Raw genomic sequence first — 72,089 nt, forward strand, 5'->3', positions numbered from 1 at the left:
GTATATTCCAACAATCTATCTTGCTCCTGCCCAATATCTTCTCCAAGTCTTTTTTGTCTACTACTCTCATTCCTCTGTCAAAACAGTTTATTCTTCTTTTGGGACCCTATTTGTACAACCCTGAAAACAAATCTTCATGTCCTCTTACCATTTCTGTTCAGGACCTACAGAGAAATTTGACAATACAAATCATCCCAACTCCTTTCACATCCTGATGTCACACTTAAGGTATTATCAGGCAAGAGGCCCAGAACAGAACGGTTCGCAATCACTTCACTTCCTATACATTGTTAGAAAGAGTAAGGCTTGAGGTATTCTACATGAATACTCATGAATTGTTGTCACTTTTCCCATTATTAATATCTTCAAAATTATATATCTAGGCCCTGGGAATTGTGACATTTAAAGAAGCTGTAACAACTCTCAGGTATCTAGAATGAATCCATGTGGTTTTTTTCTGTTGGTTTCCTTTATTCTATGCAAGCTGAGAAAAACTTGCAAAGCTGCAGAAGCCCTTATATGCAAAATTTCAAGGTTGTTCTTGGCTTGTAAATCATGGGATTTACTGTGTCAAGTAAGAGCAGGAGAATCTTTGCATAGAAATCAGGTGGATAAAAGTATCACTTCTCCACCTAGTAACATCTGTTCACCACAGGGATGACTTGACTTAGAATGGAGGACAAGAATGTAAGATGATTTTTCATTTCCCCTCCTGGTTTGTAGCAGCCCAGATAGGCAGTCCCACAGGGCACAGTGCTCTCTCCTTGGCTTTGAGAGGAAGAAACAGTTCAAGCAGTGACCATGTAACATAAGCTGTCTCTTAACACTGAATTAATTGCTGTTAACAAAAACAGTATTTCACAAAACCATTTGCAGAACCTGTTGTGTGAAAGGTGTTGACTAATTAAAGTCCTTACAGGGTGTCAGAGCTCTCTGGGAACTTTATGACACAACATGGGTGATTTTTTTTTTCCTGTAAAAATCAAAGCAATTTTGGAGAAAGGTAAGATTGTCAAGTTTGTTTATCTGCGACCATCTCAGATAGATTAAAGCCCTATTATGCATGCAATACAGAATTTCTTTATTCCCACATAAATTATCTGTATATATGCAATTACTCCTTTCCAGGATGTCTCCCAGACTGGACTGCTGGATTATGGAAATAGCTAACAAGATAGAGGAAAGGGCTTTGAAAAATGGTGTAACGTGACTGGGCGGTTAACTGCGCCACCTGTTAATCAGGGTAGACAGCAGCTTTATATAAGGCATACATAATGGAATTTTTCCTGAATGCATTTAGCAAACAGTTGATTTTTCAGTTGCATCTAAGTGACCAAGAAACTGGGTCAGCAGCAAACACATGCATTTACAACTTGCACACAGAGCACTGCACCATCAGGCCGAATTCACTATTCATTTCTTGTAAATGTTTTGAAAACCCTTCTCATTGTTAAAACATGTTGTTCTTGTAGCTTTAAAAAAAAAAAAAAAAGTTAGTTTACCACGTTTGGGACCACATATTTATTAAAAACACATTAATTATAGTGAGATTATAACTGAAAGATAAATAGCAAAACAAAGCATTTCATTATGATCAAAATGAACTGATTTTATTGCACTAATACTAAACAACCAAACATAAAATTTGCTCTTTAATGGATTTTTGGAGTCCTTGACAGTTTAATTTTTCATCCTAATTTGGTTTAGGAGCACCACTTGAAATCTCAAAATACTCACAGGACAGGAAAGCTACTCTGCATATACCTGCATGCAGGATATGAATGGCTCTGGACTAGTCTTCTCAGGGATGATGACAACAGATGGCATCTCCACCCCAACAACACAGCATAAACATTTCCTACATAGCAATGACACTGAGGGGCATCTTAACCTCACTGACATCTGCCTACTGCTAGGTTAACTTTGTGAGTAATTTTTCATATTAGCACACTGAGAAAAGCATCTGCCAAAACAAAATAATACAGTGCATATGTGGTTAAGTATATGGGACAAAAAATGTCTCACACTTTGAGGCAGATGTAATCAATACATTGTACGGTGAATTTGAAAGTGATGGGAATGATGGTTCTATACTCTAGGCACTTAACTTTCTCATGATTTATGTAAAGTAATTGTCAAGGTTTTCCCTCTTGAAAACAGTGAGAGGTATTGGTCTTCATTTGCTCCAGGGGAGGTTCATGTTGAATGAATTTATTCTTAGAAGGAGAAGTGCTGCAGTGTCACAGGCTGCCCAGGGAGGTGGTGCAGTCACCATCCCTGGAGGTCTTCCAGAGCCGTGTGGATGTGGCACTGAGGGACGTGGTCAGTGGGCATGGTGGGGATGGGCTGCTGGTTGAACCAGGTGATCTTAGAGGTCTTTTTTAACCTTAATGATTCTATGGTTCTTTGATTCTACAACAGTGGAGATAAGTGTCTCCAGAGGGAAGGTGGGAACATCTTTTTCAGGCATTTTGCTCATTTGGAAGTGCCATTCTTCTTCCTCTTGGAAAACAAGACAACTCAGCATGGCACTGTTCAGAAGATTAACTTCTGAGCATCTACATGCTAGAAAATGTGTGAAGGCCTCCTTCTTTAATTGTAGATACAACTTCGAAACAACAACAGTCCAGTACAGTGCTAGTGATTCATGGAAAGACTCAGTGCCTTCTCCACATGTGGATGATGAAGAACTGTTCTAGGACAGGAAGTTCATTTTCATGCATCACTAATGACATTTATTCACTGTGCAACAACAGCTGATTTGAAATAACGAGTTAGAGGTCATGAACTTTCTGTTTTACTCTGTTATTGATTCCTGCAGCATTTTCATCTTTTTTTTTTTTTCCCCTTTCTGAAGAATTGCTTTTATTTCTCAACAAGCAATCTCTGTAGCCTCCTTAAGTAGGTAGGGAGAGAGCTGTTCTTCCAGTGTTTGCAAGGATGGGCTAAATTAAGCAAATTCTCTCCTTATTTTTAACTTCCCACTATCCAAACAACAGATCAAAGCCATTTTTATGGCCACGTCGGACAGTTCTCCATGGCAATTGCTGCTCAGAGGCCTGAATTGCTACAAAAAGGCCAACCTTTGATCTCTTCAGCCCTTCCCACATATAACAGCTCCTGCTTGTTCAAAGCAAAGAGCCAGGCTCGCAGTCATGGATTAGGTAAATATTTTTGGCAGGAAAAAAAAAAAAAAAAACCCTCTGTAAACGGTCTGAGGGAACTGACAGGGGAGGAGCAGCCTTATGAGGTATGAGAATGGGTTAAGCAAAGGATGAAACTGCGTAACAAACACCTTCAAAATATGTAATCAGTGACCTGCACTCAAACTGTTTGTGTGCTCTCTGTGTTGCATTCCTTCTGTTGCTGCTGTTATTATTTTTGGCCTGAGAGAAATGGCTTTCTGAGTCCATTTCACCTTGATGGATTATGATGCCATTTTAAATGTCAATTGGTAATAATTGTGCCATAAAAATAAATAATAATTTAAAAAGAAAAAAAAATAGAACCATTATAAATGTTATCAGTTTAAACCCACAGTGTCCCTTTTATTAATATTTATAATTTATGGGTTTGTTGAGAAATCTGCAGAGACAACAAAGCTAATAAATCTGAGGTTAAAAGGACTGCAGAAGGCAGTCTGTGTGGGCTTGCTGCTAGATCACTGCCAGCTGTTGAACTTTGAGAAGATCGGAGCAGCTGTCACTGAGGAGGCTGGTAGAGTCCAGCAAGGCATAAAGCATGGAAGACAGCCTACAAGGACATGATGCTCCAGAGGTGACCTGGAAATCTGCAGCTGTGCCATAGATAGAAATTGCTGGTGAACCTTAGCACCGGGGTCTCTTACTACAAGCCTATACTTGCTCTGTATTTACTGGCTGAGCATTAGCCCTGGGAGAGGAGGTCTTGTGAGCTGTGGCCTCTGCTCTGAACGTAAGCACCAGACTGCACTGGTTCTGTATCGCATGTGGAAGTGGGAGCTGAAGGAGCAACTTTCATGAACCAGGTGGAACATCGCCTCATTACTGTCTTTATGCAAAGAAGAGACCACAGGGGCAGGAACTTGAAGGGAGCTTATAACCAGGAAGGAGAGTGACTTTTTACATGACTAGATAGTGATAGGACAGGGAAGAATGGCTTTAAACTAAAAGATTAGGGGTAGATGTTTGACAGAAATACTTTACTCAGAGGGTAGTAAGGTGCTGGCACAGCTGCCCAGAGGGCTGTGGTGCCCCATCCCTGGAGGGCCAAGGCCAGGTTGGATGGGACCCTAAGCAGCCTGAGCTGGGAGGAGGTGTAGCCCTAATCATGGCAGCAGCTCAGGACTCAACTGTCTTTAAGATTCTCTCTAACCTAATCCATTCTATGAATATATGGTTGTATAAAAGGGCACACTTTCTAAGCAACAGCATAAATGCAATTTGTTTTCCTCTTTGAGATAGGCAATATAGCACAAAGAGCTCCCAAGGTTTCATCTCAAAATGATTTTGAGTCACCACATTAAGGAGTCTTTGCTTTCAGAAAGCTCACTGTACTTTAAAAATTTCACTCACTTTCTGGATTTCTAGATTTGCTTGACATAGCCAAGAAGAGTTGAGAAAATCAGCATGGCATGGTTTTCTTGTAGACATCTGCCTGTTGGTGTGAAGAGGTGACTTCAGAGCTCAGCAGCTCCAAGAAAAGATGTGTTTCCTACCTGCAGGTGTTTATAGGCTGAATTGGACAGGTAGCACACTAATTGTAACAAATGAGAATCATCTACATTTCCAGGTCAATCAGAAACATAAGAATATCCCCAAACTTCCCTACAAAAGCTATCATATTAGAATTTGGCAGAAAAAAATCAGTTCTTCACTCTTCAGTAATTTAAAAGTAAATCATTCCTTGTTTTGTACATAAATAATTTGTTACATTTCAGCAACTCCATCATTTGAAAATGGGGTCGACAGAAATATTTAAATTTGTAAAATGTTCATTTGCATTTCAAGCTTCTATTTTTCCCCTTTTCTTCATTCTAGTACAATACAAAGAAAAGAAAATCCAACATAGCAATCATTACAATAAAAAAGAGTTCAAATTTTTTGTTAATGAAGCAGTACATATCACTTTTTTTCCATTTTGCTATTTAAAGAAATATGAAAATGCTAAAGTCTTCCAGTATTACTTAAACATTTTGACACCAAATCTACTTATTTTTTTTCTGAAGAAACTTTTGTATGCAAAACATGGGATTTATGCATCATTACACTGATGCTTTGTAATCCCCTTTCAAGAGCTGTCATTTATTCACTCTCTTTCCTACTTTAGAGCTTGTTGTGATTTTCTATATAGAAGAACAAAAATATATTTCTCGGTTGGCACTGCCTTCAGGTTTAATAAAAAGAACAATACAATAAGACAGAACAAAAATAAAGCCTTCACGAGGAAGCTTTCAAGTTATAAATTTGTGTGTGTGCATCCCATTTAAACCCAAACATAGGCAGAAAATCATCCTGCCCCTGCGAGCAGCAGGGAGGTTCAGAGTCACAAGCTAAGACAGAATAGTTACACAACCATACAGAGATTGATTTTGAAACATGAGACTATAGCGTTGTCTCAGCGGGTGCCTATCTGGAGAGAGTCAGCAGTGGAAGCAGGCAGTGTATATTTTGTGAATACTGAGAGATTCCAGTTTCACTTGTTACGTGTTGTCAGTGTGATCACTGCATAAAGGTATGAAAAGTCAGAGTATGCCTGTCTCCCCTCTTTTTTCTTTGGAATATGTTTTAACACAGACACTTGTATTTCTTTAGAAGCTGGTGTGAGCACTCATAGAGACATCACTGCCAGAAGGCTGTGTCTCTTCTTTTCAAAATGGTTTGTGTTTAGCTGAGCAGAAACAGAGCTGAGGTGCAGAGGAGGCATAGAAAGTAGATTTTTTGCCCTGAGAGTCTCTAGCCAGGGTCCTCCAAAGATCTGAGTCTTCTCACAAGGAGTGTTGGAACCCATTAGACTTCCTCCTGGAATTGCCCTCCTACAGCAAGAAATGAGCCCTTTGAACACCAATGGGCTCTAATAACAAACCAAAGAGAGCTTTCCACAGTAAGGGAAAGCATGTCCTTTCTTTCAGATGAAGCAGACAAATCTACAGATTGTGCTTCACTCCTGCACCTACGTACAACCTTTGGAAAGCTGGGCAGAAGAGGGAGCTTTAAAAAACAGAGGCTCCCAGTCCCTGGAGATGGTTGCTGTGTGCCTGAAATCTTCCAGGCAATAGATAGCACAGTAAATAGCTGAGAGTCCAGACGCTGTCATATATGCTAAACTAATACACCATAGGCTGGGTCAAGGACATTTCATTTGACTCATGATATCTGAGAAACGAGTAAGATTTTAAGCCACTACAGGAAGACTGGTCACTGTTTTAGTATCCTAGGCAAGCAAGTAGGGAAAATAAGGCATTTGTAGGAGGATGAGCTGAGTTCCTCTTTCTGTTCTTTCATGGTAATCCATCTCCAACTGATTTTCAGTGCAGTGCAAAAAGGCAAGCCCTTTTCTTAAATAGGATCATCCCAGGTGTACATTCATGGCATCTTTTTTTTTCTCTTTCCCTCAATAGCATGCTCATCTCCTCTCAGCACACAAATTACCCTCCCTCTCATTCTGACTAAGCAGAAAATGAGAAGAAATTATTCATCGTGTTACCATCCAGAAATACAGGCATTGACAGAACACAAAAGAAGATAAGATGGTGATGCTGCCTTTGTCCAGAGCAGCACCTCTCAATGCATGCTGAATTTATGGGCAAGGTGTCTTTCCTGCAATGCCACAAGACCTCTTGCATCCTCATTCATCGGGCAGTGAGAAGGGTGAGATCTTCTTTCACACACATGTCCCCAGTGAGGCACTGGGGATGCAGAAGGATGCACTGGGAACAAAGAACAACACTTCTCTACCTCTTCCATTTCATCAGAACAAAAGACACTCTTTTGTCTAACCTGTTGCCTGGGGAGAAGCTTGATTAATAAAATCAGTTAATTAAACAGACTTTGTTATAACTGTCTGCATCACTTTTTTTTTTAACCTTTCATTGTTCTTCTTCCACTTAACCACCCACCCCCACCCCTTTTCCAGTATTTGGAATCTGGAAAAAGCCGAAAGCCTTTCATCTTATCAGATGTGTTTTATTGCCCCCTGGTTACACAGTAATTTTGGTCTCCGCTCAATTAAGAGGTCATATGATGGGATATCAGCTCGAGAATTGTCAGATCATTGGACAAATAAGGCAGGGCCTGCCGATACAGTAATAAGACCTGATAACGAAAGCACAGAGGAGAACCAGCAGGAGAGGGAGACACAACCATAACAATCTAAAAGGTGAGGGGCAATCTCAGAAGGACACACAAAATACCACTGTGGGACAGAGAGAGGGAAGGAATGTGAGTGTGTCTAATCACACATTCTTCCCAACATAAAAATTAACAAGACAGAGGAGCCTCAGGAGTGGAATCATTGGCATTTATCAGCAATCTCTGGGGAATCTTCTACCCCCACAATGGACTCCTGACTGGGAGGCATAGACAGCCGGTGGGATGATTATACTGCTAGATTGTTTGAGAAAGAAAATCATGTTTTATCTCTAGGAGTAGAGGTGGGGGGTAGAGGGCACTAATTCCTGTTCCTAAGCTTGTTGCAAAGGGCCTCTTTTTCTCTTGTGACTGATAAGGTGGGACGATGTTGAAAAGCACCTGTCTGGAAAGTTCAAAGGGTTTCCAGAGTGAAAGAAAAGAATTTGAACCAGAGCTGGTGGCTATGGGGGAGAGCTGAAGGATAACATGGGAAGTGCTGGTAAGGGAGGTTTCAATGTGTGATACCTCCTTGTATGTGAGAGAAGTTTACCGAGTGTCTGGTTTGCTAGTAAGCAGTATGAAGGACAAGTATTTGTCATGCCTATTTTCTATTAAACTATTTTCTTAAGTTAGTAATAGCACAAAATCAAACAAGTCGTCAAGGTTTGTAGCCTGAAACTAGAAAAGGAAGATAACTGCCCCAGAAACAGGATTTACCAACATGAAACAATTCTTCAAGGGCTTTTTTCACCTGGGTCTGTGAGAAGTACACCTCCTCCAGGGATGGCAATGCAGTTGCTCAGAGCTTTGTAAATCTGCTCCGACCTGGGGCTGTTTGGAAGTGGGTGTGGTTGGTGAGACTTTTCACCTCCAGCTTCTGATGCTGGCTTCCCCAGGCACGGAAGCACAGCTCTAGATCCCAAGCTGGCCAGCAGAGAGGAGCAGCCACGTGTGCTCATTTCAGGGTTGCCTCAGTTTCTTCTTCGTATGCTCCTGCAGGCTGGCTAGGCACGAGAAGGGAAAGGTGCACACCTTCCCAGCTGCATGTTTCTCGGGGTGCATCAAGAGCAGGGTGAGCAGGAGAAGACTGTCCCCCCTGGGGCTCCTTTGGCAGAAAGATGATGGACCCCTGTGAATGTGCCAGCCAGAGGAAGCCCAGCCTGTCCTTTTCCATTGAGGAGATCTTAAAGAAACCTTCTGCCAGTACCACCAGCAATGAAACCAGGAACAGGAATAACTATGCTGAGAGATCTCCAACTCTAAAAGCAGAATCACCGTGGGCCTTTGGTAAGTACAGGTTCACATAATGAAAAATTACCTTTGTTTTTTTGGGGTTTTTTTTTTTTTGTTGTTGTTTGTTTATTTGGTTTGGTTCATTTTTGGTGGTTTTTTTTTGTTTGTTTGTTTGTTTTGTTTGTTAGTTTAACCACTAAAACCACCTGGTTTGATTAGATAGAATTTTTATTTTTAAATTCTTCAGGAATTTGGGATTTCCCCAGTCAGACACAAATAATTCATTACATTGCAGAAATTATCTCTAAGAATTAATTTCCTTTTAACCTCACAGCAGATAGGGCTCTTCTTTGAAGGGATTTTGAACCATCCAGTGTCAGTGGAGAAATGGGTATGCAACTTGAACAGTCATTGCAGGTAGCTCTTTTCAGTAACAGTGAGGTGTCCTTATTGAAAACAAATAGAACATCCTGTACATTTCCCTTTAAAAAGAATAGGTTCTAATATTAATTAAAAAAAAAAAAAAAAAAAAAAGTGGGGTAGCGGGGAGGAGGAAAGCATTGCTTGTCACAAGGAAAGAGAGACTGAAATTCAGGAAGCTGCCCTAAAACCGCTGCAACTTAATGAAGATGATTTACAGTTATATGAAGAGCTGACTGTGGTCTGGAGTGGCAGTCAGATTTCATTTTGTATCATTTTCTGATAAATCTGACCACTCATCCTCAGACAGGTGAAATGGTCTGTAAGGGTATTGGTAGATAAGGTGTTTTAGAACTCAATCACTAGAACAAGAAAAGAAAAATCATCCGTGTTTAATCATTTTTGCTTATTGTCAAGGACACTAGGCCTTTTCATGTTCTAAATAAAACCAACCAGTATATAACTATATATCATGACTTCGACCATAGCAAAGCAGCAGTACATTAGCCTTTTTGACTTGAGTTTCCTTAGTTAAGTTAATTCGGCTATCAGTGAACTTCTACCCCTTCTGAAACTGTCTCCTTTCTTTCCTTAATAAAGATCAATGACCATCACTTTCTGGATCTAGTATTTATTATTCTTTTTTAATCTACACTTTCCACGAGACAGAGGTGTTTTATGTATGCAGGCATCTTCACTTAAATGAAAAAAATGATCATAAGTTTTGATGGAAGATTTTCATACACTTCTTGCTTAACTGCTTTCAACAAAGCTAAATGATACACTTTATTTTTTGTAACACAGAGAAATTCTTTGTGGATTACTTCCCCATTTACCTGAACACTGGATGAACTATCAGTAAGAGAGTCTTTTTCTAAAGACCTGATGGTTCAAGTAATTGTTGCTTATTCAGATAGTTTCAGCTCTTTTTATGTCATAGTGGAATTCTGATCTGGACGGGAAAGAAAACAAGATCTAAATCAGGAAGGGAGGTACAGAAAAGTGAGCACCAGATCCAGGCTACATATTAATTATGGTCCTGAAACACAGAACTTGCTAGATTGCAGGAGTGGACAAGGACATAGCTGATGGTGCAAACATAAGAGGACCCACATGACAAAGGAGAATGGGTGCCAGGTTGCCTAGTGGGAGGAAGTGCTTCTATGAACATTGCAAGAGTGGGATTCTGTGAGTTGAAAGTCCTTTCCAAAAGGCCCATGGCCATCACCTTGTGCTATTGGATCCAAAGTGAAACATGCAATATCACAGAAAACAGACAGTGCTGTTCATAGCATGGATTACAAAACTGCATTTAAACAACGTGAGACATCTCTCCGGAAACAAACAAAAAGAATATTGTAGTCAGGATCAATTATACTAAGTCTGTTTCATGATCAGTAAGTTGAAGATGACCAGCCCTGTTTTACAGTGCATCTCAGCTAAGCATTCCACTCCATGCTCAAGAACTGACAAAACAGTATGTGGAACATGGCAGGTTCTGGGCAGGTTCTGGGAATTGCTTTACTGTATTGACAGTGCAGTCTGATCCCAAACTGCTACACTTGAAAGTACAGTCAGTTTTTCCCTTTAAAGTGATGCAGGCAGAACAGCCTGAATTTGCCTTTAACTTCACATCATCATCCAGCCATGGGCTAGCTTACCAAGAGAATACAGTGTCCCTTCTATTCTCTGCTGGAAATAAGGCTGGATTAATATACTTGAGGCAGTGTAAAACGTTGACTAATTAAAGAGGCATGCATATATGCATGAATATTCACCTACCTCTCTCTAAAACTGAGAAAACATAGGAAAGATGTACAGAAATTCCAAAATTTTGTTCTATATTGTTGTTGCAGTTGATCAAAGAATTTAAAAAATAGAATGAAAAAGCAGATCTTCACTTTTAGTTTCTTACTAACACCAAAGAGATACCTAAGCTTATTACTCTTTACCTTCCCAGCAGAACTGCCAGCTTTTGCAGATAGAGTTTGTTTCAACATCGTAACACTGTGCACTGTACATCTTGGGATACTTGCTGTGTTTCATCAAAGTCATCCAACTTCATGTCATTTAACACTGGCATTAAACAAATTATGTAAGTATTTAGCCATGTATAATTTGGCCAAAGTCAGGGAAATTAAATGAGCTAGGGAACTTGGTGGAAATTCCAGGATAGGATACAAATCCAGCTGCTCTCTCAGAACAGCTCAGCAGCAGCAAAGAAGGAAGTACTAAGGTCAGGGCTGAGTCACATCTTACTGTAGATTTCCCACCTCCCATATGTTATGCGTCTGAGCCAGGCTATGATTTACAAGAGTCAGAGATGTCTCATACACATACCCATATCTCCCATGAAGTAGATACCCAGGCTAGAAACAATTGTCCAGCCAGTCTGTTGATCTAGGCAGTCTGGAGACCAAGGTCACACTGGTCCTAAATCCTAACTCTGGGTTCAAGTGTTGAGAAGAATTGTGTGTAGAGAAGAATTGAGAATATTCTGGTGGGACCGGAAGATTCAGAATGTCAGAAATGAGGGACATGATCATAGTTTACCCTGGAGTCCTTTTCCAAGGCAACTCAGGGCACAGGACCAGATGCCAACAAGAAGTTAGAACTAACTTAAGTTATATGACAAAAAGAATGTGGTGTACAGTGACAGCAACTCATGGAAAGCTGGGGCAGTAGCTGATCACATCTAGAAGATTTCTGGGTCTGATTCCTAAGTTCACATATTTTTGTAATGGTATCTTCACTGTGATTTGGAATAAAGAGTGTAGTCTTCCAACAAGCCTGTTTGAAGTATTAGGCATTTGTGTGATTACTACACAAACATGACTACCAGGTGTCCTGGAACTGCAGTTGTTGGCCTGAAGTCTACTGAAAGTTTTGAGTTTTTGAGAGACTCCTACAAAGTTAAAAAAAGGAATGGTGAACAAGATGTTTTAGTATTCAGCCTGTTTCTCCCCTCTAATTTTTTCACAGTGCCTGGAAAGAGTAACCATGATCTTTGCAAGGGGCACAAATAAACACTCAGAAAGTACTGGTCTCCTCCCTAGAGTCAAATCTTCCATTTTAATGAGCATGGACTAGCAGGTGTGTTTTAGAAAAAGGGACGGTCTGCTAAACAAGTCACTCATCTGTTAAGTGAATTGGCCCCTCTTCTGAAATCCCTGGGAACTTGATTTTAATGTGCTTGAAAGTACATCTGAAATAATTGTTCATTACTCCCCCAGTTTCTGTCAGTGAGGTTCCACCAACAGGAGGTCTTTTGTCAAGGCAAGGAGAGCTTGGGTTAAGTACACTACACCTGGGAAATTAATAGTAAAAGCAGTAATAGATGCAGTAATTGTGTTATTTTGTCAGCATTATGCCCTGTTGTGTTAAGGATATGCAAATTAATATGAATTCAACTGCTGCTTCACACACAAGTGTCAATATGGTGAATATTTACTTCACCCATGGCAACACTCCACCCAGATTTGTTGCGAAAGAGTAAACAGAAGATGGAGGCATATAACTGAATAGATACCATCTGGCCAATATCAGCAATTCACCCCACCTTTCACAAGAAAAACGTATCTACCTAAAAAAAGAAGCAAGAGAAAAACAGCACACAAAAAAAAAAGCTGCTTGCAGTTCTCAGTAACAGATTGGTCCCTATTCACCATCTTAGTAGGACCCTAAAATGCCTGAGGCCTTCAACAGGTCAGTTTCTCTCCAGTGATTCCACAAAGAGGCTTAAATAGAACTTAGAGCATTGGAAATAACCTCCTATTTCCAAAAACAAATCTTACACGCTCGCCTGAAATTTTCCATCCGTTCCTACACAGTTGAAAGTCAAACCAAAAAGGCCATTTTGGGAGGAAATTTTACTCCCCATGCCAATTCACAGATCACTTTTCTGAGCTCTTTGCTATAGTCATATGAATATGCATTGAAAAATACTGTCTGGCCTTAAGAGCTACCACTTGCTAGTGCCCTTGCTTGTTGAGATGAGCAAGTACCGTAGAAAGTTGCAGTAGGAGGAGTAGGACTAGATTCTGGAACTCTTAACTCTTAGATCTGTGCCTTAAACTCAGTTTCATCCACTTTCAGTCTTCTCCAGAAAGTTCCTTTGATTTTTCCAACCTCTCCATGAGGTTTATACCACTATAATTTGCTTCTCTGATCTTAAAGAAAAGTTTCTCCCATTCCTTTATACCAGTTCATGTAGACATTGGTATTTTCCCATCTGCCTAGGACAGTCTCCCTTTCCCTCCTTGGTTTGTCTTTGTCAGTCTATGATTGTTCTATATGTATTAATATGTCCATTGTTATGTCCATCATTACGGTATGTGAGTATCTCAGGGAAATATTCCAAGCAGAAAAAGTTGTGTATGGAAGATAAAGACTTGTGGAAAAATGTATTTATTTATTTATTTATTTATTTATTTATTTGTATCGTAATTTGGAAAACTCCAGTGTCATCCTTAGGAAGGCTTAATGACTTCTTCAAAAAGCACCTTGCTCAGGCACCCTTGTATTCTTCATTAGTGTAGTATTAAAGTGCTGTCAGTTTTGTAACATTTTTGTCTTCACAGCATCCCATCTGGCAACAAAGTGCAGCTAGTCCTTAATTTTGTGATGAAGGACTGAGATAGAAATCCTAAGAATATACACTAACACTGACATCATCTTAGTTTTTGAGCAAATTATCTAATCCCAGCTCCATACCAGTGTCCATTTCCAGATCTATTCTTCTCCCTCATCCCATGAATGTCGCTCTGTACTCCATCTGTCTCCCAACCAGAAAACTCTAAATGAATTGATCCTAAATGAATTAAAGGAGTCCCATTTTGCATGATATGCATGAAAAACAGAGGTGGAACTTATACCACATTTTTAAGGTCAGCATGGCTGGACGTATGCAGTTGTACTTCCCCAGTTTCCCCGGAGATCTGAGGTAGTTTGAAAAGATAACATTTGAATAACCATTCATCACTGAAAAGAAATTTTGGCTAATTTCCAGAGCTCCTGTGACTGTATTTTCTTCATGTCAGTGTCATCCCTCTGTACAATTCCTATTGTCTAGGTTTTTACTGAGGGCAGAATTGGTCACTTCATCTCCAGATGTTATAATTATCATTGCTTCAAGGCTGGTTAGAAATAGAACTTGCTACTTGTTCAGAAAATAAAACTTTGACAACTCTAAAAAGTTAGATGATTTGCCAGAACTATATCCTGAACCAGAAATGAAATAGGTATTAGAAGCTGAGTTTCTGCCAGCACAGCCTATTTGGGGCCATGCCCACTGCTGTTTGAATACGAGAGAGGTGAGCAGAATAACTTAATGTGCTGTGACTCCCAGAGCCTAAATGTGAGTGACTGCTCAGTCCACGATTATGCTAATATTTTAATGTTCTTTGGTATTAATAACTGATCTGTGCTGTAACATTAGCTTTAGTGCAGTGTTAACCATGGAACCTAAATTTCACAAAGTTTGCTGAGTTTATGCGTTGCCTCTTACTCTGCCCTTCCAAGCAAAGAAGTCCAGGCAAGGAGGAAAATTAGATCAAAATCTGGGTTTGCCCATTAAAGCAGCAGAGACCCAATTATCTTGTCTCCAGACAGTCAAGACTGAGACTTGAGATTAGCCTCAACTTCCACTGAATGTTTATAATGCACTATGCACCAGTGTCATCTGTCACAAAGGTAGATGGGAAATGTTGAGTCAGCCTGGGCAAAGGCTACCATTAGAATGAGGTGATACCTAAATCTGAGCAGCAAGCTGGTCACAGGTAGGACAAAAGGTCCTGGGCCAGGAAAGACAATGACCTTTAGCCTGCTCTATGGCCCGTCTTCCTATACAATAGATATACCTACAGGTGTTAAAGAAAGGATCAGAATCGAAAAGCATTTGGCATCCAGAAAATTCTATGGCAATCTTGCTGATAGATTTCTAGAGCAGCCCCACATTTACTGCATTTCTGGGTTCTTCAGAAAAGGTAGCCGGTGACTTGGTTCCTGGCATGGAGACTGATCTTTCTTGATCTTTTGGCTTTGTCTCCTTATTTCTACACTCATATTTTGAACATGAAGAAAGCAAGGAAAAGATTAGAATCTGGGGGATGAATTCACCACAGTCATGCCCCTGGCAACCGGGGGGTCATCCTAAAAATGATGTAAAACACAGAGTAAGTTCATTTTAGCTATGATCTAGCTGTATTGGTAAAGTATGTAGACCAGACATGTTTCTTTCTTTCACCCTTACAGGGAAGTGCACCTAATTACATTTGTTTTCTCAAAGCTTTGCTGTATTGTGTCCTTCACAGATTTCAGCAGCAGGAGTCAATTACAGAATGACTTCCCTTCGGATAAAATGCTTCTCCCTGCCATGTGTGCTACCCCCATGGCCAGAGCAAAGAAAGTGCAGTCAGCTCACTGCAGGAGAGCTACTGACAGCTCAGCTTCCTTCCTGGGTGAGGACATAGGACGTGAACAACTGGAAGGCAAAAGAAAACATGAGGAAGAGGAAGACCAACTGTGTGATTTCCCAGTGGACCATCCACTTCATGGTGAGTGCCTCCAGACCAAAACTTCTTCCTAGAGTACTCAAAATGATAGCTGTTATCTTACATGTTGATACGCAACAACAGACATCACGTATATTTCTACTCAAAACTCCTGCCTGAGTCACAGGTGTGATTCAGCTGTACAATTCAGGGGATGACCTGATGGAAAAGAGATCTGAGGAGAAGGACCTGGGTATGCTGATGGGTAACAGTCTGGCTATGAGCCAGCATTGTACCTTTGTGGCTTAGAAGGCCAATGGTACATTAAGGTGCATTACAAAGAACTTGGCCAGTGGATCAAGGGAGGTGATCCTCCCCCTCTGCTCTGCCCTGCTAAGGACTCATCTGGAATGCTGTGTCCAGTTCTGGGCTCCCCAGTTCAAGAAAGACAGGGAACTTCTTGAGAGTGCCCAGCAGATGGCCATCAAGATGATGGAGGTCTGGAGCGCCTCCCTTATGAGGAAAGCTCTGGGACTGTTTAGTCTGGGAAGACTGAGAAGGGATATAATTACTGTTTATAAATATCTAATGTGTGGGATTCAAGTTGATGGGGCCAGTCTCTTATCAGTGGTATGCAACGACAGAACAAGTGCCAATGGAACTGGAATGCAAGAAGTTCCATACAGGCAAGAACTTACTTACTTTGAGGGTGACAGAGCACAGGAACAGGCTGTCTAGCCAGTTTATGGAGTATCCTTCTCTAGAGATGTTCAAGACTTGTCTGGATGCTTTCCTGTGTGACCTACTGTAGGAAACCTGCTTGAGCAGGGAGTTGGACTTGATGATCTCTGGAGGTCCCTTCCAACCCCTATCATTCTCTGTGATTCTATGTGTAATTCTTCAGACTAACCATCAGAGGGCCCGCCCTCTGAGCTAAGCTGTAGCTCAGGCTTGTCAACCCTATCAGTTTTTATGACAGGGACTCCTTTGGGGGTTTATTGCCCTCCTACTTTGAGAAGCAATCTACAGAGCTAGCAGGAACCAGGTATTGCACAACTTGAGGAGCAAGGCTGCCGAACATGCCGAATCAGCTTGATGCCTTGCACACACCCTGGACCCATAGCACAGGCGGTGAACAGGTCAGCAGCACACAAACAAGCAAACAGGCAATGGGCAATAGTTCTGGCATGTAGGATGTGACAAGTGCTGCTTTAAGTCTGTTGAGTTTCCAGAAAGGTTAATGTGGACAATAATGCTACACTTCAGAAAACTGCCTCTTAGTAGCAGTAGCGAGATCTTTCTTTCCCACATGGTTTGTCTTGTGAGAACCTGCTGTCACCTCCTCCTTCTCCACAAGACCACCTGTCTTGTTGCAGAGAGGAGCACTGCAAGATAAGTGAATATTTTAGCCAACTTTCTTCTTATAAGTTGCAGGCAGTAAATGACAGGAAGGCAAAATCCCATGTTGCATCCTCAAGGAGGGGTCAGGGAAGCTCATCTCTGGCATACAAAGCTGCCTGTGAATGTTGAAAAGGAGAGTATTTTGTGCAGGAGGGAGTCCCCAGCCACGGTGAAGACACTTTCCCAGTGTGGCAGAGGAGGTAGGCAAGTGTCCCAGCTCAGCATTTAGCCTCATTGACTGACACGGTGGTTGGTACCCACCTGATAAGCAAAGCGGGAGAAAGCATGTAATTACCTGTATAAAACTGAGCTGGGCTGAGCTGACCCTTTCAATGACAACTTGTATTTTAAAGACATTTTAAACAAAATCCCTCTGTTCCCTGGAGGCAGTGGGGTTTTGAAACCAAGCAGAGCTTTAATGATGTGCCATTTTCTAGGCTACTGGTTCCTGCAGTTGCTGAGTCTTTGATAGAAACTGGCTGAAGGAGAGGGAGGAACCAAAAGCACTGGATTGGCATTTTCCCCACAGTGCACAAACAATGATGTTTCGGATCCTGTTCACACACTGTGTCATTCTTAACAGAGAGCTGGAAGCCTGGGTTTAAAATCCTTTTCAGCATCATAAGCTCCAGTCTCCATCCTCCACTCTGCTAATGGAAAAGAGCAGGCAGCTCTTTTTCTCCTGCCTCAGCTGCATCTGGAGTTGCCTTTTCTAGTTGCAGTCAGCAGCAGAGCCTCCAGGAGAGGTAGGCTGGCATCATCCCCAGCAGATAATAGCAAACAAACTTCTCTTACCATGTCTAGTGACTTTGTGCTCCGGGTGTTCTTTTGGCACAGTCACTACAGGCTGGTTACATAGAATCCGAAAGCACTCATAGAATCATAGAATCATTAAGGTTATAAAAGATATCTAATATCACCCAGTCCAACCATCAACTCATCCCCACCATGTTCACCATTCACGTCCCTCAGTGCCACATCCACACAGTTCTGGAACACCTCCAGGGTTGGTGACTGCATCCCTGGGCAGCCTGTGCCACTGCAGCACACTCTTTTGGAGATTTTTCCTAATACACAGCCTGCTCGCCTGGATCAACCTGAGGCCATTACCTCTTGTTCTGTCATTGTTACCAGGGAGCAGGGGGTGACTCCCACCTCTCCCCACCTCCTTTCAGGTCATTGTAGAGAGCAGTGAGGTCTTCCCTGAGCCTTCTTCAGACTGAACAACCTCAGTTCCTTCAGCCGTTCCCCATCAGACTTGTGCTCCAGACCGCTCGCAGTTTTGTTGCCCTTCTCTGGACACACTCCATGGCCCCCATGTCTCTCTGGTAGTGAGTAGCCAAAAACTGGGCACTGCACACGAAGTGCAACCTCATGAGTGCCAAGTACAGAGCCTGCTAAGAAGCCATCTTGGTGGTGTCAAAGGATAACATCAGCCTCACCAGCAGGAGAGCCTTCTGACATGGAAGACAAGTCTCTCACCCCTCTATCTGTATAAAATATCTACACAGTTTGTGAGAAAAGGCACATGGCTCTGACTGAGTAGACACATTTGTGCAGATGTCAGGGAGCAGAAGAGATGAAGCATGCAATAAAATCACTTCAGAGGAGGGAGAGATGGGTTTTGTTTGGTGCTTCTTTGGATAGGAGGAGAAAGATGAGGAGGAGAGTATGACAGTACACACTTCATGAGCAGACAGTTTGAGATAGCAGGAGGACTCCAACAGTGACCCCTGAGTTTGGATTTGGAGCATATTTCCAGGCAAGACCATAACACTGCAGTATTCCTAGAAACTTGCTTTTCCCACAAGATGGCTTCTGCAACTAAATGGGTTAGAAATGCGGTATCATTTAAACCAAAGAGATTTATGCCCTTATCACAAAGCACTTCTTGCACTTTGAACTCAGAGGCTGTGTTGTAAGTGAAAAAAAAAATAAAAAAAAGAAGAGCCCTCATGTTAGAGATACACATGCAGTGCCATTTAATTTTGCTGAGCCCCCATTTGAATTTGGAAGATTTCATCCAGCACATGAATACTTTCACCTGTGGCAAACTGCATGAAAAACTCTTTTCTGAAAACCCAGATCTCAGAAGTAGAATTGGCACAACCCAATTTAGAAAGAGATCATACTGAGAGAAGCTTTACTTTGGAGCTGTAGTTGTAGATGGCTGCTATTTTGCTATATGCAACCGCCATCACTGCTGGTGTCTCCAGAACTTAGGAACAAGCACAGCAAACTCTTGCAGCCATCAGTCAGCATCATAGCACCAAAACCATGTCAACACCCAAGTTAAATACTGAGCACTCATTTTCTTTTTAGTTCCTCCTCTCTGCCCTGTGTGAAACCCTTGTGACTTAACATTTCACCTATGCCAGCTCCTGCTGCAGAATCCCAGCTTGATTCAAGTTCTCGTGGGCAATTCTTCTACAGTGCATTTCACTCAGGCTGAGTCTGGCTATATAACATTTGTATTTGTGTGTCTCCTGTAACTTTATACAACCAAATGCAGTGGGTGAGTGTTCCCAGAAATGCAATTATTTCATAAGTTTTTAAGCATGGGTAATGATTTCAGTGCTCTGCTCCAGCCAGGGAATGGTCAGTGCCTCAGAGAAGACAGATAGTAGCATCACCTTAGTACACTGGCAGATGCCCAGTCTTCTGGGACTTATTCTCTGGGCAGTAGTTCAAGCACAAGGTAGATCAGGCTTCCACAAATGGGGCTAGCTCCTAATTTCAGCAGGAACTGAGGAATTCAGGACATGGAACAACTAGACAGTGTGATTTCATGCAGCTCACGTCACCGTCTTTCACTGTAGAGGATTCTGCCACAGTGAGTAGAAGTCATTCATGTATTTCTATAGCAGAAACCCTCTGCTCATTGCTGATTGGGAACTCAAAGATCTTTTTATTACTCTTACAGATTAATTTTAATCATAATATATTTGATCCCAAAGCATATTGACAAGTTCTGGAGGCAATTATCATAAAGACAATGGAAAATATGGAGATTATCCCAGTCCTGGAAAAATTCTGGCATAAGCCATGTCCCTTCTGCATTGATGCCAGTGTCAGGCATCTTTAGTTTGGTGTTTATGCTTTCTCTGAAGCCACAAATTCATTTGTTCTGTTCATTTGCAAACGATATGGTCAAATCCATGTATTTCTGTGAAATGGCATGGTTTATCACTCACAGAACAGTCCTTTCCCCAATATGCTGACTTAACACATTTATAAAACTCCTGAAAGACACTGAAGCACTGTAGAATCACAATTCCAGATAAATATCTGCTGCCCAGAATATGCCAATGGGACTGAGAAAAAGAGCAGAAGCATCCCATTGTCCTGAATAATGAAATGAAGCAATTTGAAATGAAAAAGAAAAGCAGCTCCTTCTTTTCTGGGAATTTCAGATCCAAAGGGCACATTACACAGGAGGTAGAGGTTAATTTGCTCCTGCAAGTCCAATCTGTGTAACGTGACCACTTGTAAAGTTGATGGCACATCTTGATAAATTTACTTCAAAGGTCTTAGAAGTACTTATTGGCTTCTCCCCAATTGTCTGAAAGCTTTTCTTTACACCCCTAGGATCTGGTGCTTTTAATTACTGTTCTTTAATATTGATGGCAAGCCTTTTACCTACTGTATGAGCAAATGCTTGATGCTGAAATTAGAAACAGCAAAAGCTGTGTACTAAAATAATGATGGAAATAGGCTTTCTTGGAGGGAGTGCAGACGCTGAGGCGGGGATGTAAACAAGTGTACCTGATTGATGTCTTGAGGTTTGCACAGATACAAGTAATCACAAATAGCAGGAATAAAGAAGAAAACAGGCTGTCAGTGCAACCTGCCATAAGCTTGTTTTTCTCCATGGGCACATGGGCAGACAGCTGGGTTCTGACAAAGGCTGATGACCAGAGAGTGTGGGGGGGAGTGCAGTGGTGAACCTGTATGCAACACTGAGTACCATTGCTAAATTACTGTGTCATACTTAACCGTCATCTCTTTGCTGGTGGATGGGATGGGATAAAGTTGGAAGGGAATCAGGCTGATGGTGAGTAGCATCCCCAACAACAAACTGTCCGTGTGCATGGTTTGATGTGTGTCATTTAAGGGCAAGATTGGTGGTAAGTAGATAGTTGGACTAGATGATCTTAGAGGTCTTTTCCAACCCTAATGATTATGTTGTTCTATCTCCCTGCCAGCTCCTCTGAAAATCAGACTGAGAAATTCCTGCAGCCACTGCTGGCCTAGTGTTCTTAGCATAACTGTTTGCACTGCCCACAGCTTGCACCTCTCTGCATTTCAGCCTTGCTGTCAAGTGATTAGGCACTGCGCTGTGCCGTAGAGTGAGCACAGCTCTTTGTCAGGGAATTGCAGACCAAACAGGGGGGAAGTCAATCCTTTAAATGTTCCAGTCCTGCTGCTATGCGCTGACTTCTGCCACGCCTCAGTGGCCAGCAGCTGGATGCTAAATGCTACATTTCACTGGCAGGAGTCTCTATCTAGAGCACAGTGTATACATACAACTAGGATCAATCTCACTGGCTGTGCCAGTCCATCTTGAAATTGGCAATAAAACCACTTTAGTAAAGATTAGCTACAGTACCACATTCCCGCCTAAATAAATACAGCACAAGCACTTTTGAAAGCCTTGAAACACCTCTTCAGCTAGGAGAGGGACTGCCTGGGCAGTACCCAGACAAGCATGTTTTGTCCTGATGCCATCAGCACGCTGTAGTAACTCTTTTTTAGAGTGGCAATTGCTTTGCTATTGGCTTGACCACCATGAGCTGAATGTCACCATGGGGGAACAGTGTCCAGAAAAGTCACTGGAAGGAACCAGCTGGGTGGCTCAAATATCTGTAATTGATTGAATTAAAAAGAAGAGAGAGTGTTTTTCTTCTGAAAGGAAGAAAAAGGAAAAGAAAAAGGCTGAAAGGAAAAAACAGAATTCAACAAGATATAATGAAGCTTTGTCAAGGCTCCTGAGTTTCCTTCTGAAAAACAAGGGATGTAGGCATATTTGTTACACTGAGAAAAACATATTTCCGAGGATATGAAGCTGAAGTTACTGCTTGCTTATGTAACTGCTTTCTCTCTTCTTGTCAAAGCAGCAGCAAAATCTTTGAAGCTGGTTATCACATACTGTGATGGAGGGTCTGTCTGGAAATGACAGAGGATTGCAGCAAGATAAACTGATCCCACCAGTTTTCACCTGCCTAGATTACATACTTCAAAACACATGCGTCGCACTGACTAGTAGCCCTTCATTGGGATTTTTGTTCTTTATCTCTCTAACAAATGCTCCTAGTAATGAGATCAAGTAGGCTTGATACAGTCTTAGCCTGCTAACAGGCTAAGCGTAAATGGGAGTTGCAACTGCAGTACTGCAGAGATAACACTGGTTTAGCTGTTTCAGGTATGCAGGTGAGGCTGTAGCCCATTTGTCTGCTACAAACCAGAGCCCAGAATGGATTTGCCAAAGTATAGTGTTAGTGCAGATGCACAGCTTTTACTCAGCAAACTTGGGTACAAGCACTAATCTTCAGTATTTATTTGCTCATACCTTTAATACCTTGCAGCTGTGTTACAGTGGGTGGTGAAAATGAGCCATTATACGCTAAGCTAAGCTAAAATAATGTAAACAAGCAATTGAAAATTAAACTCCTTCAGCTATGAGTAGTATAAAGCCTTAAATTGCCTTGCTTTTTAGGAGAGGAGTGATAGAGGTGGGTATTTGATGACCAAATTTCACAATGACTGCTGGAAACCAAGTTGTCCAACTCCAACTTTAAGCAGGACCAGCTTAGGTTAGATTGCTCATTCCTTTGTCTATTCAGGCTTGGAATATCTCCATGGATAGAGACTTCAGACCCTCTGCAGGACTGTATCCCCAGATCACACTACATCACGATGAAAATCTTTTTTCCTATTACCTAATCAAAATTTTCCTTGCTGCAGTTTCTACCAATTCTACCAAATCTTATCCTTTAGCAGCATGCCTTTAAGAAAAATTGGTATTTCAACAAAGCTCAAGTGTTTCAACTTGCTCCAAGTCTGACCTAGTAAAAAAGCCAGATCTGCAGAGGACAAATGCGCCTGTTACTGAATTTAAAGAAGCTGTACTGCTTTATCAGCGTGGAGCATCTGGCCCTTCCAATGTCAACAGTAAGGCAATGTATAGACAGCTGTATTTTTAAGCATCTGCAAATGCTGACATATCTAGCTGCCTGGTATTTCCAGGCTTGGTTTCAGCAGTGAGCTAACCTGTAAATGACTTTCACAGAGCATAAAAGCACACTTGAATATCCCAGCTTTTACATAGAAAATAGCTCAGGAAACTCAGACAAAGTCTTATTTCCCCAGAGACTCTAAAGCTACGTTTGCAAAGCCAATGTTAGACTTTCAACACTTTCTAGTCTTACATCTTCCACCCACATTCTTTATTAGATAGTAATTCTGAATGCCGTTGTTTGCTATGGGATCTCTAAGCAAAGGTCCCAAGGCAAAGAGAAGTATCAAAGCTACAGTCACAGAAAGTTTCATCTTGCAAGGGAAAATGTTAACATACAAGCCCAGATTTTTTTATATATTTTTAATGGATTTTTTTTTTTTTTAATCAAAAGTAGAATGACTGATTACTTATAGAAAAATATGCAGTTTCTACTGGCAAAAGCCTTGATTACTTCACAGGAGTCTCTGTTGTTAGCAATTTAATTTCATTTCCACTTGAAATCAAAGCCTGTCCTTCAGTCTCTACTGTCCTAATGCCTGACCTCCTGTTATTTTATTTTGTTTAATCTGATGAGAGCAAACTTTGAAAAACCAGGTTCCAGAAGTGGCTCTTATCAGCACTATGTAGATCTTTCCCTTCCATAAAAGTCATGTCTGTGAAACAGTTCAACATGCCCTTTCAAGAAGGAAAAATGTGGAAAAGATGAGAGACAGGGTGTTTCTTTTTCCTGTCATTGAGATATCTGAGCTGTTTTCATATCAAAAATGCTGAGAGGAGACACTCAAAACTCATGAACCCATTCTCTTTTAAACTGCGCTGTCCAGTTCTGAATGTCTATTAGCTGTCAGTGGGAAGTACAATCAGGCAGATCCATTCCCTGTCCCCTCTATAGCAAAATTTGAAACACTGAATGGTTCAAGGCATTCTATCAGGCTTACAGGTACTATAAGATGTTCAATTCTCACTAAGTTTATTCTCACATATACATCTCCTATGCACATCCTTTGTCTTCTCATTCTCATATATTCTCTGTAGGGCAGACTTTGCAGCTCCTTCCAGACTCATGTTCTTCACTACCGAGTCTTCTATATCCCATCCCTGTAGAGATAGTATTGTACTGCTTGTTACAGATGATTTCTTGCATCAGTCTAGGTTGATTAATCAAATAAACTCTGCACCAGCTGTCCTGCCAGCATCTAGAAATTCTTAAGCAGATAGCCAGGACATATTTACATCATCATCTTTGTCTACAATGTGTACAAACATCCTGTCAATGGAGAAGTCCTGCAGCTAGCAAGGTCTGATAATGTAAAACATTCTTTTCTAGCTCAAGTAATATTCTCTAGTATGGGAACTAAAGGTTTTGCCTTCAGTTTTTATTTCACCTGTATGGTGCTTACTGATAAGAACTACTGATTGCTGTTTATATGGTGTCCACTCTGGTGGGATCAGATCCAGATGGCCTTTGACAATCATTTAATTCTCATTGTGGGCCACTTCAGCCATTCTTACTCTATAGAGTCTGGTCAACATATGAGATAGGTCTTATACTGGATTAAATAATTATTCATGTATCCTGATAGAATACTAAAAATTAAAAAATAAACTAAAAAAAAAAACCAAAAAACAAAAAACAACAACACAAAAAGCAAACAAAAAAACCCACTTTTTTCATCTGAAATAAAATGTTAGATTTTAAAACATAGAAAGCTTCTCTGCATAGTTATCAAATTATATTGTAGTGCACTGAAATAGGAATTAAAAAACAAACAATCAAAAAAAACCCTAAGCTAAAAACACATGGGTCTTTTTCATTGCTAATTCTGAAATCTTCTGGGAGGTAGTTGTGTTTGTTTCTCCTGAAGGCTTTATGTTTGCTAGAAGTTACACAGACTGACATGGAATACGAAGCCTGGCAGGACATGAACTCTGCTAGTATTCCAGAAGTTTATGTGCAGTTGGGACCATATGAAAAAGGAGGTAGTTACTTTTCAGCTTGGATCACTTGCTCCCCCCATGTAAATGTTGGAGGTAGACTGCAGTTTCTCCCAGGTTTGGAGAACAATCTCCCACTACAGCAAAAGGCAGGAGCTCAGATCAGTTTCCAGTGAGACATGCAGGACATTGCAGGAAGGCCTCAAATTTCTGAGACCATTACAGAGTCAGGACAAAAAAATTGTTCTCTGGACCCAGTATGTGAATTGCCCTGTGCTATAGAAATATAAATACTCTATATTGTAAAGATAAAAATGTAGCAGAGAGATTCATTACTGTATGACAGAACATAATGTATTTGACAAAATATCACCTTGGTACTCAATCTTACCTGTCTGCAGTATCTCCAAGGAAGATATGGAAGACAGTCCTCACAGAAAGGTGTGAGGTGAAAATCTTTCACACAAGAGACGCTGTGGACTAATTTAGTAATATCTTATCCTCAAGGACATGTCTTAAAATTCATATTCTCAGTGCTGATAGTTTATATTGCCCTTCTCGATTCATAGTGCAATAAATCCTTCTTTTCTTACAGTCATCTTTTAGGAAGGTTCAAGTCAATGCAACTTTGTAATTAGAGCTTCTGGAAGAGGATGCCCGTTGTTATCTTCAGCATATATACAAAAAATACTTCTCATTTCAAATCTCTTCCCTGGTAGCATCAGCAAGATTCAATTTAAATGACATTTTTCACTTGGGGCTGAAGCCAGGTCTGCTGTTTAATGAGTAGTACTTTGATAGGCCAGTGAAAAGTCTAATGATACGGATTTAACTCAGTTGGACATAAGCATTATTAGGTTGTTCCTGAGATATGGGAATATTGACAGTGTTTATGATAAATGACTCTCCTCAGTTATTCTTGCATGAATGATCTCCTTATCAATGTATCTGAAGTATTTTAAAAAGAGCAAGTATTCAGAATGGATTGTACTTACTTATAGGTTCCCAAATATTGCATCTCAGGCATCTTCCTACCAAATCGATGGGCAGAATTATTTTCCTTATACTCTGTGTCAACAGAATCACAATAAAATTTCCATGACAGAATGGAAAATGTCATATTCTGGTTGGGGTAGAGCCTGATTTATATTGTCTGAGGTGTTTAGATACCTTTTTCACTGATTCAGCCCCAGCTAGGAATAGTTTACGCTAATGCTAAAAAGGAAAAAAATGTATTTTTTGTTGAGGGAATAAGCTAACTGTCCCTGGGTAACTGTTCCCAGTAAGAAATGTGTGCATCTAGTTACATCGTATGCATTGGTAGTTGTCATCAGACCATAGATAGCCAAAAGCAGTTATTCAAAAAGGGGGTTTTCTTCAGCAACATTGTGTCAATGCCAATTACTTCAGGTTGTTGAGTAGCAAGTTCATCACGGACACTACTGAGATTTTAATTTTTATCCTTCTACCAAGCTGCAGTCAGGTCAGAAGAAGAAATAACTGTGACTCACAATGTTTGGGGCATGGCTTTTTGCACTGCTCATTCAGTGTCAGATGGAACATTCTCCATTTGTGCATCAGAAAGGATTCCAGACATGGGATGAGGCTGAACTCCGTGTTCTGCAGATCAGCTGCCTTACAGCTTAGTTTCTGCTCTCACCCTGCATGCAAGACATCAGTCCTTCAGCATCATTTAAAACCAATCCAGACTTTATTCTAGCTTACATCAGGTGGATCACATAGTTCATGATCTAAATAAAATACTCTTACATGGGAGGGCATTTTAAAAATACTGTAGATTGCTCAGTATAAAGCCTGTTTGTGAGGTCACACTGGTGCAGTCTAAAAACTCATTTAAATATGTAATTTCTCAGCAGATTTGACCTAGAAAGAAACTGCTGGAGATATCCAGTGGGAGGGTGATGTGGGAAAGAAGTTACTAGTGCCCTGGGGTGAAGGGAAGATGCAGATGTTGACTGTAAGGTAACTGTCATGAGGTTCAGCAGTTCTTTTCTGTTTCAGAGGTTACAGTAGTCTAAAAACTGCTTGGCACAAAGAGTCAGTCCCTATCCACAATAATTCAGTGGCAGTTTTTAAGGCAACAATGAACATGTCCACGCAAACAGAGCCAAGGAGCGTAAGGAAGTGAGGAACAACTGCAGACTTTGTAATAGATCTCAGTAACCTTGCAAAAACTTAGATAAGTATCCTGAAGAAATAGTCTGAGAACAAGGGCCTTGGTCTAGGGAGAGGAAGCAGGCCAGGCCTGACACTGTTTATCTATGGACAAAGGTTTCCACGTTCATTCATTATCCCCTCACTGCCCAACAAGATTCATGGCTTCCCGAGTGGGGAGAAATTCATTTTAAGTCCAAGGAAAATACAGACTTCTATTTTATTTAACAAATAGCCACAGATGACCTTGAATATTCAAACCACTCTTCTGAGGGTACTACACCTCAGAGCTTGGGGAAATTGTAGTAACACCAGAATAACAGCAAAAGACAGGCATGGAAGATTTATAAACTGAAAGAAAAATGGTGATTTTTCACAGGCACAAGAACAGCACCAAAACAAAATGGAGTATCTACTTATTCTTTGTCTTTACATTAAGAATTTGCTCACAAATAGTTAATAAAGGATTATAAATTAGCAATGAATGTTGAATACATGTGACAGATGAGCAACGAAGATCAAAGGTTCATCCAACACTAAAGGACTCCGATGACAAAATCATTGCAGAGATAACATGGTTAAAATGCATTTTGATTTTAAAATATGTATATGTCTGCAGTTGTTGACAGGCAGTGAATCAGAATTAGCACTGCGTGTGGACACTGTTGATTTTCTTTTTGAATGCTAAAGTCCACATTCATTGTTGGGTCAGGAGACAAGCATCTGAAGTATGTACATCTCTAGAAGGTGTTGGAGATGCCATCCCAACTGCACAGCAATTTGTAGAAATTTCTGTATCTCTGAATCTTCTTGTTGTTCTCTGGCTATTTCCATTGAAATTCAATATATATTTCCTTCTTTGCACAGTTGAGAGGAAAGGGAAACGGAGAATCCGGACAACATTCACAGCTGAGCAGCTTCAGGAACTTGAGAAGATTTTCCAAGTGACTCACTACCCAGATGTCCATATTCGCAATCAGTTGGCAGCAAAGATTAACCTACCAGAAGCCAGAGTTCAGGTACATTATGTCTCCAAAGGCTAAGCTCACTGCATCAATTCTTTACTCAGGATATATTCTAAATATTTCATGCCTGAGTGACAACACTAATGAAATATGTGATCTCTGTGTTGCTTTACATGAGAGGCCAGTGTCATTATTCTCCTTTTACAAATAGGGTAAAAAGCATTTGTCACACAGCTGAGATTAACCAAATGGGATTAATCAAAGGGTTAACAGGTGGTTTAAGTATATTAAATGCATTGCAAGTAGAAGTTACAGACGGTTATAAGCAACCTATTGGACTCTGTAGCAACGGAACAGCCATTTATGAAAAAAATATGTATCGATTTATCAACCTTTTATAGGCAACATAATTCATTGCAATTCACATTGTCTCACTTCTACAGTTTTTCAAAAAATTGAAAATAACTACCCAAATGAAAATGTTTTTTAATGTCTTGTAATTTGAGACCACAGACTATAAATGCCCTGACTGTAATTTCAGTTCAGGGAAACTAATCTAGCTTCCCCCAGCTGTAATATCATCTTGATGACAGAGCTTAACACTGACCCCATATGGCTGATGTATGTGAAATATGCTGCATTGAAATATACATATCACTGGATTTGGGAATTTGGTATTCTATTTAGAACAGTTGTGATGATTTTTAGAGTTTCTGTACTTGTCATAATTCTGGAGTCATTAGTGTATTTCTGTGTATGTATCCCACTCTAACAATCAAAGTTCACCATAGAGCATTTTAATGACTATGACATGCCTGGGACTATGGACTAACTGTGATGATACTGCTTCAGAGTAAGGAGATAGGGAACATCGGAACAGCACAGCTGCAATGTTCCTACTAGCAATATCTGTGCACCCATAACACATCTGCAATGGCATGAAGCATGAGATGGGCTACTGGTCAGTGTTCCTGAAAATCAAACCACATGAAAGAACAAAACCATCTTCCATGTTAAAAAAAAAAAAAAAAAAAGTCATTTATAATCTGTGGAGAAAAAGAAAGAAGGGAATAAACTCAGTTATTGTGGGAAACATCAACCTGAGATGCAAAAGAAAGAAGAAAAAGTACACCTGAATTCCAGATAGCAAATTCCCTGTGCAGACAGGGAATCTGACATGGAAGTTCTCCATCTTTCTTGACTGATAAAGGTCACCAGACTAAGAACTAGTGGTAACTTAAGTACAAGATTATTTTAATTTTGATAGTATTTGTTATATATAACCAAAAAAGGAGTGCAGAAGACATTTTGAAATCTTGCTTCTAGTAGCTCTTTAAAAGCTGCTTGAGAAGCATCTTGGGTCATCAGTTTGATATTCAATCAGTCCTGGAGCCCAGGAGATATTTCAGGACCTGGAAGAGAGCTAGTATTGTGTCAGTGCTTAGAAGTGTAGACAGAATGAACAGATAATGACTGACCTGTGAGACAAACATTGATTTTGGCAAAACAGTGATAAAGCTGATATGAGCCTCTGTTAATGATGAATTAAAAGAAGAGTAATATAGTTAATGCTTTTCATCGTTGGCTTATGGAAAACAAATGTTGTCAAACTCATCTTTTTTTTTTTTTTTTTTTTAATTAGATTACATATTTGATTGATAGAGTTAACAACATTGAGGGCATGTGACTGCAAGGACCTTGCCTTGGTCTTACGCTGCTCTTGGATTAAGATCAAGATGCCATGTGCTAGTACACAAGAAGCTGAATGTGCAGCAGGTGTCCAATCACAAATGAGGACATTTCAAAGGAGGTCTCTCATAGAAACCATTTACTTATACAAAGGTCAATTTGTAATGCATAATCAGTAAAATCTTTAATAATAGAGTTATGAAATAGTAAGAAGATAGGGGACTGGTAAATAAGGAAGAAGTTGATTCTCTAGTACATCGTGTTCTGTCTCATTAGTCATAGGTCTGCAGGAGAATAATATGTGGACGAGCACAGAGTAACAGACAGAAGCTGTTCCTGCAACATGGGGCACACCAACCTCCCACTGCACTCTGTTTTAGCCTTTGTTTCCTCAAATATCCTTTTGGTCACCCTCCTTCGTCCTGCTCCTAGCAAATGCTACTGCTGAGAGGGCAAATGAGTGCTTTGTGAAGCCTCAGGCAAGAGTAAGAAGACAGCTGATCCTGGCTTTGGCACCAGTGTGATTTTCACAAGCACATGCAAGAATGCTGTGCTTTGTCTCTGTGCCAGTTCAAAAGCACTGGAAAACTGCAGGTTAATAGCAAGCAGAGAAAGAGTACTATCAGTAGGCTGATATCTGTGGTGGATAAAACTTGCAGGAATAGGTTTAAATCCCAGTAAAGGAAAGTCAAGGTGCACACTGAGAAATCATTCCAAGGGTGGGGGTGTTAGAGAGCCAGTTGGGCAAAATGGTTTTGATTTGGGTTCTAAACACAGCTGTGCAGATATTAAGTAATAACAAGAAATCCCTCAAGTGAGTGTTTTATCCAATGTGCAGACTCTGGAAAGGACACTTAAAAGGTTGATTTTTTGGCTTTGGTACACTGCTGTACCCTCAATTGCTTATTGGTGATAAAGAGGAATCATTTCAAGGTACTGTTTCACCATATAACTTCTGCCTGCTCGAAAGGGAATAGAGCAGTTCATACAGACTAAGCAGTTCTCAAACACATGCAAACCCAGATAAACAAGTCTGTCCTTTCAGTAACCTCAGATAATGCTAACTATCAGCAATATAGCATAGGTCTCCTGGCATTCCCATTACTTCCTGGGCAAGAGATGCTGAAATAATTGAGCTATTCATTATCAGATTTAAAATGCATATATATTTTCAATCAGCAGCATCTGTTTTTGATCCCTAACACCTTGTGTTCACTTGAGCCACTTGCCAAGTAAGAAATGCTTACATTCAAACAGCAAGTTCCTAAGCCAGCTGGTCTACAATGGAAAGGGAATCCAACTTTCACAACATTGCCACAAAATCTACTATTTTGGCTACACAGCTAATACTTTTGTGTCTCAGCCAGAAGCCAGACAGGTCAAATAAACTGATAGATGAAAGAAACTGCCTTGAGAAAACTGGTTGCCATGAGCAAAAGATATGGCAGATAACAATGAGAGTGCTGAGTGATTCAAAAGGTGGCATCTTCTTGAATCTTTTGCTTAGTATCCTTACATGAATTTCAAAATGTTACAAGACAAATACAGGAAAAACCCTGTCGTCATAGCTCAAATGGTGACATGGTCTTTTTTACTTTATATATTTATACAATATAATATTTATTTTTAGAAGATGCAATTCTGTGAGAGAAAAGTGGTTGTTCCAGTTATGCAGAGATTCTATTTGCTATGCAAAGTGCAGGAGGTTCTGTGTCAAACACAATGTTTTCCTTTAGGTTCAGCCTCTGTTTATGCTGAGCTAGAGGTCAATGTTCTCTGAACCTCACTTAATGAACAGAAAAATTAGTCGGATGTGAGCAATTCCTTCTGTAACAGTTATTTCTGCATCCTTTCTTGCCTGCATTCAGATCTGGTTCCAGAACCAGAGAGCCAAGTGGAGGAAACACGAAAAATTTGGCAACTTTGGAGGCCTTCAGCATCTGACAGAAGTTGATTTCATTCCTGCTCCCAAGTCAGATATCACAGTGAGTACTGGTAGCTATCTATAAAGCCAGTGAGGGGAGACAGCTATCCTTCACCAGATCAACTCGTCACATGGGACTATCCAAGAGAGAGAGTCAGAAGGACAAAAAATGGTGATATGATCCAAATAAGTCCCAACAAGTGTTGTCAATGAACATATTTTTTTTTTAGCAGTAAGTATTATCACTAAACCTGTTCCATAAATATGCTGTGAGGTCTCTCTTGTGGGGTAGTCCTACCCTATTTTACTACTAAAATTTTTACATGGATTTACGTTCCCTGTAAATCATGCTTTGGGTCAAAACATCTTTACCACAGCAGGCAATGTCCCAAACTGGAAGGAACAGAACATTTCTAATCACAAAGCTGTGTTTCTTTAGCCAGTATTCATTCACAGTGTCCAGCCTTGTTAGGCTGATCTGTGGCTTTTGCCCACAACTGTTGCCCTTTGTAGGCCCAGGACAGTTAGACTAGCCTGGCGCACAGAGTCCTTCTCTGTCAGTAGTATTTCCATAGCTATAACAAAGAATATTTTGCCTTTATTCCTGAGTCAGAGCACTTCACTGGGTTTCAGGGAGCCTATTCGTCTACTTTTTTTTCCCTTAATTACTAAGCACCAGGGAAACAACTAAGGTTGACTGCAATTTGTATCTAAATAAAAGTCAAAGTCAGTACTGATTTATCTAAGACTTCATTTTTACTCTTAAAAGGCTCCTAGCTTGATGCCGAGGAAGTTTGCAGCCACCATCCCTTCCACAGGATACTACTCACCACTGCAAGGGCAGCTGACAACTGCTTGGCTGCCCAGCACATTCCCCTACATCCCCCACCACTTGGAGCTGCTGCCTTTCCCAAAACCATGCTTGTTCTTCAACGTCCTCCCTGCCTACAGTGCACCACGCTCCCACAAGATGGAACAGAGCAGTATCTGTGCCAGCTCTACATAGAGGATATGGAGGAGCAGGGGACTTGGGGAGCACAGTTTTATCACCCGTGACAGTTTGCAAGGGGCAGGTGTTCTCCTTAAGCAAATATGCTGGGATGACAAATGGCATGAAGTCAGTACCAACACAAGAAGCTGCAGTCTAATGAACATTGGCAAGAGCCACCATGGACTGGGAAGGAGATCAGTGTTAACCAGAGGAGCGGCATGTTCTGCAGAAACCAAGCCAAGAACTTCTCCCTGGAGGGACAGTGCACCAAACTGAGTGGTCCTGCAAAAGAACTTGGTTTTTACTCAGCACTGAGATATGATCACATGACTCTATTGCACCAATGCCTTGGGGAAGGAAATTTTCCTGCTGTGAGGAGCATGTAGCCCCAAAGTCAGGCCAAACAGGATTTTCCTCCTCCATATATATAGGTTGCTTTCTTTGGATATGCTGTTCTTTACTTGGGGAGGGGCAAAGAACATGTTTAGGTCAAAATATCAGACTTTCAAGATACTTCTGTTTTCCAAAGCATTTGGTGAGGGAAGGGAGTGGGTTTGGTTTGATGGATGTGTTTTTGACTTGAATAAAGGGACAGAAACACTATTTGAGTTTAAATACAACAGTCTGAGAGGGGCAAAAGGGCTGAGCTCTGGATTTGGTACTGTGAGTCTCTGGGGGCAAGAGAATACTTCAGTTGGTTAATTAAAATGCTTATGAAGAAGCCTCTCAATTTTTGACCTGAATTAAGAAAGCTCTAAAACTCCATCTGAAACAATAACAAAAAGAGACGGCCTAACTGAGTTTAATCTACTAGACATAATAGGATGTTATGACCCCACAGTTTGGCTTAATTGTAGATCAATAATGAGATCGGCCTACCCATTTACAAAATGTCTGTATGCCCTATTATTTGCATAATATTAATCTCCTTCCAACATATGGCTTTTTCCCGGCTTGTCAAAGGTCCAGTGCTCCTTCTGCTGATGTCTCCACTGACTCATGGGAAACACTGTTGGAAGGCATTGTTTAAAGGATTGCATTGTTTTTTGCTTTGCAGCCACAACACACACTGCTCACCAATAGGGGAAACTGCTGAGCAAAAGCAGTAAAATGTGGTCTCCCTCCCAGACATACCACTTGTAAGGGTGGCCAGTTGTGACACAGTCCAAATACAAAGCAAATCACCACCCAAATGCTTGCTGAAGAGTCTGCTGTGTGCATGTGGGAGTGCAGATAGGTTAATGCTTCTGTATAGGTTGTACATTTAAGAAATCTCTCTGGGTATAATCCAGCTGCCAGGTCTTCAGCCTTTTCCCAGTCACTGATAGTTACATAGGGTTCACAGTGAATTAATAGCATTTCTGCCATCTGGCTGGTACCAGTTGCCCCTGTATTTTACATTTGAGAGACCTGAAAACAACTAAGTAGTTGATTGTTGCAGGGTAAAACATGAATGAGCAAAACCCTGCCTTGTATGGACTTAATTTCTCCAGGCTACAACTATTCATCAGAAAACACTGTCCTGTCTCCCACAGGTGCTTCATTCCCTTTTTCCTGCATTTGCTTGAGTCTTTACATCCTCTTCGTCCCTGGCATCTTATCTGTCATCTAAAGGACAGTCAAGTCAGATACAGCATTAAAGTTCAGAACCATAAAGGGGTTAAAGCAACCAACTGATTAAAATCAAGAGGAATTAGTTATGCTATTCACCTCTTGCAACTTCTGTTCTGGGCACACATATACTTTAAACCTGCCTGACAAAGGGTTGTCAGAGGAACAAGTTGTCTGAGGAAGCTGACCACACACTAGCAATACCTGCTAAAGTGCAGCAATGGTTTGATCCTAATTTCAGAGTAAAAGCACAGGTGATTCACTTTACTTTGTAGGTGTCTGGGGATTTATCAGGGAAAAAGAGTCAGAGGTGTTCAGTTCTTACTATACTGCTTCAGAATCTAGCATCTCTGCTATGGTTGTCCCAACCAGAAGAACTCTGGCTATCTCAGTAGCCCAGTAGCTGAAAAAAAGCATAATTATAATCTCTATCCAAGGGGCCCAGCAGAGAGCTCAGACTCAAATCTAGTCACAACATTTTGTTCCCTTGGCTGATCTGGATAACTTCTCCAAGGCAAGGGGCAATGTGACATTGTCCCTGTATGCTTTGCCCTCATGAGGCTTTATCTGGAGTATTCTTTCCAGGCCTAGGGCCTCCAGCACAAGAAAGAGAAGGGCCACAAAGATGACCAGGGGCTGGGACACCTCTCCTAAGAAGACAGGCTGAAGGAGCTGGGCTTGTTCAGTCTGGAGAGAAGGCTGCAGGGAGACCTCATTGCAGCCTTCCAGTATTTAAAGGAAGATTAAAAGAGGGAGGGAAATGAACTTTTTACATGAGTAGATAGTGATAGGACAAGAAGGAATGGTTTTAACATAAGGGAGAGGAGATTTTTATTAGATATCAGGGGAAGTTTTTCACTGAGAGGGCAATGAGGCACACCACAGGCTGCCCGGAGAAGCTGAGGGCAACTCCCATCCTTGGAGGTATTCAAGGCCAGTTTGGATGGGGCCCTGGGCAGCCTGATCTAACACTTGATCTAATGCCTGGTAACTCTGCCCATGGCAGTGGGGTTTGAACTTGATGATCCTTGAGGTCTCTTCCAACCCAAGCCATTTTAAGGTTCTATGATTCTATAACAGATTAGAGTTACAGACTCCTTGTCAATGGACATCCTGGAAGGCTGTTGTTCAGCCTCGTGAATCAGGTCATGTTAACCTAAGGACAGCTCAGAAATGAGTGTCCCAGCCTGTGACAAAAATGAAGCATCATTACTTATGGTAGATGTTTAGAGGTTTTACTTCAAATGACAAGGCTATGCAACCTACTTCACAGATACTCTTTGCAGTCTCTCACAAAGTCCCTTATAACCTTCACAGTTCCTTCCCTCTGTTCGTGGCCCTGATTTCCATTCTCATACTGACTTGTCTCAATGTGCCAGGCCACCAACATCAGATAAATAAAACCTCTTCAGCACAAGGAAAACAACCCTGTCGATGATGTTTGCACACTGTAGACACCTCTGAGCCTTCAGACTGCCCTGGCTTAGCTCACCTAGCTATCTTGTGTCCTTGATCTTTCCATGTAAATCCTTCAGGGTCATAGGTATTGAGGGCAAGATTCTGAACTGGATCAAAAACAATTAGATGGATGACCAAGGTCCGAGAACCAACGTAAATTAGCACCAATCAAGAAGGTGGAGACTGGAACAAAGTCCAAAGAAGTTGATGAATATGCATCAGGGGAAAGGATTGGGGAGACCAGTGAGTTGGCAGGATCAGGATCAGCTTTGTTCATATATCAGCTAATGGGGAGTGGTGGGCCTGCACTGCTGGAGGGGAAGAGGGCACGTCTATACAGAAAGAAAGTTGGATACCACATAGATTATGAGGCTGCCCAACTCCCATTTAGATTATTAAATGTGGAAAACTGGCTACATATGAGACTGAAATTGACACCACTGGGCAGAGCAAGGAGGAACATGTGCAGTGATCACTACTTTGATCAAAAGCTAATTTTGCTGTGCCGTTTCCTTTTTTTTTCCTCATAGCTGGACTTTCCCAATTGGCAGACTTTTACCATCACCATAGTAAGACAGCCCAGGGGGTTCTAGAAAGCTTTTCTGTTATCAGTGCTGCTGTTGTTCTGTGGGGGTGGCTGAAAAAGAGAGCTGAGGTTTGCAAGGAGTTGTTTACTTTTGAGAGTTTCTTTTTTTTTCTTTCCTGTGATTACCACAGTCAGAAAGGGAACATGCAGAGAGAGTGCAGCTTGCTCTGCTATTCCAAACAGGTACACACTAGACCTTGGGTCAGAAAAAACTGTGATTTAAAGCAGCTAAACATCTGGTTCTTCATGCTTGTTGAGCAAGATCTGTATCCTTTTCCCATTCTGTTATCTGACTTGACTTTGCTAAGCAACTGCACTGTGCTCCATCACCCTACATCTCCTCTTAGCCTGGACTGAATGTCTCACTTAAGCATCTCCTTTTTTTCTCTTCCATGTGTTTTTGTATTTGAGAAGATTATATCAGTTTAACCCAGGGACCAGGTCAACCAGAAAGTCTGGATGCAAATAAGAACCTAATTCAAAACATAGTGGTTAATGGAATAATTCAGGTGGGCCTTCATTTAGCCAGGATATTTTGTTTCTTTCCAAAAATGTTGCTTAGGTCCATCCTCTTTGCTTGTATCTTCAGGCAAACCTGCTCTGTCCCTGGGCCAGTTTTTAGCACACTCTCCAGCCATTGGATGTGCTCTTACTTTGGCTGAAATCCATCATTTATAATGTCTATCCAAAGATACCCACACAGACTAATTTTGTTTTCAAGGGACTAGCAATAAAAGCTCACCCCTGCCCTCCCGAAGCCTGTCAGAATGGAAAGGGCAGGAAGGGGAAGAGCCTTTCATTCCATCTCTTCAGAGCTGGGAGATTCTCAAAAGATTCCAGAGCTGTTTCATTCATTTGATCAAAAATAAACCTGGTGTCAAAGCCGCTAAGAGGCTTTAGAGTAAATGCTTTAGAAGAAAATCAAAACATTTATTTTTTTTATCAGCTAGAAAAAATAAATATCTGCATCTCAAGGTAGCAAAGAATTAATTACCCAAATAGCTGTTTTCACAGCCATTTCAAGGAGAATGTGTGGCTTCATGGGACAGCTTGTGTTGGGGCTGCAAGCCTTTCTGGGATCAGTATATCATGTGATACATGCTGGCCACCTAAATGATCAGCAGCCTGTTAAAGAATTAAAGAGTATCAGCCAGCAGCCACGTGCCATGAATTCATAGCAGCTGCCCCTTTTTCTGCATTTCAAATCTCTCTAATAATCACATTCTTTGCCATTGCATTCCTCATCTTTGCCATGCAGCTAATGTCAAGTTTACAGAGCAGAAACTCACTGAATTCTTCATCATCTTCAATTAAATGTAGGTGCTGCTATTTACAAACCCCCCAGGCCTTGTCAGCTTTTAACAGTTTCAAACACTTCCAACAGCAGAAAGAGCTGTTTCATCTGCTCCTCAACAATAAAAAGAGCTAATTTAACACTTCTCTTTCTTTCTCTGCCTGAAGCACACTTTTGACTCAGGGATGGTACCCTTTGCTTTGTTTGTGTCTGCTGAAGCTAAGAAATTGTTCAGGGCCTGCAGCAACATCAGCCTTGCTTGTCACTATTTTTCTACCCTCTGATGCCTTGCTATTCCCTCTCTCCTTTCTTTTACCTCCTCATATGCATTTAGAGAACAAATGCTCATGCTGCTTTTGCTTTATTCCCCTAGCTACACTCTTTTTACTGCCCTGAACATAGGTCCATCCTTCACAATACTGCCAGGATTCCTGGGGTGGGAGTGCAAGCTTCTTGGAAGGGCGTCAGGCAATGGAAAATATCTCCTTACTGCCATGAAACTCTTGATTGTGTAGGAAGCTACTCAGGAAAGGCCTTCTCCACAATTTTCATGGAAAAGGAGGAATAAAATAGGTGAGATTTACACTGAATATAAGGAAAAAGATTTTTACAACCCAGATGGTGGGGGCACTGGCACAGGTGGTGATACTCCTTCGCTGGACACATCCAGGGTCAGGCTGGAGAGGCTCTGAGGACCCTGAACTAGGTGTGGGTGTCTCTGCTCATTGCAGGGGAGTTGGACCACATGGCCTTTAAGGGTTCCTTCTAACTCAAATGATTCTACAATTCTATGGGTATATAAGTGTGTAGTGTTCAGGGTCTACCATATAATTGCCAGCGTTACCCCTCTTATATTTAAAGAAATGTAGGTTCCCATCAAGGAATCTTAAATCTCAGTCTGCATCGCAGGTGTTTGTGCTATATTTTATTGATGGCATTTAACAGGCGCCCCTCTGTGCAATTCTCAGACACTTCGAATTTTACCAGATTTTAACCTTCAAGTTAACAGTTTTCTGTGTTACCTGTCTGCCTCAGGCTGATGTATTAACTTTAAGTGATTCGGTCTTCTTTGAGAAAGAGTCTTGGGAAAACATGCTGTTTTGCTCACTGTGACAAAATTCTGGTACCCTTTCAAAAGGGAATGGTGCTTAGAGCAGGAGCTTGAAATCTGGCACAGAGGCAGCCTTTTCTGTCAACTGTGCTTTTTGCTGTCATTGCCACCGACAACTGTCATCTGGCCAAAGTATCAGTCTTTGAAGAGAATCAGTTCACACAGGTTTATTTCCAGTCCTTCAGGTTATAGCAGTTACACTCCCTGAAGAATCTTAAAATCTTTAAGGTTAGAAAAGACCACAAAGATCATCTAGTCCAACCATCAACCCCTCACCACCATACCCACTAAGCATATCCCTCAGTGCCATAAAGGCACAGAATCAATGTTTTATGCAATGCTTATTCTGATGGCTCAGCACAGCTTCCTCACAGACTCACTTTGAGCTTGCTTTGAGCAACGCATGGCCCAGACTCTCATGACAGCCAGCAGAGAGAGCTGGCCCTGATTTCTGAGTGTCCCACCACCTTAACCACAGGAGCAAGATGGTGGAGAAACCTTCTCTACCTAGTAGAGGGGGAAAATTCCTCAGGAGAGGGGGGCTGGCAAGGAGTTGTGGCTGAAAGATGACTGGGAAGTGGAGAGGGTATAAATAGAAGAGTGATGCTAGTTGATTGAGGACACACTGATGGGAGGCCAGGGAGGTGCCACTGGCAAGGACACCTGTAGCTTCATGGAGCCAAGATAGGGGAGTTGCATAGCAATGAACCAGGGACAAGAGCTGATCTGAATTGTGATGAAGTTCAGGTTTGTGCCAATGAGTTCCCAGCAGATGCATAGTTGGTGGCTTGAATTTTGGGGATCATTTGTGGAAGGCTCATCCTCATGCTTTGCTTGGCTGGGTCTACACTACAGATCTATATGACACTACTTGATGGCAGTGTGCAAAGCTCAAGAATGCTCTCAGCCTTTTCCAGCTGTGCCTTTCTTGATTCCCTCCTGCAACAGAGAGAGACTACATTCCCTCACCTGAAACATGGGTTGTGAGGCTCAGATGCCACTGGGAGGAGCATGGCAGAGAGAACAGGGGCCTCAAAATAATGCCAGAGCAGCATCATATTAGGCCTGAAAGCTCACAATTAATATTGAAGAGGTCCTGCCTATGGCCTGTCTTTCAGTGAGACCTTCCAACCCATGCATTCAATTAAATCAGATTCTACAGGGGAAAAAAAGCATCCAGCAATCACTTAATTAAGGACTGTCACAATACAAGAACAAAAGTGGGCAGAGCAGAGTATTCACTCCACCCTCTTGGGGTTTCCTATGCCTTTTAGTGCTTGGTTTATCTACTTTTTTCTTTGCTGATCTTCAGCCTGCGGTGTTGCAGAGAGCATCACTGGAGAGGGGCAAACAACAAGGATAATAATTCTATGTGCTATGAACAAAGCTAAAAATTCTCGTTGACTCTGATGGAAAGAATCTGACTAGAGTAGGAGCCATTTTATTACCTGATTATGTAGTAACTTACTGAAAGGCGGTAATAAGATGTTATATAAATGTATATATCTGATGAGTGTATGTGTGTTTGTAAACGTGGGTGTGTTTCTTGAATGAAACTGCTTAAAGTCTACTGGGTCAAAGAATAAAAAAATAAAAAGAAAACAAAACCAGCCACACTGGACCAAACCCCACATGTACACTCATACCAGCATCCAGATAGTGTTTTGATGGTCAGCACTGGATGTTTTGGTACATGCACTAGTCACACTGCTATTCCTTGTTGTGCTGTGTGCATCGAGTCAATATTGTGCTTTCATCCAGTTCACATAAACAACCTGACTTGCTGCCATTTCTCAACAGCAGCTTCTCTGTCCTTAGCATCATCTTCTAGTTGTGATATATCCCCTGACACCAGAAAACCTTCATGATCAGGATTATCCTTTTCCTCCTCTCTGCAATGCCTTCACAGTCTCCTGCCATTGCCTATTCCAGAGCAAAAAATGCAGAGCCTCCTTTCATCCCACACAAGCACCTGCCTTCCAAGGTACTCACAGCACACCCACTTTTCACTCAGATTCTTTGAGGACTGACTGAAATCTGAGGTGGACACAAGCTCTGAAAAACAGATCCATTTCAGGTTCAGGTTGGATACTAGGAAAAGAGCAGTGCTGCAGGGGCACAGTAGTAAGTAGGTGTGAACAGAACTACAGCTGGAGGCCCATTGATGTTGCACTGGGAGTTATGCAAGTGCAAACTGGCATTAGCACAGTGTTCCAAGACTAAATATCATTCCAGGTAATTTACTGTTCTCCAGTATTAAAGCTGCTTTCTGTAAAAAAACAAGAGCACACAGTAGCACATCTTTTATTTTCTGTATGCTTAGCTGAGCTACCTTAGCAGTGTTGCTTTCATAATGTTAAATCTGTACTCATGTTACAACAAAAAATGGCGCTGAAGGAGCCCTGAAAATTAGTTCCTTCTCTTCTGGAAAATGACATCTCCAGACAGAAGTGAAGGGTTCACATCCTGGTGAGCAGCTGTAAACAGTGGGTCTAAGGTGCAGCCATGGCTTTTTGCCTAGGGTCTGTAGCAGTGGCAACTATCGCACCTTCAGCACTGGTACTGACAGATACCTTCAGCAATACTTCCTGCTTCTGCCTCTGAGACAGGTCATGCGCTATGTTGAATTGTTTGAGTAGGCTTCCCACTTTATACAGAGGATTTGGGTCTGTAAGTGCACCTAACTCTTCCTACTGAATTTATAGGGAGACTAAATCCCTAATTCAGGCAGGCCCCATCATACTGATCCTCAATGTTTTTCTTGTAATGAGGGGCCCAGAACTGAACACAGCACTGGAGGTGCGGCCTCACCAGAGCTGAGTACAGAGGGACAGTCACCTCCCTGCTCCTGCTGGCTGCACTATTGCTGGTACAAACCAGGATGCCGTTGGCCTCCTTTGCCACCTGGGCACACTGCTGGATCATGTTCAACTGGCTGTCAACTAACACCTCCAGAACCTTTTCCTCCACTTGGCTTTCCAGTTGCCATGCCTCATGTCTATAATGATACATGAGGTTGTTGTGACCAAAGTGCAAGACCCAGCACTTGGTCATGTTGAAACTCAAACAATTGGCCTCAGCCCATCAATCCAGCCCACCCAGATCCCTCTGTAGGGCCTTCCTACCCTCCGGCAGATCAACGTGATAGTTATCTTAAAAGTCTAGTCGTCTGCTTTTACCATGCAGCATGGCAAGTAAAGCAAAAAAAAAAAAAAAAAAAAAAGACAAAGGAAGGCTTAATTAAAAGATAAACATAAATGAAATCAAAACAATCAATGGTAGTTCAACTCTAATTGAATTTTATTGTCAGCAGAGCTGCTGTTGTTTTTCCCTTCCTCCCAAACTGAGAAGCTCTGGAGTAGAAATTTCCCGCACTGAATTTCACATTCTGTTCAGTCTGCTTGTGAATTTTTTATTTATTTATTTTTTTTAAGAAGAATGTAGGAAAAAAAAAAAAAAAGAAAAAGAAAAAAGAAACTTGAAAGGAACCTCTTTAATTCCAGTCAAGGCCCTTAAGCAACCCACTTTCTACCAGACTGTTCAGGGAACTGAGGGTGTGGGTAGGAATCATCTGTCCCTGTTTCCTGAGGGGAAATTCCCCATGTGTCATAGAGCTGCGGAGAAAGGGCTCTGGAGTCCTCCAAGGAATTGGATTGTAATTCTAATGTGATGGCATCTGCTAATTAGCAGCTCTAAGAAATCTCACCTCCAGCCCCTCTCCAGATTTTTCTCCAATTATGGCTAAGGGTGAAGTCCTCAGAAGGGAGGTGAGGAGGGGGGATGCTGTCCACCGGTGTTGAAGGTTACACAGATGCAAAGCATAAAAATGACTGAGGCATTCAGTGGTAATCCTGTTTGATTCTGACCAACAGGAGCGTTAGCATCCTGCAAATACGGACAAGTTTATGTGGGAGATACTAAGAAGAGTAAAGTCCCAAAGCCTCTTCTCTGGCTCTTTGCACAGAAGTAAATATTACCCGTGTCATTGCAAGAGACTTACTAGTCTCCAGATTTGACTGCACTTGTTCACATGTGTGTATGAATATAAACATACATTTTTCTTGAGGTTTTGCTTTGAAATTCTTAAATACAGAGGTTCTTTTGCTGCACTCTTTTCTCATACATATCATGCAGAGCATGATATTACCACAACAAGAATAATCACTTGTATGCCAAAGGCAGAGAACACTTTAGTTGCTGCTATCCCCAAGAGTTTCCTGTAGTGCCCAGAAAGTTTGGGTGTGTTTTTATACCTCTGTGGTGCTGAAAGGCTCTCCTGCTGAAACCAATGTAGTCCATTTTTCATAGAAAACAAAGTTCTTCCCAACTGCCATAAAACTGGGCTGCCTTATAAATGCCATAAAATTGCACAGTTTTACAAATGCCATAAATGTGGCGATGCAAAGAGTGAAAATTATTTCAAGTGTGGTTGCATCTCTCCCCAGTAACTGTGAGATGCCTGTCAAAGTACAAAGCTTTGGAACAGTCATATCACTGTACAAAGCAATATAAAGCTCAGATGATGACATCAACAAATGCTCAATGCTGACACTTAAAAGAGCAGCTGTAAAAAACAGCACTCCCTGTTAAAAAGCACAACATCAGTTATAGACTTTATGCAAAATATGTATCTACTATATAAACATACTGGGCTGCAAAATATAGCTAATAAAATAAGTGATTTGGCTGCCTGCTGCTTCCAGAATCACTCACAGTCCTCAGTTGGCATCATTCCCTAGGGGTGAGTATTTCCTCTCAGCAAAGAAGAAACTCTTAATGAATCTTTTCTCTTTTGTTGGCAGTGAACAGCCACCCTTGAAAATCTGATTTTAGCTCACTAGGATCATTACAAGTTCCCAGTGTAAATAAATAAATAACTCTACGATATGATATGATTCTATGATTCTAAGAACATGCTAAATAAATCAAATAACTTACCTCTCTCAGGGATAGCACCTATTCTTTCAGTTCAGAAATATCACTGGCATGCCTACATTTCTATGCAGTGGATCACAAGGCATCAGTCATGCTAAATGTCACCTTGCAGTAAAATGGCACCTGATGGATGTTCCATCACTGAAGACATTCAAGGTCAGGCTGGAGGGGCTCTGAGCACCCTGCTCTAGCTGTAGGTATCCCTGTTCATTGCAGGTGAGTTGGATTAGATGGCCTTTAAGAGTCTTTTCCAACTCAAACAATTATATGATTCCACAATGAGAGACAAGATACATTTAGTTTGGGCCAATGCAGAGAAATAATCTGTCAAGTCACCAGCCAGTTTCAACATAGTTTCACTCTTGAGCCATGTTCTTGTGAGCTGTACCTGAGCAAAGACATCCTCTCCCCTTTTTCAGATGGTTCCAGGTAGTTCCCTTGACAGTGATGGCACTCATACATGCTTTCATACTCACTTGCTGGCACTTGAAGTGAATAAAATCTCTCCTTCACACACACTATAAATTTTGAGATCTATGTGACAATAAAATTCACTTTGAAAAAAAGCCTTCGAATTTCTCTGCTGGTAATGGTGATCTCTGCTGCCTAAATACAGCTCAAGAAGAAATATTTCTAGGGGTGTTCAGACTGCAGTAACTTCTTAACAGAAAACAAAGGCCTTTTTTCTTGGCTGATCCCCAAAGGACCTTATTTTTCAGGGGTGGCAGGCTACTTTGCACATACTACACAGAGAACTGGCTGCACTCCCACCTATTAACTTATTATTATCTGGTTTGCATTCACTTTCATGGGAAACCATCCTCCTGTTAAGGGAAGCCTTAGAGGTGTGCTTGAGGCACGCCTCATTCAAGGACTGCATTTCATGGGCAGCTTGGTTTTCTCCCACCAGCTTTCCTATAATCAGGAATAAACTTAATCAATGACTTCATCAATGAAGTCAACCAGCTACTCAAAGTTAGAAGTATTTAAACTATTTAAATGTTGGATTTGACTCCTGGTGATCCAGCAGCCCTGCAGAGGACTTGGGGGTCCTGGTGGACAAGAAGCTGGACGTGATCCAGCAGCCTGATCTTGCAGCTTGGAAGGCCGCTTATATCTAGGGCTACACTAGAAGAGGGGTAGCAGCAAGGAGGGGAAGATTGTTGTCCCCCTCATGAGATACCATCTGGACTACTGCATCCAGGCCTAGGGACCCCAGTACCACAAAGATGAGGATCTATTTGGTGTGAGTTGAGAGGAGGGACACAAAGAAGATTAGAGAGCTGGAGCATCTCTCCTATGAAAAAAGGTTGATGGAGTTGGGCTTGTTTAGCTTGGAGAGGAAAAGGCTCTGGGGAGACCTCATTCAGCCTTCCAGTACTTTAGGGGACCTAAGGTGGAGGGAGATTGATTTTTTACAGTCTAATAGTGGTAAGACCAGGGGGAATTACTTTAAATTAAAATAGGGGAGATTTAGGTTAGATGTCTTGTGGTTTAACCCAGCAAACAGCTAAACACCACAGTCCTTCACTCACTCATATCCTCCCAGCAGGATGGGGAAAATAACAAGAAAAAAAAATTACAAGTCATAGAGAGAAATAAAAACAATTTACAAAGACAGAAAAAGAAGAAATAAAAATAATTATATATGAATATATATATATGCGTGTGCGTGTGTTTATATTTACAAACTAGCGATGCACAAAGCAATCACTCACTACCAGTACCTAGCCAGTCCATAGGTAGAGGCAGCCATCTCCACCCATGCCCAACTCCCCTCAATTTTACACTTCTTTTCACATGATGTCATATGGTATTTAGTATTTCTTTAGTCATTTTAGGTCAGCTGTTCTGGTTTTGTCCCTTCCCAGCAGCTTCTGCCCCCTCAGCCTCCCTCACTGACAGGACAGTATGAGAAGCTGAGAATTGAAACATCCTTGGCTCTGTGCAGCACTGCTCAGCAACAACAGAAACACTGGCTTGTTATCAACATTGTTTTCCTTCTAAAACCAAAATATAAGCATCATACCTGACACTGTGAAGAAAATCAACTCTGTCCCAGCTGAAACCAGGACAAGATGTTAGCCAGAAATTCTTTACTTAGACAGTGGTGAGGCACTGGCACAGCTGCCCAGAGAAGCTGTGATGCCCCATCCATGGTGGTATTCAAAGCCAGGTTGGATGGGGCCCTGGGCAGCCCTGCCCATGACAGGGGGTGGGGCTGAGTGAGCTTTAGGTTCTCTTCCAACCCAACCATTCTATGATTCTGTGATCCCTGAAAATGGCATACAGTGTTTCCTAAGCACCCAAGCTCTCCAGAGTGATACACAGATAGCTGCCTCACCAAAGAAAATAATCAAAGTACCCAAAATCCACTGGGGTGTTTTCGGGGCTTTCTACAAAGCTTCCTGCAAACCTCCTATTTCCCTGCTGTAAATACACCTCTGACACTTTAGGTGGAGCCTCCTGGGAGTACTCTGGAGTCAACGCAGAACTAAAGGACAACAAAGTGAGTTTATGGCTTGGTAAATCTCAGCAAAAGCAAAGCAATGCTCTTCCTGGCTGGTCTTTCTCTTTTCTCAGCCAGACTCCATTTTGTCCACTTGGGGGTTTCTTTGTTGGCTGTTTTTTATTATTTTCCTCTCCTTGTTTTAAAATGCCAATGCATTGACAGATGTTTCCCATATATTTCCGTTCTATGCTGCTTTAAATCTTGCTGCTGTAGCAGCTACAAGTCCTTTCAAGGGATTATTGCCTTCATTCTTACACCTGGGTCATCTGGATATCTGAAGGGAGAAAGCAACATTCTCTGCTGGCTCTGTGATTAAAATGATTTATCTTGCCACATCTCACAGTATCACATTGAGCACAATGCCACCACTCTTCTTGAACACAGGCTCCTGCACAAGACTGCACTAATGGGTTCTTTTTTTCCTGCAAGCAGGAATGAATTCAAAAACCCTAGTGCTTTGTTCTGTGGCTACAAAAATACCTGTTGCTCAAAGCCAAATTCAGAGGGAAGCAATATATTAGGGGGGAACCACATTAAAACTCAAAGCAACCAGGTAATGTAAAGCCAGCGTCCAGAATGATGATAGCAGGAGTATGTTCATTAACCAAAGGCATCACAGCTGCCTTTCTGCTGCTGAGCTGTGCAATAGCATGCAGTTCTCACATCCAGAAACATCTCTCAGAATCAATGCTGCTTTGGTAATATAGTTTAATCTAAGCATTACTTCATTTATCCTATTATAGACTGAAATTTTATCTTCCTTTTTACATCAATTATTTTTCCTCCTTTACAACAAAATTCACATTTAAAAGAAGTGCTTTAAGCAGTGGTTGCATTGCCCAACACAGTGGCAATGCTCACAAAATGCTGTGGCGAAATAAAACAAAGCCAGGGTTTACTGAACGTTGGAGTTTTCCTTTGAAAAATAAGTATTTTACCATGTGCTGCCCTGAACCTTGAATTTCCTGCCTTTAGAGAGTCCATTCAGCCCTGTATTTGACTCTAACTGGAAGAAGAATGCAATACACATGTGTCAACACATAATATGGCCTGGCCCTATTCTGATCCTCTCTCTTAGCAGATGTTGTTCCTAAATATCTCAGCTGGTGATACAAAGCAGATTGATGGCCGCTGGGGAAGGTTGGTGCAGTCCCACACCCTGAGCAATGCTGTTACCATTATGTAAATCCTAAAAGCCCTTGCTTATTGACTCCTCAAGCCAGGTGCGTGGCAACACCACTTACAACCCATGTCCCTATCATAGATCAGCCCTGTATTTTTTTCCCATTTTCCACTAGTGAAAACAGTAGATACAAAGGCCAGGGCTGGATGACTAGCTGCCTCACTGCTCCTGCACATGACAGCACCAGCCCACCCTGCCAATTAGGTGATCAAAGGAAGAAAACAGAGCTCTTAACAGCAAACTGCTCATTGTGCAGGCTTTCCTACTTGGGGCCAGATCGGGAGGACTCCAGATCCCTCTCAGCCCAGCCGATGGGGACAGATAACTCCCCAGACTGGAAATAGGTGTCCAACCGACCAGGTAGGCCAGCTGCCTTTGCATTTTCTTTATCAGCCACCTGCTGTATGACCCCAGTCCTGTACTGTGCACTTGTGATGAGAGCAAAGAGATCTCCTTGCTATCTTACAAGACAATCGAGTCATTTAGCAGCAATTAGGCTCCCTACCAGCTTAAGTCATTTACAATTATACAATGGCTCCTAACAGCTCCAGAGTCCCAAGACACTATTTGAGGGAGGCCATAAACCAGTCAGGGGTGTTGGCAGAGCTGAAAAGGAGCATGGAGCTAAATAAGGAAAAATGAGGTAGCCCATAAGGTTTAACCCTGAAGTGCCTCGGTGAGAACCACTCTTCTACCATTCAAAAACATGTAACCCCCTTTCCAGAGTGAAGATAATAGTCAGCCAACTCACTTTTCCAGCTTCTGTCTCTGTGTCTATGTAATAAGCATAAAGACAAAAGGGACAATTTCTTTAATTTCCTAAGAAGCAGCACTGTACAGTGCATTCTTAGCATTTTGTTTTGTTGTAGTTTTTGTGCTCCTTGTATGCATTTATCTGGTTGCTTTATATCAAGACACTAGGACTCCTGGACATGCTGTGGTTGGCAGCATACTGTGTAAAGCTTCAGACCCCCTCAGCAGATTTGCAAGGGCATGGGCTCCATTTTAGGTGCCCTAAACCTTCCACAGAAGGTGCAGACGGAGTTTGTTTTCATAGGCGAAGCTGACCCCTGCAAACTGTTTCCTTGGAAATACATGACAAAGCCTTGCAAATGGGAGGTTTTGATATCTGTGCTCACATCACTTCTTGTTTTCTGTTTGCTTGTTTTCTGCGTTCTATTTCTCTGTTGCTAGCACTTGCGACACTAGGAATCGAAGCCCCACAATCCATTACAATAACATTGCTAGCCTGACCAGTGCAGCCAACCTCTGTCTTCATCTTCTAACACCTACAGCAATGAGAGCTATTGCTGAGCTGGTAAAGCCTGATCTTGTGTGCTCTCAACCATTCACTTATTCATGATTTCCTGAAGGACAGCAAGGATGCAGATAAAATGCTGCAACCGATTGCTGTATTGCTTGAGACAGTGCTAAATTTGTTCTCTAAACGTTTGCCCCCAAAGCATGAGCCATCCTATACACGATTCTTCCGCTCAGCTGCTGGTGAAGCTGGAGGAACTTTTTTGGCTTGGTTGCTTCATGCAGCAGTGCTTAGAGAGCAGCGCCATCCCCTCAAGGAAATGAGGCTACCTGAAGATCTCAGGGAGACAAAGCGGAGATCACCAGATGAGTTTTCTTCTCCCAGTGGCAATATTTCTGCATATATGCTATTAACAGGGGCCTGTCTGGGAGCACAGCCTTCATTTTCTGTAAGTAGTTGAGACTGCCAAGGTTAATGAAGTTAAAAAGTGTCAAGGACCAAGCAATGCTGAAGTTCTTGAGTTGCACGTATCATTGCTATCTCCCTTCTGCTAGCAGAATGCTAGAAATGCTCCCTGGAGAAATTGAGTCCATTTTATTGAGAGAAAGTACACTCTGTTTATTAGCAGTTCTCACACCTTCTAATCATTACTTCTTTAAAAAATAATTACGAAATGAAGCATAGGGCAAAGTTATCTTCTTATCCAGTGAGCAACCTTACAACTTATCACCTGTTGTCATCATTAGGGCAAGGTACAGGCAGGATGATAAGTAATGCAGCTCAGAGGCAGAGCTGACAACAGCTGTGGGTTCCTATATGGTATGTGTCTCAGTGCTTTGAGCACTCAGGGCATTGAATACTGCAGAGCCCAGACCTACTTGCACCACACACATAGTGGTGTCCACTATCACGGTCCACGAGTGCCATGTTTGATATAGAAAGTTGATTCTTTTCACATAGGGCTGCAGAGGCAGAACAAGCAGATATTTGGATTCTTGTTTCCTCTTCAATGACCTTTTCAACAGTCATTGCCACTACCCTGCTAAATAATGTGATCTTTAGAAAGGGTACATTAAAAGTAATAAATCTAAACAAGCCATGGTCTCAAAAATACAAGTAGAGAGCTGAAAATAGTACTGGGCTTTCATTACTGGTGCCATGTCAGTAGGGGATTTTCTGTTTGTCATAGGAATCTGCCAGGAAACTTATTTAAATGCTGAACTTCTGAACTTCTCCTTTCACCTGTATTTGAACCCTGCTAAATGATTTTACAACTATTATTGCTTTATAACCCATGACTGTAAATTCTTCCATTAGATTTTATTACTTAAGGATAAAAATGTGTGCTTGGGGTTTGTATTTATATTTAATAATATGTGTATGTGCTCCCACAAAGTGGCTGAGAGATAAGATAGAAGGGCTGAATGGCTGTTTGCATCTGAGGATGGCAACGTCCCTCGCTGGGAGTCCATTTCAGACTGCAGTGGGGAGATCTGACAAAACGTATCTGTAGTCACCTCTCCAAATGGCCCCCAGAAGCCGGAAACACTTTACTCTGGTAGAGGAAGGGAAAAACAGTTTTGTCAGCCTCAAGTAACAAGAAAATGGGAAAACTGTTTCAAACTAAAAGGGGTGAGATTTAGACTGGATGTAAGGATGATGTTTTTTACAATAAGGATGGTGAGGCACTGACACAGGTTGCCCAGAGGCGGTGGATGTCTCATCCCTGGAGACATCCAAGGTCAGGCTGGAGGGACTCTGAGCACCCTGACTGAGCTGTGGGTGTCTCTGTTCATTGCAGGAAGTTGGAGCAGATCCCTTCCAGCTAAAACAATTCTATGAAAATTGTGAATTTTCCCCTTAAAATGTTGCAATATTTAAAATTGTCACTTAAAACACAAGACTGCTTTAGCTTTGTTCTCTTTTCTGAAGCCATAGGACTAAGCATTTCAAGCTTTCCTCCATTATCCAAAGAGCTAGATCCTCTTTTTATTTTTAACAAGCCCTGACTTATACGATATAGCAGGACTCTAAAACCTTTTCTGTCTCTTGACAGAGAAAACAAAAACCAACCTAACAATCATTGTGAAACAGCTGACAAAAATGATGGGAATGTATATCATTGGTTTTCAATATGCCCATTTCTTCTATATGAACCCTGTCCTTCGTGTGATGAACTGTAGAGGGATAAAGTTGAGTTATATTCAATTGGTTTCTTTCTTCCATTTTATTATTATTATTGTTGTTGTTGTCAAATAGAAATATCATGAAAAAGTGAAGATTTCCACCAAGCTCTGGCTGAGGAGTGCTCAGAGTGCTGACATCCTCTTTCATTCTTTCTCTCCATCAGTTGGCAGGAAGTCAAAGCCTTGTGGGGTACAGATTGTGCCCCAGGCAGAAGTGAAGGTGCACACCTAGAGAAGACTGCAGTGTTGCAGCCACACAAAAACAAGGACAATGTGCACAGAAAGCACAAAGACAGCCTTAGAAGCAGGCAGCCAGACACGAAACAAGTTCAGCCTTTGCTCATCTGACAGTGATTTTGCCACTGCTGGGAGAGGACTAGCTTTGCTTCAGGACAGTTTGACATCTTTCAAAGGCTTCTGCTTTTCCTCCTTAAAGGGAAGCCTGGAGGAGCTCTATCCAAAAATACCCACTTCCTCTGACAGTGCTGACTCTCCACCAAAGGTCTTGTGAAGAACTCGGTTGGGGGGGAGGTCTAAAGCACAGAGGACATCAACTTCAGCCTGAGAAACAGTTGAGAAAGGGGAGAGAATAGGGTTTCTTTTCTTCCCAGAATAGTTCTCTCATTTCTGCCAACACTTCAAGATAAAATCAGGTTTAACAAAAGTAGAAGGGTTTCCGTAAGAGGCTTCAAAGACACGAGCAACTCAGAGGTTGAGGGAGACCAGGGAAACTCCACTTCCTGCCAGACAAAAAGCACTTCAAGCACAGGGGTCTGGATGGGCACCAAAAGTTTGCAGAGTGCTTTGGAGTATTTCAATTTCATAAGCACACCTTCTGTTTCAGACAGTATAAAACTTATGCTTCACAGTTTGCTCCCTGTTTCTCCATCTCATCTGTCTCCATTACTCAGTTGTTCCAAGTAAAACTCAAAAGGATTTGCTCTGAAAAATGAAGAATTGGTTTGCAAGATCCCAGAAGAGAAGAAATGTGCACTGATGGCATTTTTAAAATGGTATTATCATTCTGCTTTAACAAAGTTTAAGGCAATTAACTCCCTAAGAGCCTCAGGTGGCTGATTTCCTGATTACTCAGCCAGAGGGAATGTCATCGCAACTGCAGCAATTAATTAATTAACTCATGCCAATTGATTGGAAGAGTCACCCCATTATAAAGCCCTTGTTTCAGTCTCTTGTCATTTTTCTGCCACTGCTGGGAGGTTTTTTTTTAAGGATTTCTTGAGGTTTTGTTTCAGACCAAAGTCAGGCTCCTTTTAACGCTCACAGCCAAAGCAATTACATCAACTTTTGTCTCAGGCTAGGGTGAAAAAGACCTGGGCACTCATATCTAGTGAGCACCAGGTATGTTCAGGTAATGTAGCTAAATACTTTGAAACCAGAAAAAAAAGTCAGCTATACGGCTACATGCCCAACCAGGCATTGTGCTGGTCTATGATTTCTACCCATCAGATAGCAGCTCAAGGAGCAAAGCAATAGCATAGCTGTCAGACTCAGTTCTGCTCCCAGAGGCACTGCTTCCTGTTGCAACTGGTTTCATCTAAGGCAGCAGGGTGGAAAGACAGAGCTCTCTTCATGCACTGTTGGTGATGTTAGGAGAGTGTGAGGAGGCAAGCAGGTCAGGCGTGTAAGTCTGGGCTCCAAAAGCATAGTTTTTCCTTGAGGGTTAGCAGAAGGATTGGGGCCTTTGTCTCCAAGCCCCTCATTGCTCTCCACTGAGCTCTGATAGCACTTACTTTCTCTGGAAGTTATCTGAGTTGTGCAGGCACTTGTCTCCTGCCAAGAAATAGCTGTGTCGGGACTGTGTGCCATTATTTCTCTCTCTGTTCCCTTTCCATGCTGATGGTGGATTTCAACTTTTTGGGCTCTTCTCCAGCTGCTGTCAGAGTTCTTTGTTTATTAAACAATTTCTTTGCCTTTTCCCCTGTGGAAAGGACAACGCAGGGAGCATGGCAGCGGTCTCCAGCCTCAATTCAAGCATGGTACCAGGGATCTCACCACGTCCCGTTTGGCTTCCTTGTGGCATTCAGGTTTATCACACTCCTTCAGCTGCTGATTGTGAGAAGCAAGAGGTGTGCATCACCACCTCTTCATGCAAAGCTCACTGTGCAGCGCTCCTGGCATTCTGTGCTCTGCACGCTCTGCTGACCATTTGGTGCCAAACCAAGAAGTGCAGGCTGCAGGCTGCCAAGCTGGCCAAGCAACAAAAATACAGCAGACCTCCACTGGGCTTTCAGGTTGTCTTTGTTTGTTTGTTTTGAAAGCATGCAACCGAAAATGTTTCTTTTCATGTTTTCTGTGGATAGTGACACTTTGCACAAGGGTGGTGTGACTGGAGGGTATGTGGAGATCCTCAGCATCGACTTCTCCTCTGCAGGCATTGGGCCAGCAGTGTGCAGGCAGCCTCTGCAATCATTGCTCACCATCTTCACTTCTCTCTCCTTCGGCCTCTTGCTTTACTGCCACCTCATGCCGTCCTGGCAATAGAAAAGGCATGGACTGGATTTGTAGTGCTCTCATCATTGTCAAGGCCATATCCTCCAGTCATAATGGATCATGTGGCAGAAAGCACAGTTCTGGGTGATGGGAAGATCCTGTCACCTGTTCCAACTTTCAGTCTAGGAACAAGGCAGAGCAGGATAAGACCATAGTGCTGAGAGCACCCATGAGGTAGCACTACTTGCTCCCCTTCACAGACCATGCATCCCATGGCAGGTAGCTGTAATGGGGCTGGCTATCCCCTTCTGAGACTGCTCTCTGCTTTTGTTTCTCTAGATGTGAAAAACGGATTATACATAGCATATTGCTGTGAGGCTGTCTGGTTTTCTATCAAGTAAATACAGAGAATTGTCTTACAGGTCTCACTGTGTTTCACAGCCCTAAGCTGATCACATTCAGATAAGGTTTGTCCAGCAATCCATGATGTCCGGTCTGGTTAGTGTTTCTCCCAGCAACCCCATCTCTAATGTTTTCCATTTGGTGGCTTTGGCAGGAAAGAGCTCATCCTCCAGGGGGTGAATTTTCCTTAAACATCTGGAAAGCCAAACTCAGCGAGGTACCTAAGACTCCTAGAAACTGTGATGCTACTGCTTCAAGAAATGAAAAAAACTATCCTTTCTAAGGCAAGGGAGGGTGATAAGCAACAGGGATTTATTAGTCCTTTTAAATGTAACATCAGTGAGTAATGAGCATCTTACTCATGACTGATTTGGTCCTGAGACATGTGGAAGTCACAGCATTGAGCACTACCCACTATTGCCATGTTGGCCCCCTTTCCACAAACCACTTCAAATTTCTCTCATTCCCTTTGTCCCACTGGCTTGCATGTTCAGTGAGTTTCCAAAATAACTACCCTGTGCATTTTCATACCCCTTCCTAAGAAAAATACCTAGTCAAAGTGGATGAAGGTAACCTGCATTATGAGAGCATGAATAATACTTAATGGAGACACAACATGAGTGACTTGAAATAACGTCAGCATGGGAATCTCCATCTCTGGCAGCGATTTGTTGTGCATCTTTGGACATACATGTCTCTACTATCTTTGACACAACCTGTTGCTCTTAACCTCAAGTTCCTGCTCTGTCTCTTAACCTCAAGCTCTTTAGGGTGAGTACCATTTCCATCTTCAGCATTGTAAAGCTCTTAACGCAACTTGTTCGTGTTCAAAGACTCCAAGCATTCTAATCTAAGTAATAATAATTATCTATTCATGGAACTGTATAAACATTAATCATTTTTCTCTGTCCTTTGCAAAAGAATGGTTGCCAGAGGAGGTTACACCACCCACTTTCAGATAGTGTTATATTTCAGGAGAATATCGCTATACGAAATCAATCATTTCTTTAGCACTGAAAAAAAGAAATATTCCATCTTTTTTAATCTAACCCACTCTGTTTGCAACATTGTCAAAAGTTATATTTAATTTTTATCTTTCAATATCATAATAACACTTAGGGACTTCCATTAAAGAGTGGGACTGTGTTGTTTCACGAGCAAGGAAAAAAAAGCAGTCTTTGCCCCAGAGAGATATATAAATGGTTATAAAAACAGTGATAATTCATTCTTCTAACACTTTTGTAAAGTAAGCAAATATGATTATCATCCTCATTTTACAGACGGGGAAGTATGTCATGGAAAGGTTAAGTGATTTATCTATCACTACGCAGACTGAAACTGCCTGATCTCAGAACTAGGCACAGTTCTCTCATCTGTAACACAAGTCGTTAGCAGCAAAAACGGAAATGGGAACCAAAGTTTCTGACATAATCAGTTAAAAACATTCTATCTGTTTGTTGAGAGATAAAACTATTAAATAAGAATTTCCCAGAATTATTTTCGTCTTTTGCCAGTAATTCAAATCCTTAAACTGAGAAATCCTGAATTTCCAAAACATATTTTCAAATAAATAAACTGATGTCCACCACATTGTGCTGCTTCTCTCGTTCCTCCCTTTGCATTTCAGAACATCGTATCTAAAAATATTTACATAAAGTGGAAAAGGTTGACATACCGTATATGTTTCCTTTCCTGTTTTTTCCTGATGAGACCCAAGCAGCCACCCTTGCTCAGAACTATCTTTCTGTGACATGTCCCCAGATGGGTCTGACCAGAGTTGATTTCCAAAGCAAGCCAGTGCTGTGCATAGCTCCCATGGACCCCTATGCCTGATGGGCTAAGTATTGGAAGAGACCCCTTCCTATTCCTGCTGCAGGTAGCCTGGGAGATGGACAAGCTAGTGTTTTGCCATCGTCTGCGATTCGGGACCTGTGTGTGATCAACATCAGACCAGCATGTCCACATTCCTTCAGGAAGCCTTGTCCTCCAGAGAAAGGTGATGAGCTTCACTACAATCCAAACTCTCCATGTCTCCTTTCTCTATATAGTTAGCTGTCATCATAGTTCAACTGACACTACGGTAGCAGATGCTTTCCTGTGGCTTTAGGTCACAAAGAAATGATTGTCTGTTTTCTGATACACGCTTAATATTTAACTGATGCAAAGTAAAATCCCAGACCAGCTGGTAGATGTGAAACTTCAGGTGTAGCAACAGCAAAGCACCCTTTCCAGGCTGTTGGGAGAACCAGGATAGGCACTAGCCCCAAAGTGTGTCTTTCCTGCATGCATGCAGCTCCCATTCCCTCTGAAAAAGTTTCTCTCTTAGAGAAATGGAGTCCAGAAATGTCTCCTCTGTCATGTTCCCCAAAGGGCATCATTGTTTATTTCCTCTTTACCTTTTCACCTCTGCTTGCCCTGTTTGTAATGTGGAGTTTATGATGTAATTATATCTCACACAGCTGAAATTGTCCCCTTATCACCAGACTGATTACACTTAACAAGGCATAAACTCCCTCTCTCATTCTCTGCCAGGAGTCCAATTTTAAGCTCTAATTGTTTTATAGGCCTTTTGCGCTCAGGAGAGAGAAAAAAAAAAAGAAAAATTGGTTGCCATTTACATATGTTGTGTAAGGCACATTTCTCACCCTCCCATCTACATGAATGCCTCTTGGGGACTGCCCAAATGACCAACAATTCTACAGCTTATATGCCTCAGCGCTCTCCTAATGATTGCTAGAAGCCTCAACTTTTCTCCTTCTTAAGAGTAAATTGTTTCTTAGAGGTGAACAGTGAGAGCACCTTTCCAGGGAGAGAGCTGTAGTTTCTGCTCAGAGTCCAGAGCTGGCAGGTCTGGCAGAAAGCAGGAGAGTGCCTAGCTCAGTTCTGACCCCCATACGCAAGGGCTCAGCAAAGACACTTGGTCCTGTACTAAAGGAAAGCAAGCAGGGAGTTAAATGGGCTAGATAGCACCCTCTGGGAGTTCTGGATCTCTAAGAGAGTAGTTGTGGTATTTCACAAACAGCACCTGGATTATTCATAGAAACAGAGAATCACTAAGGTTGTAAAAGACTTCTAAGATCACCTGGTCCAACCAGCAGCCCATCCCCACCATGCCCACTGACCACATCACTCAGTGCCACATCCACACGGCTCTGGAACACCTCCAGGGACGGTGACTGCACCACCTCCCTGCACAGCCTGTGCCAACTCTTTTGGAGAAGAAAATTTTCCTGATATCCAGTCTCAGCCTACCCTGGCACAACTGAAGCCATTCCCTCTTGTCCTGTCGCTGTTATCTGGGAGAAGAGGCCAACACCCACCTCGCTACAACTTCCATTCTTGGAATCTTTTCCAATCATTTTCCCATTGGTATCTCTACCTGCTTTCCATTTTCCTCCTTGAAAAATGAAGGCTACAAAGTGATACCCGCAGACAAAAGGCGTGCTTATCACTTTCTTCCTTTGTAGTGACTCATAAGCATAAATGAAATCTGGCTAGCCCTTTGGAAACATCTCAACAAAATTCAATGAAACATCATGGAAGACTGCCATTGCCATGCAGCCCTGCCTTGAAGAGGTGTTAAAATATGCTGAATCTATCACTTGCTTATTCAATTTAGGCCTTGCTTAGAGTTTACATGTATTCCAGATGTACTTATAAACCAGTCCAGAAGTGGATTGTTCTCATGCTAGATGCTGTACAAACCCAAAGGAGCAGATAATTCATGCTCCATGTGGTTCACCAAAGGTCTCAGGGTACCATTTCTTTCTACAAATCCAGTGGTCCAGGCAGAAAAACTGCAGGGCTAATAAGGAACCATGCACACACAGGCAGGGATAAGCAAATGTCAGACCAGCCTCACAGTCTTGTTTTTATTTAATCATTCTGAGAGACAAATATGTATGGTTTCATTGTTTTCAGATGGAGATGAACTAAAAGAAAAGGGACAACATAAAACAGTGTGGCCTGAGCAAGGAAGAGAAGCAGGTAATAGAAGGAGGAGCTCATTATGGCAATTTTAACAGCATTTAGGGCTTAGAATGATATCATAGAATCATTCAGGATGGAAAAAAAACATTAAGATTATCAAGTCCAATCACCAACCCATCTCCATCCTGTCCACTAACCATGTCCCTCAGTGCCACATCCACATGGTTCTTAAACATCTCCAGGGACAGTGATCCTCCTATGTTTTGATGGTAGTATTCAGTTGCCTGCCTGCATCCACCTGTTGCAGGCCACATTCAGATTTCAAGGGTAAATGTTAGGTCTTTTAGTGCATGTGCAGCACCTTGCACAGTAAGAGTCTGCTATCTGAACATATGTACTGCTGTAGTACAAGCAAACACAATGATAAGAAAAAGAGCTCATTTAAGGGAGGGCTGGGTGGCCTATCAGAATAAGGAGCGAAGGACACCGCTGGGAGCAAAGTGGTGTCATGCTCAGAGTGGAGAGGTCCCTGCTGACAGTTTTTTGTGTCTTATCTGGCTCTCCTCCAGTTCCTTTGGCTGGTAGAGCTGGCTTATTCTGCAATAGCTTGTTCTATTTTCTCCTTTCTTCCCCAAGCTCACTTGGCCCTAGGGATGTTCAGTGCCCTATTTGCAGTCCAAGCAAATAGCCTTTCATAGAATCCAAGCCAGATGCCCAGCTGGTGAACAAATCACATAGCTCAATTGTCTTCTGTGGTGCTGTGACAATTTATAGCAGCTGAGGCTCTGGTTGTGTAAACTGCAGTGAGCTTGGAGGGGAACCTGAAAGGGCTGTGTACACCATAGGTTGAGGATGTATATCAGTGTGTGAGAAATTGTGAAGGGCTTTGGAGAGAAATGCTGTGAAGCAAAGCTGAGGAATACAAGTAAAGCAAGCAAGCTGCCAAGAGAAGAATACAGAGGAGCACTGGGGGTTAGGTGTGATGGGAAATAATTAAACCCAACAGGGCATGCAGGCTTGCTTTCCTAACACACTTGCCAACATGGTGATGATGGAGAATGAAAATGCACTAGATGCCATTCTGTCAGTCCCATACGGATGGTATTTTATATAGCATCTTGTGGGTTCTTACAGTGGCAAACAAATCCAAGAGGGCACAGATGTGGACATGATAGAGTGTGAAAGCTAACTACAGGCCATGGGCACTGGCGTGTGCCCAGTAAAGAAAGCAACAGAAAGGGAGTCACAGGGAAGCTGTCGTTGTTCCACTGTTTACTCTGGTTTCATTAATGTCTGCATTAAAGATCTGGAACAGTTTGGAGGAATGAACACAGAAGATGTGAGGACCTTCTTTCAAAGGCAGCCAAGGAGGAGAAATTACAAACTGACAACAGGAGAAATTGAAACAACAGGAAGAAATTACCCAAATGAAACATTCAGCTTGGCAAAAAAACGTAACTGAAGAGATCAAGGGAGAGAGGGAGGGAGGAAAATAACCCAAACCACAGGTGCTTAATGGGAAAGAGAGAGAGCTGTAAGACTGGAAGATGACTATGGGTCATAATAGAGGGCAAATTGCGTATGACTTTGGCAAGGTAATAAAACACTCTTCTCCATGCACAGAAGCACTGCATGCATTATACAGCAGCAAGCCCCGCTCTTCTTTCTCTACAGATGCCACACCTAAACTATTATTTTCAGTTCTGAGCACTTCAAACACCAAAAGGTATTGACATAGCAATATACATTGATTACAGGAATGGAGACATCTAATTACAAAGAAAGGTGGAAAGAGCAAAGTATGCATCAGTTCACTAAGCAATGACTAAAAATAAATGGGATAATTGCTGACATGTAGTCAGATATAAAAAAGGAACAGCAGTATTACAGGAAGGAAGAGAAGTATAACTAGGGATAAAAGAAAAAATTAATTTGTAAAGTCTCAGGAAACTCTTCCAGGTAGCGATAATGTATTCTTTCTTGTAATAAGTTTCCCCTATGGAAGGTAGTGGATTTCTGTGATGTGAGATATTGAAAGGTGCCATAAATCAACAAAGACATTTTGTGGGGAGCATAGGCGTACCTGCTAGAAAGGAATAGTTTGCAAGACATCCTAGCATCACTGGGAACAGTGATGGGAACAGACTAAAAAAAACTAGAATCGCCAGCCTTGCTGCAAGTCAGGGTCAGGGCATTACTAAAAAATTGTCCAAAGGCCAGATTTGATGGTGGGATTCGATGAGTTTGCAGGGCCTGTGTAAAGACATATTTTGCTTAATAGCTGCCTGTGTTTGACTGGCAGTGGCCAGAGCTACTCTGTGCCAAAGCAACATGCACTGTGCATATCCATGCCAGGGAATGCCATCCAACCACACCTCTTGTTAAGCCACCATCACAATGCCTTCCCAAGGCTGAAGGAAACAACCACTCTCCATGTGGACTTATTTCTACCTTGTGCTGACTGTATGTATGTTAGCACAATGCAAAAGGCACGTACAGTACCTCAGTTATTTGGTGCCTCTCAAGATGTTGCACTTGCAGCCCAGAAGGCCAACAGTATCCTGTACTGCATCAAAAAAAGGGTGGCCAGAGGGGAGAGGGAGGGGACTATCTTTCTCCACTCTGCCTTCATGAAGCCCCATCTGGAGTACTGCATCCAGGACTAGGGCACAATAACAGTTCTCGATAAAGCAAATTATCAGCTACAAAACACTCCACATAGTCAATGACTATGTTCTTTTGCCAGCGATGAACAAGAGCTTTCATACCATGCTTGTAAAAATTTGTACCAGCAGAGGTGACCCACTGTTGCTGTTGCCAATACTGACAAAAAAAACACTCACTGCCTCACTGTACTCATGTGCACTGTTTGGTTTGCACAACAGTTCATCAGGCAACAATGAATGTCAGTGGGTGACATTTTTCTTCATGAAGGAATTCAAATGACACACCTTTCATTCATACATACTTCCATGTCAGACACCATTTTGTTGAACCACCCTTCTGCTGCTATCTGTCACACAGCAACAAAATGTAATGGAATGTTGGTGGGAAGGTCAGTCTCTATTGCCATACCACCAGCATCCGCAACTTATGCCATCAGCCAACATAATAATATAGGAGGCATTACTTTCCAAGCAGCCTTCATTAAATATATTATATAGTTAATGTATGTAGGGGCCAGCTGTGCTGGGCCTTGCGCAGCCCATGGCCATGGGTTGAACGTGCCTGAGTTAGATGTTAAGAGGAAATTCATTACTCAGTGGGCAATGAGGCATTGGCACAGGCTGCCCAGAGAAGCTGTGGTGCCCCATCCCTGGAGGTTTAAGGCCAGGTTGGATGGGGCCCTGGGCATCCTGAGCTTTATTCTTTTCTTCATACTTCTTACTCTCCTCTTCATTTTGCTATTATGAGAGGCCAGAAGGACAGAAAAGCCTATATATTTCCTCCACTTCAGTTGATATGATCTGCCCCCAAGGGACGCCTCCCTTTTGTATTTCTTCAATTCCCAGGCCCTTCTTCTTTCAGACTCTCCTTTTCATTACACACCAATTATCGTGTCTGATAAAAAAAAAAAAAAAAAAAAAAATCATTTATTCCACTCAGTCTTCCCCAGACAGCTCCAATTCTGAGTGGATAGAACATGTCTAACCTGCTACCATGCTGTGCTAAACACTTCTGCTAAAAAGAAAGCTCCCAAATCAACCCAGGAAACTGCAGCCAGATTGAGGCCCACGTGAAGCATACACAGACCTCTTCATTTCATGCAGAATTGTGCATTCTTATAGCAGGTGGAGGTTTGTGGTTTTTGTCAGAGTGCAGTGATCTAAACTGAAATAGGGATTACAGATCTTTTTCTCTCAGCCTTATCTTTTATCTTCCCCTTTTTTTCTTTCTTTCTTTATTTGTTTGTTTGTCATTGCCTGGACAATCGGAGGCAACAAGGTGTTCCATCACAGGGAGAAATCAACATTAACTTAGCATTAGATCTGACACTCCTAACACAGTTCTGATTTCCTGGAAAGAGAGACAAATTCAGCCCCACTTCACATATAGAGTTGTGGGTGCAGCACATGATCCGATTGCAAAGGCATTACCAGAGAAAAAAGAGAATCTGCAAAGCCATTTTAAGGATGTGCTGGCACTTCGTTGACTGAGACTTTTTTTTGTCGTTGTTTTGGAAGAAACCCTGGAAAAATAGCCAACATATCTGCAGCCAGAATTGCAAATATGTAGGAAATTATTAGTGTATATCTGCAAAATACAAAATATACATCCGTCTTGATTCATTATGAAGCAGTAATCATAGAATCATAGCATGGTTCGAGTTGGAAGGGACCTTCAATATCATCAGGCTCCAACCTCCTGCCATGGGCACCAGCTCAGGCTGCCCAAGGCCCCCATTCAACCCAGCCTTGAGTGCCTCAGGGATGGGGCATCCACAGCTCTCTGAGCAGCCTGTGCCAGTGCTTCACAGCCCTCTGTAATGTGCATCATCAAACATGGACTTTGCAGCTCTCAGCTCTGTCTTTCCACAAAGCCTGCCCTGCACTCTGCCCCCCACCAAGGCAAGCAACTTATGTGACATCAATCCTTGAGGTGACAGAAGAAGTCACTGAAGAATTTTGATGGTGTGCAGTAGTAGAACAAGGACCAACACAGAGAAATTAGAAAACAAGGAGTTCCATGTTAACACAAGGAAGAGATTCTTCACTGTCAGATTGACAGAGCACTCAGGTGTCTCCTCTGGAGATATTCAAAACCCACATAGATGCCTACCTGTGTGTCTTGCTGTAGGGAGCCTGCTTTAGCAGGACTTTGGATTCAGTGATCTCTAGAGGTCCGACCCAAACCCCAGAGTTCTGCAATTCTGTATGATTTCATATACCTCTTCACTGTGTCATGGAAGCAGAGTCAGAGAACTGTAGTTTCCATGACCAAGATGATTAGTCAACCTCCCTCACATGCGAACATACACAGCTCAAATAGTATAAGTGTGTAATTCAGTGTATGTGCATGAGGCTGTGCATTTTTAAAGCCACTGAGGGCCTGCTAGGGAATTCAAAGTCCTGCAAGAGAATACCAGTCAGAAGATAAACCATTTCAGCTTATCTCAGCAGGATTCTTGTCCATGCAGCTCTATCCTGTGTACAGTACATGACAGCTGCTGTGACAGCTGTAGAGCAGCTCTTCCTGTTGTCGCACTGTTTTTCAGGCTCTGCACATGTTTTGATTCACCACTCTGTTAACCACAGCATTGGTTCCGAGACATCCGTATCACAGGTGCAGCCAGATCGTCCCCTCTTCAGGGCACCGCCTCAAGGGTGGTGTCACCTTCCACGTGGTACAACCTTCCAATGCAGGAGGCACCTTGTTTGTTGGGTTGGCTGGGAGACCTTGTCCCAGGAGCCACTAGGATGTTTGTGACGGTGAGCAGGATGCAGCTGGAGTGCCAGATTTGGTGCTTTGCAGCAGGCTCGGGAACAAACATTCAGACTACAAAATGAATCCTTGGAAATTACCAGGGAGAGATTTGAAAGTGCCCCATCTACCTGCTGCATTTGATCAGGGGTGTGTTTCACAGATCAGCAATCATTTGCAGGCATAACCTGGGGGTAATATTTGCTGGAGATACAGCCTTCCATAAAGCTTTTGGATTAAGAGACATGGATATTTGCAAATGCCACCTTATTTCAAAAGCTGTCATAACATCAGCAGCAGACACATTAGTCAGGAAACTAAGTTTTCTAGCAATAGTGCAGTATCTCCTGACACAAGAAAGATCCAGAGCAGTTGGAATGGATTCAGAGCAAGATCACAAAGATAATAAGAGGTCTGGAACACCTCTTCTAAGAAGACAGGCTGAGGCCGCTGGGTTTGTTCAGCCTGGAGAAGAGAATGCTCCAGGGATACCTCATTTCATCATTCCAGTAATTATAAACAAGAGAGAGATCAACTTTCTACATGGACGGATAGTGATAGGGCAAGGTCAAGGTGGAGTGGCTTTGAACTAAAAGAGGAGAGATTTTGATCAGATGTTTGGAGGAAATTCATTACTCAGAGGGTGGTGAGGCACCAGCACAGGCTGCCCAGAGAAGCTGTGGGTGCCTCATTGCTGGAGGCTCAAGCACAGGTTGGACGGGGCCCTGGGCTGCCTGAGCTGGTGAGGGGTAGCCTTGCCTATGGAGATGGGTGGGAGCTGTCTGGACTTTAATGTCCCTTCCAACCCAAGCCATTCTATGATTCTATGATCTACGAATGTGGAATTTTTAATGTGCAGCCTGACCTTGTAAGCTTTATATCTCTGCACACAATGGCCTTTAACTAGGAACATTTATTTTATGGAAAATAAATAAATAAACCATTTCACAGAGCTTAAGCAGACAAGCTACGGCTGACCAGCCCCACAGAAAGAGACATCATTACAATTACAGCCGCAGCAGACCGTGATGATATCTCAGGAGTCAAGGCTGTGCACTGTGCTAGTGTTGCTCAGACTACAGCAAGGCAAACCTTTTAGCTTCATTATTTTGGCTGTGCCTTGCTGCCATCCTGGGAATTTTCTCTTGTTTATTTGTGTTTCTGCCTTTTTGGTCATGAAGTCAGAGCTGCCACAAGTAGTCAAAGGAGTGAGAAGGAATATCGGACCTGGAGAGATTGTAATCTGGAGTGGGGAAAAAATACATTCCGTCTCAGATGAAAAATGCAAGGCAAATGTGGAGGGAGAAGGAAAAAAAAAAAAAGAAAACAAAGTGATCTGTAACAGGCATTCAAAAGGTGGGATGAAAAATCAGGAAAGTGTAGAAGTGAAGGAGCCTTGGCAGTGACAAATAGTAAATTCATACGTAAGCAGGCCATGAAATATGACATGACAAAATGCCGTAGGAACTTTGCCTCCATAGTCTGGCCATGGCTGTTGCAAATGAGAGGAGTCACTTGTGCAGCTGGTAATGGCACAAGAGAGGGCTGGGCACCAGCGCTATGCCAAAGTGTGGTGCCCACAGTGAGCAAAGTAGCTCTGCTTTGCCTATGGCAGCTTTTCTTAGCTGATAAAAGGAGACTTTTTTGGGTGGGAATATGGGGTAGCCTGGGAGAAAGAAGTTTCATGACTGGTTGGCAGAAGCAGTAGCAGCAGCTTACAGATCCTGCAGCAAGAAGTCACATTCCTCCTGTCCCTGAGGTGCTTTCCAGAAGGATAACACTCACAGCTGAGAGGAAAACTGGGGGGAAAAAAAAGAACATGTGTTTAGCTTATCTCAGAAGTGACTGTGAGGATATTAGTAGATAACCCAAAGAGTTCTGAAAGTTGTAGCCAATAAAGGGGAATGTGAATGTTGAAGAGGAAAGTTTGTAGGGATGGGAAGGGGTATCACTGTTTGACATAGTAGCATGCTGAGAATGACCCAGACTGAAAATCTCCACCAGAGATATCTACAAAGCCAGAGACATCTCTGGGCAGCCACTGGCTCTGGCTGATACCCAGATGTGTTGCTGTGACACCCACCAGGTGTGGTAGGAAACACTGCAGCTTATCCACACTATCTCTGAACAAGGAGTCTGTGACCTCACAGTGTGGAATAAGGCCATTCCTCCTCCCAGCTGATACTATGGGCAATTCCAATAAAGCAAGTTCATCAAAACTGGGATTCAGTTTTGTATGGTTAAGGCAGCTACATGTTGTAGCAGCAGTAAAATGCATCCTTTTTCTGACTGTGCCAGTACTAGCAACCTTACAGTTATCATCCCACTGCAGAAACAGCCTGCTTGGATTCCAAGACTCTGGGGAGTCTTGTACATGGTTTTCTGTCGCATCTCACAGCTCGCATGGAATAGCAGTGAGATGTGTGATTTTGCCTGTCTAGAGTTGATATATCCTCTCCTTTCTCCCCCATTTTGAAAAAGCTCATGGTCATTTGAGAAAACTTAGCTGGAAATGAAGTCTTATGAATGCTGTGGCCAGTGTATAATGGATGGAGCCCAAGTTGGCCTTCAGCCACAGCAGCCACCCATCAGTCATAAGTGAATCACAGAATCGTAGAAAGGCCTGGGTTGGAAGGGATCTCAAGGATTATGAATCTCCAACCCTTCTGCCAGGCAGGGCCACCCACCATCATATCCCCAGATATCCTGCTCTTTATGTGGGATGACCTTTTGGCAGTGTCCACAAAGACATTTCCAGGCTTCTAAAGCTGGCTATATCCTTTCTCAGCCCAAGCAACCAAGTCTGAGGGAAATGGAGAAGTTACCCAGAGCAATGTCTGTGAACACACAAGGTTTGGGAGGCTGTTCAGAAGACCGTGACAGACAAGAGTTAATTTTTAACCAAAATTATTGGATCTATTCATTGATCCAAACACCATTAGAAGCAAGAACAACTTCACAGGAAATACATCATACATACAGTACAATGTACACTATATGTAACAGATTCTGAGGAATAAGAGCAGGTAGTCCTGTACTCAGGAAAAGTGTTAATAATTATTCACTGAATGGGGAGCACAGAAGGAGAAAAGATCAGCATCAAAAGCTCAAATAAGGGTTTTTCCACATAATATTTCCCCCTAAAAACTGTGCATGAAATCACTTGACAAAATATCTCTTCTCCAATATATGTCTCCTTCATTCCTCTATAGAACAACACAGAATCCAGAGAATATAAACAACCATGAAAGACTCTTTGCAAAACCCACAGCACTTACCCATCTCAAGCATAGTCTAAATGTGTTAACCAAACGTATTACTTATATCCCCCCACAAGACCAGCTTTGGGACTGATCAAAATTCATCAGCAGACTGAGACCCAGTGCTCCTCAGACTTTGGAAAACAACTTGTTGTGTATCTATGTCATTCCTGGAGCAAATCTAGGATGTCCATTCCATCCCCAGGCACGTCCCTCTTTTTAATGTACCATGGGGAGCACAACCTTCCCATACTGTGTGATGGGAGTCTTGTAGCACTCAAAGTAAAGCCAGTGTGGGAACCCACAGCCTTCACCCTTCAGTATTTACACTGAGTTGCTCATCTCCAGGCACTAGAAAATTCAGCAGCATCCCAGGGGAAACAAGGAGTGAGCAAACCATGGGCGGGCTCCTATCCTACACCCACTTGGGTTTTCCCCAGGGAAGCTGAGCCACATGGCTGGAGAGCTTATATTTTTTTTCTGACTCTACAGAAAGGCAACAATAACAACAAAAAAGGTGAAAACAGGGAAAGGGGGGATCCCTCCACCAGCCTGGCAAGATGGGGAGAACTGCTTCCGAAGGGCAGGCTGAATTGATGGAATTTGCTCTTTCATTTTCAGCAGAGGAGGAGAACCTTCATTCCCACCTGTTCTTCTCAGTCATATCTTCTGGATTTCAGTTTCTGAGACGTTCAGTCTGATATCAGCTTAAAATGCATAGCCATCACAGCTGCACAGCATACTGTTCTTCAACACTGGTTTAAAGGAGCTACTTCAGCTGCATTCATTTATACCTGGAGAGAAATCTTATAAAACATTTCTTTGGAAGTAAGACTTCTGATAATAAGGGAAATTAAACTGATGCAAACTCTCAGGGATTGCTGCAGCAAGAGGGGTCAGGTTAGTTTTCATCACCTATGAATCTAACACATCATATTCTTTTTTCATTCTTTTTTTCCATAATTATTCCTGTATTTGCCAATTACCGGTACCACAGCATTGTGTGTTCAAACAAACTCAAGTCTTCCTGGCCTCTCCTTGCATCTTATTAGATCCAGCAGTGAAATCATCATGCTAAATTTGTGCCTTCCTGTTTATTTCTACCTTGCCAGATTGCAAGGAGCTGCAAACTGTGTGTTCTTTATAAATAATGATAGCGCTTTGCATTTATATAACTTTCCATCTGTGGATCAAAGAACTACACAAAACAAGGTTTGATGTTCACAGTTTATTATCATTTTCACTTCAAGCATAGGGAGAGAGGAAGCGTGAAGTTAAAGGTTTCCATTTACAAGCTAGCTTCGTTGGCTAGGGAAAGGCTTCTTTTGATTCTCTGATTTGATAAGCCCAGGGCGATTTTAAAGTCCTGAGGCCATACCTGAAATGAAGGGAGTAGGTACCATGGAACTGTAGGATGGCTTAGTTTAGAAGGGACCTTAAAGCCCAGCCAGTTCCAACCCCCTGCCATGGGCAGGGCTGCCCCCCAGCAGTTCAGGCTGCCCAGGGTCCCATCCAAACTGGCCTTTAACCTCCAGAGATGGGGTGCCCACAGATTCTCTGGGCAGCCTGTGCTGGTACTTCACTACTCTCTGAACAATGAATTGCTTCCCAACATTTAATCAAAATCTTCCCTAATTTAGCTTAAAGCCATTCCTCCTTGACCTATGTAAAACTTGATTTCCCTCCTGCTTATAAGCTCCCTTAAAATAGTAAAAGACTGCAGTGAGGACTCCCTTCTCTTCTTCAGGGTGAACAAGCGTAACTCCCTCAATCTGTTACCATAGAAAAGGTTCTCCAGCCCTCTGATCATCTTCATGGCCCTCCTCTGGACTCACTCCAGGTCCACATCTTTCTTGTACCTGGGGCCCCAGGTCTGGATGCAGTACTGAACATGGTGCCTCATGAGGGCAGAACAGAAAAGGACAGACACCTCACTCTTCCTGCTGCCATCCCTCTGTTGATGCAGCCTATGATACTCTTGGCCTTCTGGGCTGCAAGCATGTGCTGCTGGCTCATATTAAGTTTTTCATCTGTCAGAGTCCCTAAGTCCTTCTCAGCAAAGCTGCACTCAACGAGTTCTTCTTCCAGTTTGTATACATATCTGGGATTGTTCCAGCCCAAGTGCAGCACCTTGCACTTGTCCTTGTTGAACCCCACTAGGTGCTTGTGGACCCATTTTTCAAGCCTGTCCAGGTCCATGTGGATGGCATCCCTTCTTTTTATTGTATTAACTGTACCACTCAGCTTGATATCATCTGCAGTCTTGCTGACAGTATGCTTGATCCCATCATCTGTGTCACTGATAAAGAGTTTGAAGAGTAACTGTCCCAGAACAGACCCCTGAGGTACACGACACATCACCAGTCTCCACCTGGACATAAAGCCAGAATTATCTGGCTTCAGTCATCCAGTCAAGGAGGGTACTCAGGACCCTTTCGACACCAGCCTTACCAAAAGCTCAGGGCATTACAGCATGTGCAGGTTATGCTACAGTGAGAAGATGGGGGAGAACCTACCATGTCACTGGCTCTGGCAGACGCTGGGTCACCTCAAGCAAAGCAGAGCATGGTAGCTATGTTATCCAGACTGCTGGCCCAAACACATACACTGCTGCTCAGAGGGATTTGGTAAAGAGGGTGGTTGCTCTAGGGTTAGATGCTGAAAGCTAAGTACCAGCAACAGGGAGAGATGTAGGTAGCAAAATTACTCTTCTAAACAGCAAGCCTGGAGTGACCGCACAGTGAAGCCCATGTCGCCTTTCTGGCTGTCACCTCCAGGACTGCATGAGCAAAATTGTTTCTGAGTGAGCAATCACCTCCTATTCCAGTACTTTTCTTCAGTGCCTTGCTGTTTTCTCCCTCTAGTACACACAGCTTAAAGTCAGAATGCCAGGAGGTAGCACCTCAAGTCAATGGCCTGGAAATTGCTCAAGGTGCCATTTGTTTTGTGACAGTTTAATGCTTACATGTCCTCATGCACAAGGGAGAGCCAAGGTAGGAGTGAAGGGGAGCAGAGATGCCCTGCAAAATATCAGCGATAACTTTTAAGGCTCTGAATGGAATTTTAAGGAGATAGAAGCAAACTAGTTGGCAGAAGAAACCACTTTTAGTCAAAGTACTTTCTTTCAAGCTGGCTTCTTTAAGTCTCCTTTAAAGAAATCTTTCCATGTTCCCTCCCTCCAATTTTAGACATCGCTTTTCCCCTTGAAAAACTACAACATGGTGATTTTGAGCAGCTCTTCCTTTATCTACTGACTGGAGATACATGCCAAATAAATACTCTGTATCCCCTGATGTGCTCTTATCCATCAAAGAACAAGTATGGCTTTAGGCAGCATTAAATCAATTCTGCATTTTGTACTGCTTCCTCCTTTCCCCCTTCTTACCAACTGGTCATAGAACAGCCCCACTTACACACACAAGGCACAGAATTTGTTTTTCATGGCATGTAGTCACCTCAGAAGAGTCAGAGTTTAAATATGGCTGCAGGAAATACAAAGATAAAGGGCTTGCAGGCAGCTAATCTATGCAAGGAAGCTCAGTGCAATATCCTTAAATAAGGAAAATGGCATTTCTGGGCAATGACTGTACTAAGTCAAGAATACACGTTGAATTAACTTTGCTGTAATATGTAAAACCATTGGATGTGTTATATGTGTGACAGCATACCAATCCATATTTTCTCCATATAACCCAGTATCCTACACCCCATAAATAGGATGCCAAATCCCACATGGTCCTGACACAGCCAGCCTTCACTACGGGTTTATTGAGGTATTTATGCCCAGTTTCTCACCTTCCCCAGAATATGAGGCTTCACATCCAGGCTACCTTGAGACCAGTCCCAAGCCACCACTCAGAGCAAGTATTTTATTTGTATAATTTTCTACTGCACACAGCCTGGTTTTACCTGCTGGTTTACCTATCATTCGTTCTTGTTGCTGCCTCCCTCCACTCAGACACTCAGAGGTATCAACTCCCAGTGTCTCAGAGATGATCCCGCTATAAGTTTGCAAGCTCTTTTCCTAGCACAGATAGATGACCCAGTCCTTGGAGGTGTTGTGTTGGAGCAGAAGATCTCTTTGTGCCATTGGAAAGAAGGCAAACTTGAAGCAACAAACAGCACTTACACTGGGCCTGTTTGGATACAGAAGGATTTTCCTTGTTACACACATATGTAACAGACCCAGACTCCAGAGCCTTGACAGACACATTGCCAAGGAGACAACAAGACAATTAGAAAGAACAACAAAGAAAAGGCACATGCACTGAGAAAGGGAAGGGACAGAGCTGGCAAGTTGCTCTCTGAGGACAATGCAATTCTGTAAGTCTCAACAACACCAATCAAGAACTGCAGATTTTAATCTTCACTGTAATTAACTTTATCCAAACGAGCAGCAGGCTGACTGGCTTTGTATGGGAGTCTTCTAGCAATTTAATGTGCCTTTAAAATGACTTGGCACTTCTCGAGGAAGAGGAGAGAGAGAAGAAGATTGATGCAGTGCCAAGCATTTACTCCCACTAATGAAAAGGAACTGCTAGGGCTCTTTGATTATATATTGTACCCTATTCACTAGGTGCAATTCAATGGAAACACTGTTGTTACTGCTACATTTTCCAAACTGACAGCAAAATAAAGTACTTCCCAACACATATGTAGCATGTAGTGCTAAGTGAATGGCACAGATATTTAAAATTACATCTGCAGTGTGTTAAAATGCAATGTGGCATGAAATCTGTTGCATTCAGATTAAGGCGGTAGAAATGACAGTCCCTGCATTTCTGGGCCACCCTTGGCCCCAAGATTTGCATGATGCCCTGGCCTGTCATGCTGTGCTTGTTGCCATACAGAAGCCAGTGCCAGGAAGGGTTCTCAGTTCATTCAATGTTTTTTGCTTGAGAAGGGAATGTATTGCTAAATCATAGAATCATAGAATGGCCTGGGTTGAAAAGGACCACAAAGGTCATCTAGTTTCAACACCACTGCCATGGGCAGGGTCACCAAACACTAGAATAACTTTGCTGTGACTGCCTTGGCCATCTGTGGAGTCACCATCCCTGGAGGATTTCAAGAAAAGGGTAGGTGTTGCACCGAGTGACATGGTTTAATGATATAGTACTGATGACTGATGATTGGACTAGGTGATCTTACTGGTCTTTACAGCCTTAATGATTCCATGACTACGATCTCAGACCTCGGGGTGGAGCTGAGAAGTCTGAGACAGTGTGTGTGTTGGTGGACATAGACTAGGAAATATTTTACGGCAATGCTTGGCTGGCCATAGTCAGATGGCTTAAATGGTACATACTTCCCTGTGATGAATGCTTCCTGTTGGTTGGCTTTGACTGTAGTTTCACTCCACGTCTTATTTATGAGCACAGAAAAATTTCTTAGAAGTACCACTTTCTCCCCAGTGAGCAATGAGTAGCACAGAAATTGTGATGAAAGGCCTGTGCACAGCCACATCCATGCTGGGAGCTCAGCATAGTGTCAGCAGGCCAGGGTTAGGTTTGTATCTCTACTAGCTGCACAGGAGTTACTTGTATGATGTCATGAGGTTAGTTGCATATCTCAGGAGTGACGCAGGTAGAGTAGGACCACCAGTTCAGGAAGGATAAGCATGGGGTGGCCAAGATGAAGTAAGCAGCAGTGCCTCAGTGTGCAGCAACCTTTCAGTGCAGCTTAGGTTTGTTTCTTG

The 72,089-nt window shown here is 42.2% G+C and overlaps 1 protein-coding gene across 1 annotated transcript; it reads left to right on the forward strand.

Annotated features, from left to right (window-relative positions):
* The first annotated feature begins 8,218 nt into the window (after nucleotides 1-8,218).
* ISX (intestine specific homeobox) lies at nucleotides 8,219-33,981 on the forward strand. The gene is made up of 5 exons (XM_015863546.3): nucleotides 8,219-8,615; nucleotides 15,293-15,535; nucleotides 28,089-28,240; nucleotides 31,744-31,860; nucleotides 32,569-33,981. Exons 1-5 carry the CDS (start codon nucleotides 8,447-8,449, stop codon nucleotides 32,803-32,805), a joined length of 918 nt encoding a protein of 305 aa, XP_015719032.2. The 5' UTR covers nucleotides 8,219-8,446; the 3' UTR covers nucleotides 32,806-33,981.
* Nucleotides 33,982-72,089: the final 38,108 nt, after the last annotated feature.

The sequence above is a fragment of the Coturnix japonica genome, chromosome 1 (genome assembly GCF_054131305.1).
Source record: "Coturnix japonica strain WE chromosome 1, WE-NBRP24, whole genome shotgun sequence".
NCBI lineage: Eukaryota > Metazoa > Chordata > Aves > Galliformes > Phasianidae > Coturnix > Coturnix japonica.

Coding starts and splice junctions, on each gene's coding strand:
- ISX (XM_015863546.3), top strand. CDS start 8,447: ATGATGGACCCCTGTGAATGTGCCAGCCAGAGGAAGCCCAGCCTGTCC. Junction 8,616..15,292: donor AGAATCACCGTGGGCCTTTG/GTAAGTACAGGT, acceptor TGTCCTTCACAG/ATTTCAGCAGCAGGAGTCAA. Junction 28,241..31,743: donor TACCAGAAGCCAGAGTTCAG/GTACATTATGTC, acceptor GCCTGCATTCAG/ATCTGGTTCCAGAACCAGAG.